Source organism: Oncorhynchus masou, chromosome 15 (genome assembly GCF_036934945.1).
Source record: "Oncorhynchus masou masou isolate Uvic2021 chromosome 15, UVic_Omas_1.1, whole genome shotgun sequence".
NCBI classification, from domain to species: domain Eukaryota; kingdom Metazoa; phylum Chordata; class Actinopteri; order Salmoniformes; family Salmonidae; genus Oncorhynchus; species Oncorhynchus masou.
Genome location: NC_088226.1, coordinates 62,687,295 through 62,759,383, shown reverse-complemented (window position 1 = coordinate 62,759,383; position 72,089 = coordinate 62,687,295). Strand labels below are relative to the sequence as shown.

The window sequence follows — 72,089 nt, the reverse complement described above, 5'->3', positions numbered from 1 at the left end:
CCTGGGCACATCATCCTCATCCCACCCTGACAACAGAGGAACTCAGAATGGTACAGCCTTGATCAACAGCCATGATGCCACATTTACAGCAAATATCATAGAAATGAATGTTGCCATGCACCAAATAGCACATAAATATTGTCCATGTATTTCTGCATACTTCTACACAGTTCATTCCTTTCTATGGAACCTCTGTTTTCTTTGTTTCAGCTCAGAACGTATGTTGTCTCTAAACCTGGAAGCAATACCATGTCTATTGAGTATCAAAAGAGGACATTTTCCCTTTAGTATGGAGCATTAACTTGATGTACAACTCTCCATCAGATCTCTCAGTTCCATCAGATGGCAATTATCGGACTCCCCTTTGGCCAAGCAACTAATCCGAAATGGAAATGAAATGGATAAGGGCACTGCCCTGCATGAAGATCAGTTCCCTATTCTCTCAACACTGGTAAAGGTCAAAGCCTAATGTGGGTTGTGTTGCTTTAAAACATCTATATTGGGAAACCAGCCAGCCAAAGATTTGTACTAAATGTGGCCCATAAAAAGACACATTAGCAAACGATTCGGTCCCTTGCAGTCGACTGAAGTGCAAATCACTGAATCCCCATTGTGTCTGATGAATGATGTCTATTAGCCTCGTAAAAGCACTAGTATAAATATTGCTTCAGTTATCCTATCTCCTGCTTTAGTTATCCCATCTCTTGCTTCAGTTATACTATCTCCTGCTTTAGTTATCCCATCTCATGCTTTAGTTATCCCATCTCTTGCTTCAGTTATACTATCTCCTGCTTTAGTTATCCCATCTCATGCTTTAGTTATCCTATCTCTTGCTTCAGTTATCCTATCTCCTTGACATCGATCATCAATATTTCTGTCATTGTACTGCTAATGAATAACCTGTTATAACCTGAATAACCAACACTTCATTTGCGTTCCTTTTTCATGCTTGGCCAAGTCAAGTGTGTAGATGTGGTGGTTATTGTATCCGTCCTCCTCCTCATCCAGTCATGAGTAAAAGCACTCTGAAATCAGAGGAGACATTTTAATAATCTCCCACAAGGCATGTAATGAGGTTGGGTCCCCGTGCACCACATGTCATATCCAGGGCTTTTTAATAGATAGGCATTTTGTGAGGCGTCAGATGGAAGAGTGGGAGGATGGGGAAAAGTTGTGGCAAATTGCCCCATTAGAAGCCATTCAAGGAGAAGAGTGTTTAAGGTGGTGGTGCCGTGGGACTGCCTACTTACTGCTTACTGCCTGTTACTGTGTGTGTGTGTGTGTGTGTGTGTGTGTGTGTGTGTGTGTGTGTGTGTGTGTGTGTGTGTGTGTGTGTGTGTGTGTGTGTGTGTGTGTGTGTGTGTGTGTGTGTGTGTGTGTGTGTGTGTGTGTGTGTGTGTGTGTGTGTGTGTGTGTGTGTGCGTGTATGTGTGTGCATGTGTGTGTGTGTGTGTGTGTTTGTCAGTGCACACACACACACACATGCACACACACAATGTAACAGGCAGTAGGCAGTCCCACGGCACCACCGTCCAATAGGACATTCAGAGACTTGTCCCGAAGCCACTCCTGCATTGTCTTGGCTGTGTGCTTAGGGTTATTGTCCTATTGGAAGGTGAACCTTCGCCTCAGTCTCTTCATCAAGGATCTATCTGTACTTTGCTCTGTTCATCTTTCCTTTGAATCTGACTAGGGTCCCAGTCCCTTCTGCTGAAAAACATCCCCACAGCATGATGTTAACACCACCATGCTTCACCGTAAGGATAGTTCCAGCTACCCTCAAGACATGACACTTGGCATTCATGCCAAAGAGTTCAATATTGGTTTCATCACACCAGATAGTATTGTTTCTCATGGTCTGAGAATCTTTAGGTGCCTTTTGGCAAAGACCAGGCAGGCTGTCATGTGCCTTTTACTGAGGAGTGGCTTCCATCTGGCCTGACTACCATAAATGCCTGACTGGTGGAGTGCTGCAGAGATGGTTGTCCTTCTGGAAGGTTCTTCCATCTCCACAGAGGAACTCTGGAGCTCTGTCAGAGTGGCCATCGGGTTCTTGGTCACCTCCCTGACCAAGGCCCTTCTCCCCCGATTGCTCAGTTTGGCCTGGCGGCCAGCTCTCTACCTGCCGAGAGGCCAGCTCCTTGATGAAAACCTGCCCTCAGCCAGTGATGCTCCTACCAGAAAGAAATCACTAACTATAGGGTATTGTGTGTAGATTGATGAGGATTTTAATTTTATTTAATCCATTTTAGAATAAGGCTGTAATGTAACAAAATGTGGAAAAAGTTAAACGGTCTGAATACTTTATGAATGCACTGCATGCTAAAATGATGGGCTCCCGTAATAAAGATAAGCAGATAAGACTATAAAATAAGTAATACAAATATGGAGCTGTATTATATTCTCAAAACATTTGGGAAATTATCTATTTTTATACTAATATAATTTCTTAGAGAAAGAGATTTTGTTTAACATGTAATATTTTCTTTCGATGTTAAACCCACCACTGGTGTGTCACGCAAAGAGCTCTATGTTCATGTCATCCAACAAATGTGATCTGGAGTTTACAAAATGGCAATGACACTTTGATTAGAACTGGTGCTATGGTCACATGACTTGATAATGCACACCAGTGGTGGGTTTTGCATCGAAAGAAAAATTAATATGCAGAAAGGAATCTCATAGCTACTGCAAAATATAGTGGCGGATCTTTGATGTTATGGGGCTAGTTTGCTTCCACTGGTCCTGGGGCCCTTGTTAAAGTCAACGGCATCATGAACTTTACCCAGTATTGGGACATTTTATCCAAAAACCTGGTTGCCTTCGCCAGGAGGCTGGAACTTATCCGCAAGTGGATCTTCCAGCAAGACTTTAACGCCAAGCACACATCAAAATTCACAAAGAAATTATTAATTTACCACAAAATCTACTTTTTTGTAATTGCTGTCTCAGTCTCTGACCTTGAACCCCATTGAAAATGTTTGGTTTGAATTGAAGAGGCCAGTCCATAAGTACAGGCGGAGAATATCAAGGATCTGGAAAGATGCTGTATGGAGGAATGGTCTAAAATCACTCCCATTGTGTTCTTAAAACATTTTTAGAAAAAGAGTCAGATCCATTATCATCCCAAGGTGAGGTATTGAAAGGTATTGAAAACAGGGGTGGCAATCATTTGGACCTATATCTTTTTTAGAAGAAAAAAAATCTTTGTTAAACAAAATCTTTATCTGAGCAATTATATTAGTATAAAACAATATTATAAATAAAAAATATCAAGGGTGTCAATCATTTTGGACATGACTGCATAACTGCATAACTGCATAACATCATCGTGTACAAAAAATAGTTTTGAGACCTGGTCATTAGGCAGCATTTTTGTTAGAAGGGAGAGGATGAAAAATAAATATATATTTGATCTGAGGTGGGTCAGCACAGCTGTAATGTGTATCCAAGAGAGTAGGGAGTCGTCGACCCTTACCTCTGGTCCGCGGTTAGGATTGGGGTCGGGTCATCTGATCTACTATCAGTGGTTAGGAGCAGAGCCATATACAGTATTTAGAGAGTTGGGCCAATGCGGATTTCTGCGTTATGATACATTTACATAACTCTTCAACATTCTATGGCAGCCATGTTAGTCCCCATTAACATTACATGGGGAATATTTAAACAATGCTGTGTAACTGAATGTGTAGAATTAGAACAATATACATGTATATGGTTCTGGTTAGGGATAGCTTCTCCCTCAAGTGGTAGGGACAGGCAGACTATTACTGCAGGTCCCTTAGCTTGAGTGGCCGTATTTGGACTTGTTGCCATAGTGACTTATGAGGCTTTAAGTGGGGTGACCTGGCTTACGAAGCATCCCTTTTCCCTCTGTATGACCTAAGCATAACCATATTTGTTTTCATTTTACAGTAAGTGATCTGTCTCTCCATGTCTGTCTGGCTTCCCAGCTGTAAAAGCCGGCCGCTGCGGCAGGCACTGTGACAGTGACAGAGTGATTCGAACCCCTTCACCCGTCTGTGCCGCAGCCAGTCATTGATCTGTTTTCTGGGGAGAGGCATATAAATCTGTCTATTTGCACCAGGAAGGAGATATACGCCCTGCCTCCTTGCAAACGCAGCGTCAGAAGTCTTATATCAAGGAAGGCTCCAACTTCACAGGATAAAAGAGAATGAGCCAGTCTTTGTGTAGTAGGGTAAAGAGAATGAGCCAGTCTTTGTGTAGTAGGGTAAAGAGAATTTTTTTTATTTCACCTTTATTTAACCAGGTAGGCTAGTTGAGAACAAGTTGTCATTTACAACTGCGACCTGGCCAAGATAAAGCTTAGCAGTGTGAACAGACAACACAGAGTTACACATGGAGTAAACAATTAACAAGTCAATAACACAGTAGAAAAAAAAGGGGAGTCTATATACAATGTGTACAAAAGGCATGAGGAGGTAGGCGAATAATTACAATATTGCAGATTAACACTGGATTGATAAATGATCATGTACAGGTAGAGATAGTGGTGTGCAAAAGAGCAGAAAAGTAAAAAATAAAAACTGTGGGGATGAGGTAGGTGAAAATGGATGGGCTATTTACCAATAGATTATGTACAGCTGCAGCGATCGGTTAGTTGCTCAGATAGCTGATGTTTGAAGTTGGTGAGGGAGATAAAGGTCTCCAACTTCAGCGATTTTTGCAATTCGTTCCAGTCACAGGCAGGAGAGTACTGGAACGAAAGGCGGCCGAATGAGGTGTTGGCTTTAGGGATGATCAGTGACATACACCTGCTGGAGCGCGTGCTACGGGTGGGTGTTGCCATCGTGACCAGTGAACTGAGATAAGGCGGAGCTTTACCTAGCATGGCCTTGTAGACGACCTGGAGCCAGTGGGTCTTGCGACGAATATGTAGCGAGGGCCAGCCGACTAGAGCATACAAGTCGCAGTGGTGGGTAGTATAAGGTGCTTTAGTGACAAAACGGATGGCACTGTGATAAACTGCATCCAGTTTGCTGAGAAGAGTGTTGGAAGCAATTTTGTAGATGACATCGCCGAAGTCGAGGATTGGTAGGATAGTCAGTTTTACTAGGGTAAGCTTGGCAGCGTGAGTGAAGGAGGCTTTGTTACGGAATAGAAAGCCGACTCTTGATTTGATTTTCGATTGGAGATGTTTGATATGGGTCTGGAAGGAGAGTTTGCAGTCTAGCCAGACACCCAGGTACTTATAGGTGTCCACATATTCAAGGTCGGAACCATCCAGTGTGGTGATGCTAGTCGGGCATGCGGGTGCAGGCAGCGATCGGTTGAAAAGCATGCATTTGGTTTTACTAGCGTTTAAGAGCAGACACGGAAGGAGTGTTGTATGGCATTGAAGCTCGTTTGGAGGTTAGATAGCACAGTGTCCAATGACGGGCCGAAAGTATATAGAATGGTGTCGTCTGCGTAGAGGTGGATCAGGGAATCGCCCGCAGCAAGAGCAACATCATTGATATATACAGAGAAAAGAGTCGGCCCGAGAATTGAACCCTGTGGCACCCCCATAGAGACTGCCAGAGGACCAGACAGCATGCCCTCCGATTTGACACACTGAACTCTGTCTGCAAAGTAATTGGTGAACCAGGCAAGGCAGTCATCCGAAAAACCGAGGCTACTGAGTCTGCCGATAAGAATATGGTGATTGACAGAGTCGAAAGCTTTGGCAAGGTCGATGAAGACGGCTGCACAGTACTGTCTTTTATCGATGGCGGTTATGATGTCGTTTAGTACATTGAGTGTGGCTGAGGTGCACCCGTGACCGGCTCGGAAACCAGATTGCATAGCGGAGAAGGTACGGTGGGATTCGAGATGGTCAGTGACCTGTTTGTTGACTTGGCTTTCGAAGACCTTAGATAGGCAAGGCAGAATGGATATAGGTCTGTAACAGTTTGGGTCCAGGGTGTCACCCCCTTTGAAGAGGGGGATGACTGCGGCAGCTTTCCAATCCTTGGGGATCTCAGACGATATGAAAGAGAGGTTGAACAGGCTGGTAATAGGGGTTGCGACAATGGCGGCGGATAATTTCAGAAATAAAGGGTCCAGATTGTCAAGCCCAGCTGATTTATACGGGTCCAGGTTTTGCAGCTCTTTCAGAACATCTGCTATCTGGATTTGGGTAAAGGAGAACCTGGAGAGGCTTGGGCGAGGAGCTGCGGGGGGGGCGGCGCTGTTGGTCGAGGTTGGAGTAGCCAGGCGGAAGGCATGGCCAGCCGTTGAGAAATGCTTGTTGAAGTTTTCAATAATCATGGATTTGTCGGTGGTGACCGTGTTACCTAGCCTCAGTGCAGTGGGCAGCTGGGAGGAGGTGCTCTTGTTCTCCATGGACTTCACAGTGTCCCAAAACTTTTTGGAGTTGGAGCTACAGGATGCAAACTTCTGCCTGAAGAAGCTGGCCTTAGCTTTCCTGACTGACTGCGTGTTTTGGTTCCTGACTTCCCTGAACAGTTGCATATCGCGGGGACTGTTCGATGCTATTGCAATCCACAGGATGTTTTTGTGCTGGTCGAGGGCAGTCAGGTCTGGAGTGAACCAAGGGCTGTATCTGTTCTTAGTTCTGCATTTTTTGAACGGAGCATGCTTATCTAAAATGGTGAGGAAGTTACTCTTAAAGAATGACCAGGCATCCTCAACTGACGGGATGAGGTCAATGTCCTTCCAGGGTACCCGAGCCAGGTCGATTAGAAAGGCCTGCTCACAGAAGTGTTTTAGGGAGCGTTTGACAGTGATGAGGGGTGGTCGTTTGACTGCGGCACCGTAGCAGATACAGGCAATAAGGCAGTGGTCGCTGAGATCCTGATTGAAGACAGCGGAGGTGTATTTGGAGGGCCAGTTGGTCAGGATGACGTCTATGAGGGTGCCCTTGCTTACAGTTAGGGTTGTACCTGGTGGGTTCCTTGATGATTTGTGTGAGATTGAGGGCATCTAGCTTAGATTGTAGGACTGCCGGGGTGTTAAGCATATCCCAGTTTAGGTCACCTAACAGAACAAACTCTGAAGCTAGATGGGGGGCAATCAATTCACAAATGGTGTCCAGGGCACAGCTGGGAGCTGAGGGGGGTCGGTAGCAGGTGGCAACAGTGAGCGACTTATTTCTGGAGAGAGTAATTTTCAGAATTAGTAGTTCGAACTGTTTGGGTATGGACCTGGAAAGTATGACATTACTTTGCAGGCTATCTCTGCAGTAGACTGCAACTCCTCCCCCTTTGGCAGTTCTTTCTTGACGGAAGATGTTATAGTTGGGTATGGAAATCTCTGAATTTTTGGTGGCCTTCCTGAGCCAGGATTCAGACCCGGCAAGGACATCAGGGTTAGCAGAGTGTGCTAAAGCAGTGAGTAAAACAAACTTAGGGAGAAGGCTTCTGATGTTGACATGCATGAAACCAAGGCTTTTTCGATCACAGAAGTCAACAAATGAGGGTGCCTGGGGACATGCAGGGCCTGGGTTTACCTCCACATCACCCGCGGAACAGAGAAGGAGTAGTATGAGGGAGCGGCTAAAGTCTATCAAAACTGGTCGCCTAGAGCGTTGGGGACAGAGAATAAGAGGAGCAGGTATCTGGGCATGGTAGAATATATTCAGGGCATAATGCGCAGACAGGGGTATGGTGGGGTGCGGGTATGGAGGAGGTAAGCCCAGGCACTGGGTGATGATGAGAGAGGTTTTATCTCTAGACATGCTGGTTGTAATGGGTGAGGTCACCGCATATGTGGGAGGTGGGACAAAGGAGGTATCAGGGGTATGAGGAGTGGGACAAGGGGCTCCATTGTGAACTAAAACAATGATAACTAACCTGAGCAACAGTATACAAGGCATATTGACAATTGAGAGAGACGTACAGCGAGGCATACAGTAATCACAGGTGTTGAACTGGGAAAGCTAGCTAAAACAGTGGGTGAAACAACAGCTAATCAGCTAGCATAACAACAGCAGGTAAAATGGCATTGACTAGGCAACGAGGCCGACAGATAAAACAAACAAGCAGAATGGAGTACCGTGATTAATGGACAGTCCAGCGTGCATCAGCTATGTAGCCAAGTGATTAGAGTCCATGGGGCAGGGGGGCTGGACTGGCGAGTGTTATCCAGGTTAAAAAACTAACAATGACTAAATAGCTTGTAGCTAGTTAGCTGGTTAGCTTCTGGAGGTTCTTGAGTGTGTTCTAAAAATTAAAAATAATAGCGATTCCGTATCACATTGGTTGAGGCAGGTTTCCGGAAGGTATATAAAAAAAAAAAAATCGGGAAGAGATAGAAAGTACATATGGGCCACTGCGTGTTTGGGACTCGGCAATGCAGACGTTTAGCAGGCCTGTGCTAACAAGCTAACAGATTAGCAGGCCTGTGCTAGCAGATTAGCAGGCCGGGGTAAACAAGGTAGTAGATAGAGGACCTGGGCTAAACAAGCTAGCAGTTAGCATGCCGACTTAGCAAGCAAAGAGATAGCGAGGGCTAGAGAGTTCGCCTTTGGAGGGCGTCGCGATGGGGTGAGTCTGTTTATTCCTCTTCATGCAGTGACATCGATAGACCGGTCGTGGGTCCGGGTATTGTAGCCCAGGAGTATGCTATGAGCACAGGAGCTCTGGCCGGGCTAGCTTCAAGCTACGTAGGTGGAAACGCTGGCCAGGAGTAATCAACCAGGGTTGCGGTTTAGCTTGATAGCCAGTTGTGAAGATCCAGCTGAAAGATGTTCCGTTTGCGGTGGGAATCCGGGGTTAAAAAAAATAAATAGGTCCGTTATGCTCTGGTTAGCGTCGTGTTGTTCGAACTGGCGAGAGCTTTCCGAGCTAAGGGTTAGCTGATGACCGGTTAGCTGAAGACCGCTAGCATAGCAGGTGGATTAGCTGGCTAGCTTCAGTTGAGGGGTTCCGGTTCCGAAGTAAATATAAATACTTTAGGAAAAGTAGCTACATTGGGTGAGGCGGGTTGCAGGAGAGTATTTGGAAGCGAGCAAAAATGTTTTTAAAGATATGCGAAGAAAAATATCTAAAACGAAAAAGAGACGATATTTACAGAGAGACGATACGACAGGACGACTTACTGCTACGCCATCTTGGAATGAGCCAGTCTTTGTGTAGTAGGGTAAAGAGAATGAGCCAGTCTTTGTGTAGTAGGGTAAAGAGAATGAGCCAGTCTTTGTGTAGTAGGGTAAAGAGAATGAGCCAGTCTTTGTGTAGTAGGGTATAGAGAAAGAGCCAGTCTTTGTGTAGTAGGGTAAAGAGAATGGGCCAGTCTTTGTGTAGTAGGGTATAGAGAAAGAGCCAGTCTTTGTGTAGTAGGGTAAAGAGAATGGGCCAGTCTTTGTGTAGTAGGGTAAAGAGAATGAGCCAGTCTTTGTGTAGTAGGGTAAAGAGAATGGGCCAGTCTTTGTGTAGTAGGGTAAAGAGAATGAGCCAGTCTTTGTGTAGTAGGGTAAAGAGAATGAGCCAGTCTTTGTGTAGTAGGGTAAAGAGAATGAGCCAGTCTTTGTGTAGTAGGGTAAAGAGAATGAGCCAGTCTTTGTGTAGTCGGGTAATGTGCAATAAGTGTGCATCAAGGAAATATGTATGTAAGTTATTCTTATTCTGTTGTCTTTCTTTGAAAAATACTGTATATTAGGGATATTTGCGGTCTGATTATCACCCCGTTCTGGCAACAGATGCAAAGTTGATTAAATCAGGTGAAACGGGTGTGATCCGGATCTGAAAAGGCTAAGCTAATAAAGTATCATCCCTGTCAAGTTAGCCAAACTGTGTCCCATTATTTTCAAGAAATGGTTGTTGTTTTTTTTCAGGCTGAAGACAGTGGTCAGTGTTTCTCTCTCGTCTTTGTGTTAGGATGCAGCTGTGGCTCTGTTCGGACCGCCCCAGCCTGCGACTAACTCACACCCCCCTCCCCCCATCACCACTCCCCCTTCCAACCCATGCCCCCCTGGCCCCATCCCCTTATATGGGCCATCAGCAAACTCAAGCCGGAAACTCTGCTTTCTTCAGCAGAAAGAAGGCCTTTTGTCTGAGCAAACAGAATGCCCCCTCACAATCAACCCAAACCCTCACAATCAGCTGGGGCAGCCAAGGAACTGCAGAAAAGGAGAGAGAGAGAGAGAGAGAGAGAGAGAGAGAGAGAGAGAGAGAGAGAGAGAGAGAGAGAGAGAGAGAGAGAGAGAGAGAGAGAGAGAGAGAGAGAGGCTATGGCACCGTTTACAGAGATTTCCAGAAATGCCTCAGACGTTCCAGCCACAACCTAACAAAGACTCCACTGAGGTACCACCTCTATGACCTCACCCCTCCCCGTTTGGGAGAAGCAGAGCCCCTTTTTCAAGCCGCCGTTTTCACACGGTGTGTTTTCTTAAAAGAGCAAATCTCCTCAGACGCAGCCAGGCGCAAAGCCACCACCGCGGAGCCAAGATGTCTAGCGAGCGCCTCCAAAGGAACAAGAAGCGATTCTCGCTCGACAGGTCCTGGCGGGCGCCGAAATGAGACCCTCATTCATCAAGAGATTCCCTCAGTCTTGAGTCGCCCCTTCCACACAAGGACGTGTGTTGTTCACAATCGCCCCATGTCAACAATGTACAAAGTGTTCATTTTCAGCTGGGCCCTAAATGGTCCTCTTCTTTAAAAGAAAAGGGTGTAATTATTATAATTATAGGGTCTCCGTGAGGTAATAGAATGTTGGGCCTGATTAAACAAATGTAGCAATAAAAAGGCACTGTGGCCTTTTTGTTTGGTCTGTCTCATCCCTGGCCATGTTGTGCTCATAGAGCAGCTTTTGAAAGGGGATAGTTTTTTGGAGCTCTATGGCCGACACACTGTTGAAGTACTCTCATTACTCCCTTAGGAGGTTGGGCTCCTGCAAGAGTCCAACCCAGCAACCTAGGCCATGCAGGTCATCCTTGCCTTCAACTGGCCAACTAATGAAAGCATACTTAATCGTAGAATGCAGGCCTAGACTTTAGAATGTGTCCTAAATCCTTGGATTGGGACTTACAGCTTGGCCTTTAGAATGCAGACTGCTTGTTCTTGTTCCTATAATGAAGGTTTTTATACTTCTAAATTGTCTCAAAATCAGTGGGTATTTTTATATCTTATAGATTTAATACCAGCTTTGTCCCCGTGACAGTGGCAGTATGTAACTTAATACACAGTTATACCGTTCATAAAAATGTTGACATGTGTGTCTACTGTCTTCCCAGCAGACTGTTGTTGCTTCGGTTATCCATTGGATAACTGCAAACCATGTCAACTAGAAACGAACAACAGCACGTTCATAGTTTCCTATGTCCAACAGACAACCTAACCCTTGTGCTCAAGTGAATGTAGCTAAGTGTAGTTTAAGTGGTGGAAGTGTCTAGACACCCCCCCTTCCGCCCACACACGCACTTAACGTTAACACACGTCTATCTCCAGGCTGCATCACAACCTGTATCACAGCCTTGATTGGGAGTCCCATAGGGCGGCCAGTCGTCCAGGTTTGGCCGGTGTAGGCCGTCACTGTAAATAAGAATTTGTTCTTAACTGACTTGCCTAGTTAAATAAAGGTTAAATAAAAAAATGAACAAACAAATTCTCAATGTGTTGCTGACTTCTACTAACCGATGGTGGCCTTTGGCACACTTCCACCCAATGTCAAAATAAGCTTGAGACGTCAGAAGCCTGATTTTTAGTGTCAACACACACATATACAAACACACACAGAAAGGAAAGATGTGAGCTCTGAATAAAAAGGGGTTAAAATGTAGTTAACATCGGTCAAATCATGGGTCAGAATCATGCAAAAATGGTTTCACCCAAAGGTTAATTCGTCTAGCCGGTTTCTAAACGTTGGTTTGTGTCCTGTCCTAGTTCTTCCACCATACGTCATTCAGCACGTTAGTATAGTGGATTAAAGAAGTGAGCAACAATCGCCCACTAATCCATTGAGCTTGCATAACTGTCGCACTGCTTTTTCTCCTCCCTACAATGGATTATGAACCAAACAACGCCGCCCTTCTTTTTCATGAGCTGAGCAGTAGGAATGTCATCTTAACCTTAGTTTATGACAATAATTATAATTCAAAACAACACCGGGTGCCCAGGTAGGCTGTATGTCAAGAACAGGATCATGTTTTGAGACCCACTAATACAGAATGTTTATGTAACAGGTAAGCTGTGGTGGTTTGAGAAGACTTCTTTAGTATCTATGCAACAAAAATTGTAATTGGAAAATGTGGCTATGTTGTTGTCTGGCCCTGATTACACATTAGCTCAACGAGGTTCTTGTTACACGGCTTTTGTTATGCAAACTTAGAAAAAAAACACAACAGTATCATTATCCCTACAATAGTATCCCTGCATGTTCTGAAATTGACAAGTTGTTTCAGATATGTGAGCACTTGTTGCAGTAAGAAAGAAATTATGTATTTATTTAACATGGTAAGTCAGTTAAGAACAAATTCTTATTTACAATGACGGCCTACCCCGGCCAAACCTGGGCCAGTTGTGTGCCGCCCTATCGGACTCCCAATCATGGCCGGTTGTGATACAGCCTGGAATCAAACCAGGGTCTGTAGTGACGCCTCTAGCACTGAGATGCAGTGCTTTAGAACGCGGTGCCACTTGGGCCACTTGGGTGAAAGAAAGAAAGAAAGGCAGGAAAGGACAAATGAACAAAATAAAACAAGGATACCAGCTCTCTCTCTCCTTATCCCACTCTCTTTTCCCTTATCTCCTTTTCTCTCAATTCCCTCTCTGTCTGTCACCTTATCCCTCTCTCTCTCTGTCTCCTTATCCCTCTCTCCTCCTGTCTCCTTATCCCTCTCTGTTTGTCTCATCTCGTTCTCAATTTCAATTCAATTCAATTCAAGGGCTTTATTGGCATGGGAAAACATGTGTTAACATTGCCAAAGCAAGTAAGGTAGATAATATATAAAGTGAAATAAACAATAAACATTAACAGTAGACATCACACATACAGAAGTTTCAAAACAATAAAGACATTACAAATGTCATATTATATATATATACAGTGTTTTAACAATGTACAAATGGTAAAGGACACAAGATAAAATAAATAAGCATAGATATGGGTTGTATTTACAATGGTGCGTGTTCTTCACTGGTTGCCCTTTTCTCGTGGCAACAGGTCACAAATCTTGCTGCTCTGATGGCACGCTGTGGAATTTCACCCAGTAGATATGGGAGTTTTTCAAGATTGGATTTGTTTTCGAATTCTTTGTGGATCTGTGTAATCTGAGGGAAATATGTCTCTCTAATATGGTCATACATTGGGCAGGAGGTTAGGAAGTGCAGCTCAGTTTCCACCTCATTTTGTGGGCAGTGAGCATATAGCCTGTCTTCTCTTGAGAGCCATGTCTGCCTACGGCGGCCTTTCTCAATAGCAAGGCTATGCTCGCTGAGTCTGTACATAGTCAAAGCTTTCCTTAATTTTGGGTCAGTCACAGTGGTCAGGTATTCTGCCGCTGTGTACTCTCTGTGTAGGGCCAAATAGCATTCTAGTTTGCTCTGTTTTTTTGTTAATTCTTTCCAATGTGTCAAGTAATTATCTTTTTGTTTTCTCATGATTTGGTTGGGTCTAATTGTGCTGCTGTCCTGGGGCTCTGTAGGGTGTGTTTGTGTTTGTGAACAGAGCCCCAGGACCAGCTTGCTTAGGGGACTCTTCTCCAGGTTCATCTCTCTGTAGGTGATGGCTTTGTTGTGGAAGGTTTGGGAATCGCTTCCTTTTAGGTGGTTATAGAATTTAACGGCTCTTTTCTGGATTTTGATAATTAGTGGGTATCGGCCTAATTCTGCTCTGCATGCATTATTTGGTGTTCTACGTTGTACACGGGGGATATTTTTGCAGAATTCTGCGTGCAGAGTCTCAATTTGGTGTTTGTCCCATTTTGTGAAGTCTTGGTTGGTGAGCGGACCCCAGACCTCACAACCATAAAGGGCAATGGGCTCTATGACTGATTCAAGTATTTTTAGCCAAATCCTAATTGGTATGTTGAAATGTATGTTCCTTTTGATGGCATAGGCCCTTCTTGCCTTGTCTCTCAGATCGTTCACAGCTTTGTGGAGGTTACCTGTGGCGCTGATGTTTAGGCCAAGGTATGTATAGTTTTTTGTGTGCTCTAGGGCAACAGTGTCTAGATGGAATTTGTATTTGTGGTCCTGGTGACTGGACCTTTTTTGGAACACCATTATTTTGGTCTTACTGAGATTTACTGTCAGGGCCCAGGTCTGGCAGAATCTGTGCATAAGATCTAGGTGCTGCTGTAGGCCCTCCTTGGTTGGTGACAGAAGTACCAGATCATCAGCAAACAGCAGACATTTGACTTCAGATTCTAGTAGGGTGAGGCTGGGTGCTGCAGACTTTTCTAGTGGCCGCGCCAATTCGTTGATATATATGTTGAAGAGGGTGGGGCTTAAGCTGCATCCCTGTCTAACCCCACGACTGTCACGCCTTGGTCTTAGTATTTTGTGTTTTAGTTTATTTAGTTAGTCAGACCAGGGTGTGACATGGGGTTATTATGTATTGTAGTTTCATATTGGGGTTTGTAGTAGTTGGGATTGTAGCTGATTAGGGGTGTGTGTGTTTAATAGGTTTGGCTGCCTGAGGCGGTTCTCAATCAGAGTCAGGTGATTCTCGTTGTCTCTGATTGGGAACCGTATTTAGGTAGCCTGGGTTTCGCTTTGCATTTCGTGGGTGATTGTTCCTGTCTCTGTGTTAGTTTCACAAGTCAGGCTGTAATTGGTTTCACGTTCCGTTTGTTGTTTTGTATTTATTTGTTATTCATGTATAGTTTGTTTTGTTTGTTTCACTATTAAACATGAGTAACTTACACGCTGCATTTCGGTCCGACTCTCTTTCAACAAAAGAAGAACGCTGTTACAGAATCACCCACCACACTCGGACCGAGCAGCGTGTCAACAGGCAGGTGCAGCCCAAAGAGGAGCTACACGAGAGGCAACAGAAGCAGCTTCAGTGGGAGAGGCTACACCATTTGGAGAATTGGACATGGGAGGAGGAACTGGACGGAAAAGGACCCTGGGCTCAGCCTGGTGAATATCGCCGCTCCAAGGAGGAATTAGAAGCGGCTAAAGCGGAGAGGCACAGGTATGAGGAGGCAACACGGCGACGTGGATGGAAGCCCGAAAAGCAGCCCCAAAAATTTATTGGGGGGGGCTATCAGGGAGTATGGCTGCGTCAGGTAGGAGACCTGCGCAATCTCCCTGTGCTTACCGGGGGGCTAGAGAGACCGGGCAGGCACCGTGTTATGCAGTGGTGCGCACGGTGTCCCCAGTGCGGGTGCATAGCCCGGTGCGGTATATTTCAGCTCCGCGTATCAGCCGGGCTAGATTGAGCGTCGAGCCAAATGCTATGAAGCCGGCTCTACGCATCCGGTCTCCAGTGCGTCTCCTTGGGCCGGTTTACATGGCACCAGACTTGCGCTCGGTGTCTCCGGTTCGCCTACATAGCCCAGTGCGGGCTATTTCTCCTCACAGCACTGGCAGGGCAACCGAGAGTATTCAACCAGGTAAGGTTGGGCAGGCTCGGTGCTCAAGAGCTCCAGTGCGCCTGCACGGTCCGGTCTATCCAGTACCACCTCCACACCCCAGCCCTCCGGTAGCAGCTCCCCGCACTAGGCTTCCTGTGCATGTCCTCGGCCCAATACCACCAGTGCCAGCACCACGCATCAGGCCTACAGTGCGCCTCGCCTGTTCAGCGCAGCCAGCGCTTTCTCCCTCTCCTGCGCTGTCGGAGTCTCCCGCCTGTTCAGCGGTTCTAGAGCCTTCCTCCTCTACAGCGCTGCCGGAGTCTGCATGGAGCAGCCAGAGCTGTCAGTCTGCATGAAGCAGCCAGAGCTGCCAGTCTGCATGGAGTTGCCAGTCTGCATGGAGTTGCCAGTCTGCATGGAGTTGCCAGTCTGCATGGAGTTGACAGTCTGCATGGAGCTGCCAGTCTGCAAGGAGCTGCCAATCTGCAAGGAGCTGCCAGTCTGCATGATGCAGCCAGAGCTGCTAGTCTGCATGAAGCAGCTAGAGCTTCTTGTCTGCAAGGAGCTGCCAGTCTCCATGAAGCCGCCAGAGCTGTCAATCTGCATGGAGCAGCCAGAGCCGCCAGTCAGCATGGAGCAGCCAGAGCCGTCAGTCAGCATGAAGCAGCCAGATCTGCCAGTCAGCCAGACTCTTCCAGATCTGCCAGTCAGCCAGACTCTTCCAGATCTGCCAGTCAGCCAGACTCTTCCAGATCTGCCAGTCAGCCAGACTCTTCCAGATCCGCCCGACAGCCAGACTCTTCCAGATCTGCCAGTCAACCAGACTCTTCCAGATCTGCCAGTCAACCAGACTCTTCCAGATCTGCCAGTCAACCAGACTCTTCCAGATCCGCCAGTCGGCCAGGATCTGCCAGTCAGCCAGGATCCGCCAGTCAGCCAGGATCTGCCGGATTCAACTGCCTGGCTGGGCTTCATCTCAGTACTGGGCTTCTTCTCAGTACTGGGCTTCTTCTCAGTACTGGGCTTCTTCTCAGTACTGGGGTTCCCCTCAGTCCCGGGGTTCCCCTCAGTCCCGAGCTGCCCCTCAGTCCCGAGCTGCCCCTCAGTCCCGAGCTGCCCCTCAGTCCCGAGCTGCCCCTCAGTCACGAGCTGCTCCTCTGTTATGTAGGGTTCTGGGTGAGGACTATTCGGCCATGGTCGGCGGTGAGGGTGGATTATCCCAGGACGCGAAGGGGAGGAATAATGACATTTATGAAGTGGGGTCCACGTCCGGAGCCGGAACCGCCACCATGGACAGACGCCCACCCGGACCCTCCCTATGGTTTTTGAGGTGCGTTCGGGAGTCCGCACCTTAGGGGGGGGGGGTTCTGTCACGCCTTGGTCTTAGTATTTTGTGTTTTAGGTTATTTAGTTAGTCAGACCAGGGTGTGACATGGGGTTATTATGTATAGTAGTTTCATATTGGGGTTTGTAGTAGTTGGGATTGTAGCTGATTAGGGGTGTGTGTGTTTAATAGGTTTGGCTGCCTGAGGCGGTTCTCAATCAGAGTCAGGTGATTCTCGTTGTCTCTGATTGGGAACCGTATTTAGGTAGCCTGGGTTTCGCTTTGCATTTCGTGGGTGATTGTTCCTGTCTCTGTGTTAGTTTCACAAGTCAGGCTGTAATTGGTTTCACATTCCGTTTGTTGTTTTGTATTTATTTGTTATTCATGTATAGTTTGTTTTGTTTGTTTCACTATTAAACATGAGTAACTTACACGCTGCATTTCGGTCCGACTCTCTTTCAACAAAAGAAGAACGCCGTTACAACGACCCTGTGTGAAGAAATTTGTGTGTTTTTTGCCAATTTTAACCGCACACTTGTTGTTTGTGTACATGGATTTTATGATGTCGTATGTTTTACCCCCAACACCACTTTCCATCAGTTTGTATAGCAGACCCTCATGCCAAATTGAGTCGAAGGCTTTTTTGAAATCAACAAAGCATGAGAAGACTTTGCCTTTGTTTTGGTTTGTTTGGTTGTCAATTTGGGTGTGCAGGGTGAATACATGGTCTGTTGTACGGTAATTTGGTAAAAAGCCAATTTGACATTTGCTCAGTACATTGTTTTCATTGAGGAAGTGTACGAGTCTGCTGTTAATGATAATGCAGAGGATTTTCCCAAGGTTACTGTTGACGCATATTCCACGGTAGTTATTGGGGTCAAATTTGTCTCTATTTTTGTGGATTGGGGTGATCAGTCCTTGGTTCCAAATATTGGGGAAGATGCCAGATCTAAGGATGATGTTAAAGAGTTTTAGTATAGCCAATTGGAATTTGTTGTCTGTATATTTGATCATTTCATTGAGGATACCATCAACACCACAGGCCTTTTTGGGTTGGAGGGTTTTTATTTTGTCCTGTAACTCATTCAATGTAATTGGAGAATCCAGTGGGTTCTGGTAGTCTTTAATAGTTAATTCTAAGATCTGTATTTGATCATGTATATGTTTTTGCTCTTTGTTCTTTGTTATAGAGCCAAAAAGATTGGAGAAGTGGTTTACCCATACATCTCCATTTTGGATAGATAATTCTTTGTGTCCTTATCCGTCTCTACTCACGTCTCCTTATCCCTCTCTGGCTACTTATCCCTCTCTCTGTCTCCTTATCCTTCTCTCCTCCTGTCTCCTTATCCCCCTCTCTCTCTGGCTCCTTATCTCTCTCTCTCTGGCTCCTTATCCCTCTCCCTCTCTGTCTCATTATCCCTCTCTCTCTCTGTCACCTTATCCCTCTCTCTCTGCCTCCTTATCCATTTCTCTCTGACTCCTTATCCCTCTCTCTCTGGCTCCAAATCCCTCTCTCTGTCTCCTTATCTCTCTCTCTGTCTCCTTATCTCTCTCTCTCTGCCTCCTTATCCATTTCTCTCTGACTCCTTATCCCTCTCTCTCTGGCTCCTTATCCCTCTCTCTCTGGCTCCTTATCCCTCTCTCTTTGTCTCCTTATCTCTCTCTCTCTGGCTCCTTATCTCTTTCTCTCTGGTTCCTTATCCCTCTCTCTCTGGCTCCTTATCCCTCTCTCTCTGGCTCCTTATCCCTCTCTCTTTGTCTACATTATCTCTTTCTCTCTGGCTCCTTATCCCTCTCTCTCTGGCTCCTTATCCCTCTCTCTTTGTCTACATTATCTCTTTCTCTCTGGCTCCTTATCCCTCTCTCTCTGGCTCCTTATCCCTCTCTCTCTGTCTCCTTATCTCTCTCTGGCTCCTTATCCCTCTCTCATTCTGTCTCCTTATCTCTCTCTCTCTGGCTCCTTATCCCTCGCTCATTCTGTCTCCTTATCCCTCTCTCCATCTTTCTCCCACCTCTGCTCTGTTATGACACTAAATACAGTAGACTGTACTGACATACCTCTTTTCTCTGTCTCCCTGCTCCATCCTTCTCTCTCTCCCTCCCCCATCCTCTCTCTGTGGTAAGCCTGAGAGTGTATTTTGGTTACGAGGTGGAATATTATGAGTCTAAACGCTCTAGACGCTACTACGCTGAAATTCCTCATCTATCTCTATTTCTGCTCTCTCCCTACTTTTTTCCCTCCCTCGCTCTCTTCCTCTCTCTGCAGTGTGTGTACAGTAGCTGTGTCCTGAATGCTGAGCTGGAGCCAGCATGTCCCCAGTTCACCTGTCTGCCGCGCTGCAGAAGCAGTATTAAAGAGCCCCAACCGCCCCCGTGATGAGCGTCAACTGCAAGAGGGACACTAAATCATCATATTGTGTTATCATTGTATTGTATTTTATTATTTTATATGTGTATGTATGTGCGCGAGTGTGTGTGTGTGTGTGTGTGGGGGGGGGGGGGGGGTACTTTATATGAGTGGCTTCAATTTTGAGGAGTAGTAATACTACCATAGTATACCAAATAGCATTAGGTCTGCATGTGTGTGACTTCTCGACTGTGATTGTGTTTGGTTCTGTATCCTCACTTGGGTATGTAAGATGAATGAAACAGGGACATAAGACGTCTCTTTCTCTCAAAATCATATTCTCTCTTTCCCACATCATCTCTCTTTATCCCTGCCCTTCTCTCTATAGGGGAGAGTGGGGTAGGTTGAGCAAAAAGGGTAAATTGAGCCACTCTAGTTTCTATGAAACCATACACAAAATAAATCATTATACCAAATATTTAGGAAGAGGTATTTCATGGAGTCTGTGAAGGAAGACACCACATGAAAAAAGTGATAAACAAGTTAGGTCCACAAATCTGATCTTCACCAAGTAAAATCATTTATTGTGTTAGAGGTTTCATGATGCTTGTATCCAAATGAAAGTAGATATTTTTAAGATTGTTGTATACATCTGTTGGTGTATCTATACACTTCAAAATTAGGTCCTGTGTGGGCTAATATAGTCAAGATGTTTGCCTTGGGGTAAGATGAGCCTGTGGTTGAGTGAATGGCAAGTTGAGCAAATTGAAGTGTTTTCTTCCCAGGTGTAATGCAAGGTGTTATCACTGGGATATGAAGTAACATCAGGGCCTGGCCTATGCTACAGCTGCAATGTGTAACTTTTTGGGCGATCTAACCAATTGAACATAGAAATGTGTTTTGTAAATCTTTCATTCTCAATGAACGCAAGTCTAAGAATTGTTAGATCTGTTCTATGAAGGCTATTTCTATGCTTCCCGTTCTTAAGTTTTGCAACTTTTACTTTCTGTTTTGTACACCAATACATTTGGTTATGGAAAATATATTTCACAACGGTTTAGAAGTTACCATGACTCTCTACACTATACTTGATTGTTTTGTCACATAAACTGAAATTAGGTGAACTATTAGAATTTTAGCAACCAGGAAATGGGTCACGCAAAACAAACTCGCCCACTGGAACGTCTTTCCCAGACAGTGGTTAGTATTTAACCTTGCATGGGAAATAGCTACGCCAGTGAAAATGGGCTTCAATAAAGTTATTCAAAAATCTTGTAATGATGGGCAGGATATGGATTAAATCCGACTGGCCTGAGATTGCTGTGTAGTTGGTAAGTAGTTACATTTTGTTTATAGCTAGCTAGCTACCTAGCTATTTGTCATTGTTTGGTAAGCTATGCCGCTATGATACCGTGATGTTACTAGCTAAATACATAGCTTCTACTTAACATGTCATGTGAGAGGAAGATTGGCATAGCTAACGTTGTACTTGAAGACAGGTTTGATCCCTGCTAGCTTACGTTAGCTAGCTAGCTACAGTGCCTTCTGAAAGTTTTCACACCCCTTGACTTCTCAATTTTGTTGTGTTACAGCCTGAATTCAAAATTGAGGGCGGGGAGGCGGGTTGGGGGATGAGGGTTGGGAAGGGATATAGTTGTGAAGACTCTCGACATCTGTCGTTATGTAACCAAGGAGGTGAATGCTGTTGAATTCTTAAATTAATTTTAAAAAGATGGTGTCAGTGTGGACTCTTGACAGCTTAGTATTAAACTCCCCTCTTAACCCTGAATCCTATGAGGAAAGCCCATACTGGCCCTCTTCTGTAAGAGGGTTTGGGCTTTAAAGGGATGGGGGTGACAGCGACTGGAAATGTAGGCCTACATGGTGTTTTGGCAGCAGGTTTGGGAAAATGTTGTGCATGTTGGGGGTGGGGGGGAGCATTCACTAAAAACCTCACACTCTGACCTGATTGGATCTCATCTGGCACTCCCAGACAACCAATTTGACAGAGCTTGAATAATTTTTTAAAGAATAATGGGAAAATGTTGCACAATCCAGGTGGGGAAAGCTTCGAGATTTACCCGGAAACACACAGCTGTAATCACTTCCAAAGGCGATTCTAATTTGTATTGACTCAGGGTGTTGAATACTTAAGTGTTTTATTTTTCATGATTTTTTAAAACAAATGTTAAATATTTTCTTCTACATTGACCTAACAGAGTACTTTGTTTCGATCGTTGACGAACAATGATAATTTAAACCATGTTAATCCCACTTTGTAACACAACAAAATGTTGGAAAAATCAAGGGGTGTGAATACTTTCTGAAGGCACTGTAGCTAGCTAGCTCATAATCATGCAACCCTGACGACATGTTTGATGCACGTTACCAGCTTTCTTTCAATAATGTTTTAACTCAAACTGGCTAGCTATTGTCCTTGTTTGTTGTGATTGAAGGGCAAAGACACACTCATGAAACACTTACATCAAACCACAACCCCAAGACAACTCTTGTTTGACTTCTGTCACGGCCGGTAGCCTTTCTTAATGAGCATTGATGAAAAACAAGGCTAAATCAGGAAGTGCAGTTGACCTTTAAAATATGATTGAAATTATTATAAGACAAAAAAGCGATCTTGATTGTGTTGAATTATGTTTGGGATATAAATATAGACATGGTTTTAAAAGTTAGTGGTAATTGCAGCCACTGTCCCCACATGAGGCCTTTTGATTTTGGTAGGCCATAATTATAAATAATAATTTTTTCTTAAAACCTCTTTGGGATAGGGGGCAGCATTTTCACTTTTGGATAAATAGTGTGCCCAATTTCAACTTCCTGCTACTCATGCCAAGAATATAAGATATGCATATTATTGGTAGATTTGGATAGAAAACACTGAAGTTTCTAAAACTGTTTGAATCATGTCTGTGAGTATAACATTACCTATGTAGCAGGCAAAACCCCAAGGACTAACCATTCAGATGTTGTTTTTTAGGTCACTGTCTATTCAATGAGTTCTCATTGGAAAACAATATTTCAAAGGCACTTGTTTGCAGTTCCTACCACTTCCACTGGATGGCACCCGTCTTTGGAATTTGGTTTAGGTTATTCCTTTGTGCAATGAAGAAGTACGGCCATCTTGGAACAGGGTAATGTTATGTGTACTGTTTGAGAGTTGCGCAAGACTTGAAAGTATCGTTAGTTTGTGATCCTCCTGTATTGAAAACAGATAGACCCGTCTTCAATTTGATCGATTATTAACGTTTAAAAATACCTAAAGTTGTATTACAAAAGTAGTTTGAAATGTTTTGGCAAAGTTTCCAGGTAACTTTTGAGATATTCTGTAGCAAATTGTAAGCTGTTTTTTTCTGGATCAAACGCGCCAAATAAATTGACATTTTGGATATATATCGATGGAATGAATCGAACAAAAGGACCATTTGTGATGTTTATGGGACATATTGGAGTGCCAACAAAAGAAGCTTGTCAAAGGTAAGGCATGATTTATATTTTATTTCTACGTTTTGTGTGGTGCCTGTAGGGTTGAAATATGCTATTCTATCTTTGTTTACTGTTGTGCTATCATCAGATAATAGCCTCTTAGGCTCAGCCGAAAAGCCTTTTTGAAATCTGACATGTTGGCTGGATTCACAACGAGTGTAGCTTTAATTTGGTATCTTACATGTGTGATTTAATGAAAGTTTGAATTTTATAGCTATTTTTTTTTTAATTTGGCGCTCTGCATTTTCCCTGGCAATTGGCCAGGTGGGACATTTGCGTCCCCCCTATCCCAGAGAGGTTTGTAACTGACTTGCCTAGTTAAATAAATGTTAAATAAATAAAATATTTCATTAAGTACAGCCATTTGTAGATGGCTTAACTTACCCCCTGTCCTGCGTCTCAACTTACCCCATACCTGGGCTAAATTGTGCCAAGGGACCAGTTTTTTTGTAAAACTGTAATGTTTACATTAATTCCATTTTTTTTCAGGGAAACACAACATTCTGAAATATATGAATATATCTTTGTTAGAAAGAATACCATATTGCCCCTGACCGAGTGATGCTGAATGTATAAAAATTCTACGCTTACCCCACTCTCCCTTACCTCTCTTATTCAGTCTCCTTCTCAAATTGTCTCTCATTCTTCCCCTTTCTCTCACTCATTCCCTCCCCTTCTCCCTCTTCCCCTCGCTCATCCCCTCTCTCATCCCCCTCCCTTTCTTCCTCCCTCCATCCATGCCCTGCAAGCCTCAGTGGGGGCTGCAGAGGAAGCGCAGTGCGTGCTCATCTCGTAGCGAGGGGGACGGAGAGAGAGAGAGAGAGAGAAAGAAGAGAGAGGGGGGATTCACAGAGCGCCACTGTGGCTCCGATGTGAGCTGCGTTCTTCAACACGACAACGAACCCCCTGACCCGAATACTCTGCGAGACACGCCCTCCACAGCCCTGACGCAGAACCACATAGGCCATCTGCTGGACAGGGATGGAAATGCAAATGTTTTCCTTTTTTTATTAACTGGTTTTCTCTTGCATCTTTTACACCTCTTGTCAGGCCTGTCTCTTTTATCATTTGTGGTCTGTCAGAAAGTATAGTTGTTTTATGCAGTTGAATGTTGTAATTCTTGAATATGTATTTTATCTTGGTTTATTTTTTTGCGGAGTGTTCTGCCTGGTTCTGTTTCTCCCTGTACCCAGCTCCTCCTTTTCTCCTCTCAGTCTGTTTCTCTCTCTCCTGATCTTTCTGTCCACGTCACCACCCTTGTCCCTCTGCACAGCTTGGCTTGTCTCTCTTTCTCTCTCTCTAACTCTCTTATTGTCTCACATTTTCTCTCTTTTTCCCTACATCTTGCTCCTCCCTTTCTCTCCTTCCTTCACAATAAATATTTAGCTTTTCCCTCCGTCATTCTATTTTCAAAAAAACTATATGGGAACCCAGAAACACACAATAAGAGCATGTCTGTCTCCTTCTCCCCACTCTCCTTACTCTGCCAGCCAGTCTACTCAGAGACCACAGTTAGTGAAATGCAGAGTGAAAGAACACAGAGGGCCCAGTGTGAGAAGTAACCGTTTCTCTAGTGCCTGAGAGTCAAGAACAATTTGCCGGAAAAAAACAACAAGAGGCACTCGATTACTCAGCCTCCCTTCTAACGCTCACACACTGACTCATACACAAACACATTCAGACCTACCCATCCATCTCCGGGAAAGAAAAAGAATAACATTTTCCCTGCAGACAGACCTCCAGTGTATCCACGTGTACAATGAATGTCTATTCTCACAAGAGATTTTTGATTTGAAGTATGAGAGGGCTATGTAGATCCATATTCGAGCTGGTTTGACTACAGTGTGCCCATACGGGGGGTGAGGGGTGGGGGGACAGGGGGAAGAGTGTGGGGGGTTGAGTGGTGGGAGGACAGGGGGGAGGCGGATGGGGGGACAGGGAGGCGGGTTGGGAGATAAGGGGTGGGAAGGGATATGTGAAGACTCTCGACATCTCTCATTATGTAACTAAGTAGGTGCATGCTGTTGAATCTCAAGCTCGTTTTAAAAAGATGGTGCTAGTGTGGACTCTTGACAGCTTAGTATTAAACTCCCCTCTTAACCCTGCATCCTATGAGGAAAGCCCACACTGGTATTCTTCTGTAAGGGGGCTTGGGCTTTAAAGGGGTGGGGGTGACAGCGACTGGAAATGTAGGCCTACATGGTGTTTTGGCAGCAGGTTTGGGAAAATGTTGTGCAACGTCGTTAACACTATCATGTTGGGGGGGGGCATTCACTAAAAACCTCACACTCGGATCTGATTGGATCTCGTCTAGCACTCCCTCCTCCAGAACTCATTTCAACACAAGGGGCACACTTTCATACACAAACACACACACAGATATGCACCGGGGGTCGCCATAGCAACGTCCCACTCCGCTGTGACAATGCTCTACAGGAATTTCAGTTGGATCTGGAATCTTCCCACGCTGAGGGACGGGGCACACCTCCTGGCCAAGCATGCTGTTGATTCATCCCATTTGAAGAAAAAGATGACCCGTTGTCATAGAGAGATCGTCTGATGAATGTGGTCTTTCATACCACCAGTGGGTTTGCATTACACTGGTTTCCTTGGATACACATTGCATCAGGCTGCACACTAATATGGACTTCAAGTATCATGCATGTTCGATCGTCTCTTGTGAGCACTCATCTTGGTGTGTTTTTGGTTGAAAATGGCTGTAGATGTAGAGTCTTTAACAGGTAGAAATGCATTGACTGTCTTCCTTCTTCATTGTGTGAAGAAACAGAGATGGGAAGAAAGTAGAGGTGGAAAGGAGACTGTGTATAAAATGCAGAGGATGTGTGTGTGTGCGTGCGTGTGCTCCCCCCAACATGAACATTTAACGAGGTTGTGTATCTGTGAGAAAAACCTTGCATCCCCACACCTTCTGAATCCCCTAATCCCCTTCTGAAACACATGCACACAACTAATCCACCCACCCAGCCACCCATATAAATCAAATCGTATTGCGCTGAATACAACAGGTGTAGACCTTACTGTGAAATGCTTACTTACAAGCCCTTAACAACAATGCAGTTCAAGAAATCGAGTTAAGAAAATACTTACAAAATAAAATAAAGTAAAAAATATCAAATCAAATCAAAAAGTGACACAACAAAATTACATAACAATAACAAGGATATATAACTGGGGGTACCGGTACGGAGTCAATGTGCGGGGGTACATGTTAGTCGAGGTCATTTCTAAAGTCACTATGCACAGATAGTAAACAGAAGGTAGCAGCAGTGTAAAAACAAACGGGGTCAATATAAATAGTCCGGGTGGCCATTTGATTAATTGTTCAGCAGTCTTAAGACTTGGGGGTAGAAGCTGTTAAGGAGCCTTTGGTCCTGGACTTGGCTCCCCGGTACTGTTTGCCGTGTGGTAGCAGAGATAACAGTCTATGACTTGGGTGACTGGAGTCTTTGACAATTCTTTGAGCCTTCCTCTGACACCGCCAAGTATATAGGTCCTGGATGTGGAATATGGGACCCAGTGATGTACTGGGCCTTACGCACTACCCTCTGTAATGCCTTATGGTCAGATGCCGAGCAGTTGCCATACCAGGCGGTGATGAAACCGGTCAGGATTCTCTCGATGGTGCAGTTGTATAACTTTTTGAGGATCTGGGGACCCATGCCAAATCTTTACAGTCTCCGGAGAAGGAAAAGGTGTTGTCGTGCCGTCTTCACAACTGTCTTGGTGTGTTTGGACCAGGATAGTTCATTGGTGATGTGGACACCAAGGAACTTGAAACTCTCAACCTGCTCCACTTCAGCCCCGTCGATATTCATGGGGGCCTGTTCAGCCCTCCTTTTCCTATAGTCCACAATAATTTCCTTTGTCTTTCTCACATTAAGGGAGAGATTGTTGTCCTGGCACCACACTGCCAGGTCTCTGACCTCCTCCCTATAGGCTGTCTCCTCATTGTCGGTGATCAGGCCTACAACTGTTGTGTCATCAGCAAACTTACTGAAGGTATTGGAGTCACCCACATACACACAACTAATCCACCCATACACACAACTAATCCACCCATACACACCACTAACCCACCCATCCACCCACATATACACCACTAACCCACCCATCCACCCACATACACACAACTAATCCACCCATCCACCCACATACACACAACTAATCCACCCAGCCACACATACATACAACTAATCCACCCAGCCACACAACTAATCCACCCATCCACCCATACACACCACTAATCCACCCATACACCCATACATACAACTAATCCACCCAGCCACACAACTAATCCACCCATCCACCCATACACACCACTAATCCACCCATACACCCATACACACAACTAATCCACCCATACACACCACTAATCCACCCATCCACCCATACACACAACTAATCCACCCACCCAGCCACACACACATACAACTAATCCACCCAACCACTCATGTACGCACTCGCACATACACTCAAATGTGTAGTATACAGTATGTTTAAAGACTCATGTATTTACTACCCCCCCCCCCCCCGAGACTTTCTAAACAGTGAAAACAATAAAGCTACTGTACGGGCAGCATGGAAAAGCTTAGTGAAGCAAACCACAATCCACAGTGGTCAGAACAGACCTTTCCTCCTGGGCGACTGCTCTGAACCGTTCCCATGACCTCATTTGGAAACTCCAATGGCTGTGGACGGGATCCATCTCATCTAATTGTGTTCACGTGCTTCTCAAGTCTCAAGGAGCTTTCAAATCCAATTTAAAATATACTACTTGGAAGCAGTATATTTGACTACATTTAGTTTTTTATGATATTACTGTATGTCTTTGTGTCATTCACATGACAGTGCTTTAAAAGTATCATGGTTAGGCACCCAAAGTTACATTGTCCAAGTAGACCTGGCCCGAGTCATATCACATAGACCTGGCACTAGTCATATCATATAGACCTGGCCCTAGTCATATGGTAGACCTGGCCCTAGTCATATCATATAGACCTGGCCCTAGTAATATCATATAGACCTGGCCCTAGTCATATTGTAGACCTGACCCAAGTCATATCATATAGACCTGGCCCTAGTAATATCATATAGACCTGGCCCTAGTCATATAGACCTGGCCCTAGTCATATCATATAGACCTGGCCCTAGTCATATCATATAGACCTGGCCCTAGTCATATCATATAGACCTGGCCCTAGTCATATCATATAGATCTGGCCCTAGTCATATCATATAGACCTGGCCCTAGTCATATCATATAGATCTGGCCCTAGTCATATCATATAGACCTGGCCCTAGTCATATCATATAGACCTGGCCCTAGTCATATTGTAGACCTGACCCAAGTCATATCATATAGACCTGGCCCTAGTCATATCATATAGACCTAGCCGTAGTCATATAGACCTGGCCCTAGTCATATCATATAGACCTGGCCCTAGTCATATCATATAGATCTGGCCCTAGTCATATCATATAGACCTGGCCCTAGTCATATTGTAGACCTGACCCAAGTCATATCATATAGACCTGGCCCTAGTCATATCATATAGACCTGGCCCTAGTCATATAGACCTGGCCCTAGTCATATCATATAGACCTGGCCCTAGTCATATCATATAGACCTGGCCCTAGTAATATTGTAGACCTGGCCCTAGTCATATTGTAGACCTGGCCCTAGTCATATTGTAGACCTGACCCAAGTCATATCATATAGACCTGGCCCTAGTCATATTGTAGACCTGGCCCTAGTCATATTGTAGACCTGACCCAAGTCATATCATATAGACCTGGCCCTAGTCATATTGTAGACCTGGCCCAAGTCATATCATATAGACCTGGCCCTAGTCATATCATATAGACCTGGCCCTAGTCATATTGTAGACCTGACCCAAGTCATATCATATAGACCTGGCCCTAGTCATATCATATAGACCTAGCCGTAGTCATATAGACCTGGCCCTAGTCATATCATATAGACCTGGCCCTAGTCATATTGTAGACCTGACCCAAGTCATATCATATAGACCTGGCCCTAGTCATATCATATAGACCTGGCCCTAGTAATATTGTAGACCTGGCCCTAGTCATATTGTAGACCTGGCCCTAGTCATATTGTAGACCTGACCCAAGTCATATCATATAGACCTGGCCCTAGTCATATTGTAGACCTGGCCCTAGTCATATTGTAGACCTGACCCAAGTCATATCATATAGACCTGGCCCTAGTCATATTGTAGACCTGGCCCAAGTCATATCATATAGACCTGGCCCTAGTCATATCATATAGACCTGGCCCTAGTCATATTGTAGACCTGACCCAAGTCATATCATATAGACCTGGCCCTAGTCATATCATATAGACCTAGCCGTAGTCATATAGACCTGGCCCTAGTCATATCATATAGACCTGGCCCTAGTCATATCATATAGATCTGGCCCTAGTCATATCATATAGACCTGGCCCTAGTCATATCATATAGACCTGGCCCTAGTCATATCATATAGACCTGGCCCTAGTCATATCATATAGACCTGGCCCTAGTCATATTGTAGACCTGACCCAAGTCATATCATATAGACCTGGCCCTAGTCATATCATATAGACCTAGCCGTAGTCATATAGACCTGGCCCTAGTCATATCATATAGACCTGGCCCTAGTCATATCATATAGACCTGGCCCTAGTCATATCATATAGACCTGGCCCTAGTCTTATTGTAGACCTGACCCAAGTCATATCATATAGACCTGGCCCTAGTCATATCATATAGACCTGGCCCTAGTCATATAGACCTGGCCCTAGTCATATCATATAGACCTGGCCCTAGTCATATCATATAGACCTGGCCCTAGTCATATCATATAGACCTGGCCCTAGTCATATAGACCTGGCCCTAGTCATATCATATAGACCTGGCCCTAGTCATATCATATAGACCTGGCCCTAGTCATATCATATAGACCTGGCCCTAGTCATATAGACCTGGCCCTAGTCATATCATATAGACCTGGCCCTAGTCATATCATATAGACCTGGCCCTAGTCATATAGACCTGGCCCTAGTCATATCATATAGACCTGGCCCTAGTCATATCATATAGACCTGGCCCTAGTCATATCATATAGACCTGGCCCTAGTCATATTATATGGACCTGGCCCTATTCATATCATTTAGACCTGGTTAGTGTTGATCATGTGTGTGTGCTGTGCATGTCACATACAGTAGAGAAAAGCCGCTCAAAGGAGAAAAGGAACAAAGCAGACAAGGGTAGAAGGGAGAAGGGAGTGGTCTACGCATTTGGAATTCCCCTCTGCCGTCTCCTGCTCCTCCTTCGATTCCTCATCTTGCAGCATAACAACAGCTTGACTCACGGAGCCTGGAAATAATCCTGTTGGACACATCTCAGCCCGCGGCATGCAGGTTTGTGTGACAGTCTGACTCTGGACTCACGTTTCCATTCCCCATCTCGTGACCAAGAAAGGCCATGCTCCCTCGTCCCCCCCTTTACTTTCTAATCTCTCGTTCCGTGCAGCTGGAGCACTTTTGAGGAACAGTTGACCAAGTAAGGTACACACACAAGTATAAAGTATACACAGAGCTATGAGGTCAGGTTGCCCACCCACCACTGCAAGACAAAACAGCTGGAACTTATCACGCTTCCTTTGGAACCTAGACATTCCAATAGTCCTCTGCATGACCACACACACACACACACACACACACACACACACACACACACGCACACACACACACACACACACACACACACACACACACACACACACACACACACACACACACACACACACACACACACACACACACACACACACACACACGCACACACACACACACACTCACACACAGAGGTAATAAATCACATAGCTTTTTGGTAATAGGGAAAAATATCCCAGAGAGACAGAAACAAATGACATCTAGTTGCATGGTGTTTCATGTGGGGTGCAGTGCTGGCTGTCAGCTCTTTAAGATAACAATGAGAAAGCAAGACCATGTTGTGAAGCAGACTAAAAGGTCAATGATCAGAACCCCATTACAACACATGCTAGAGAGCTAATAGAAAAGGAGATGGACTATTAGAGAGGAAATATTGTCTCCATCTGAATTCAGGGTCTGTATGGATACTAGGTTCATGTTCCAATGCTGTTGAATAGTTTCAGTTCCTCACCCTCTTTGTGTTTGTGTTCATGGCATTTGCTCCAACGGACCAGAGGGGTATACTACAAAGCAGGATCAATGAGTTAGCCAGCTAACTTTGATTTTTTTTTTTAACTGCTAACTTGGATACAAAAATAAAATAATAATAACTATTGATTTTCGGATTAATTTAGATATGTGTTTTTGGTTGTTGAGTCAATTAGACCATGCTCATTTCAAGCTCATCTTATACAAATGTTAAAAATATTCTGAATATTTAGGCAAATTAGCTGGCTAACTCATTGATTCTGCTTTGTAGTATACCCATCTCGTCAATGTGCCAATGACACTATTTGGTACTCTTCACAACAGAGACAGACAAAACTCAGCATCTTCAAAACAAACCACCAGCTGAATATGTAGGCCTGGGGATGAGAGAATTGCTATGGTTACCAGGCCGAGCGTTCTGGAACATCACGTGGACCACCCAGCACAACAGACCTCACATGTGGACACACGCATGAAGGAACATTCATTCATCACACACACACACACACACACACACACACACACACACACACACACACACACACACACACACACACACACACACACACACACACACACACACACACACACACACACACACACACACACACACACACACACACAGGAGGTACACAGTCATGGCCATCCACGTGCCCCTCTCATTCTAACAAACAACTGTAGTCTTGGAAGCGTCATGCCCTTTTAAAACATGTTGGCTATTTTAAGGGCCTGAATACAACTCATAAATCTATGCCATAGTATGAGTCATTAATCAGTCTGGGTTCATGAAAATACTTCCTTTGTACTGCAAACTAAATGCAGAGGCCAAAGCAGACCTGACCAAAAAATGACACAGGGAAGGCCTTTTTAAAGGGTTTGCTAAATCCATTTTATAAATGAATGATATGTACCCATTGACTCTTAAAGAATATAAACACCTCAGTTCAACTGTCGTGCCCCTTCAGAACCCAAATATAAGCTTGTTTTAGTCCAATGTTTGTAAACAAAGTAAATGTAAACAAACACTGTATAGCTTGAAAACATTGTTTAAATGATACTTTTGATAGCATGATTGGTCAGTCCTTGCATCCAGAGCCATGTCTATGAATTTGAGAGTGATTACATTTCTCCAGCACCATCCATCAGCTTTTTTACCAAAACAGTGGTGGGGGCTGTTGTTATTGTTTCAACTGCTGATTGGCCCTTTAAGGTTAAAGGTTAGACAGAGTTGAATCTTTCCAGCTATTATTTATTTCTAGCTAGGAATAACTGTGTATTCCCAATACCCTTTTGGGTTGCTTCAGGCAGAGCAGTGTTCAGCTAGGTATTTTTTGCCCCTTTCCCAAGGGATGACTTTAATATGGTCTATTGTTTTAAAAAACTATACTCTGACCTTTTATTCAGCTTTCGGGATACAGATTTTGCTGCATATATTAAAGGAATGAGTTTTCTTGGGTAGATAAGGTTCAAAGGTTATGGAAGGGTGAGAGTTGTGAGAGCTCAGCAGAACTATTAAATGTTGCCCTTAATCTTTAAGAGGCTGTACACGTGGGCAAGCATGCTGACTTGGTTGCCATGGTGGCAGGGGAAGGGTAATGGGGTCGTCAATAGTTACCACAGCCACGAAGTCATAACCCCGCCTATTTCTACAATTTATCTTCTTAAAAGGTGATTTGAAACCTAACCTTCACCCTAGCCTTAACCACACTGCTAATGTTATGCCTAAAACTAACCTGAAATTAAGACCCAAAAGCTAGCAAAAATATATATAAATGATAAATGCTATTTTACAATGTAGGCCATTTTGACTTGGTGGCTGTGGTAACTAGTGGAAAATGGTAATCGGGGAGTTCAATCATACACAAAGCCGCAGGGAGTTGATTGACAGCTCTGACATACCCTAGCTTGTTAGAGCAGTTGGAGCTAATTAGCACTCAGGGCCTGTCCTCTGTTTATCCACAGGAGTTCCCTTTGACTGATTGTCAGCCAGTCAGTCAGGTAGAGTAGCATGTACCTATGTATCTCACTTATGGAAATGAAGGTGTGAAGCTCATTTAGCTGTATGCTTTAGACGGTATAAAGGAGGTTTCAAGTGAAGCTTACCATCTTCCATGATGTCGACTAAGACGATCAAGTCAGGAAAAGTGGTTGTACACAAAGGGGGCAGGGGAATACCTACTAGTTCCATATTGTGGTAGTTATTTTGTGTCACACTAGCTTTGAGGACAACAGTTCACCCAAAGTCCATATCAGCCTAAAAATAGGTCAGGCTGTACCAGAATAAGCTCTACTATCTCAAGTCAATTTTGCTTTTGGGACAAAAGTATTGGCGCAATAATTGGAACGCTGCACCTATTAAAGTATCAATTGCCTTATCGGTTTCCTCCAGTTCTGTAGAGTCAGACGGAAAACACGAGCAAATACTGTGTGTATTGTGTTGGAAATACCAGGGGAGCTGACGTCAATGTCTCAAGAGTTATCCAACCAATGTCTGTAATTGCAGTCTCTCTGTCATTGCTTTCAAAATGTCTCCAATGTAAGTTGCCAGTGTATTCATTCTAAAAATGGTAGAACACAGTATGCTCTTATGCGTAATGAAAATTCTCAAGGGTCTCTGTCTATCATCTAACGATAAAGCAAAGCAAATGCATAGCTGGTGCCCTGAGTAGTATTGAAAATCATACTGTCTGTATTTCAAAATACCCCAGTATATGGTTTATTCAGATTCATACAAATAAACATAAACACAGACACACAAAACCACACACAACATTCCATAAAGTAACAGGCTCCACCCCAACACATATCATAGATGGATGGCATTATTTTCACATTTACAATCCCCAAATGATCTCTTATCAGCCCTACGCCCAAGCTCAACCAGAGCATGTATCATTCACTAACACCATAACCTTGTCTCAGCTCAACCAGAGCATGTATCATTCACTAACACCATAACCTTGTCTCAGCTCAACCAGAGCATGTATCATTCACTAACACCATAACCTTGTCACTAACACCATAACCTTGCTCAACCAGAGCATTTATCATTCACTAACACCATAACCTTGTCTCAGCTCAACCAGAGCATTTATCATTCACTAACACCATAACCTTGTCTCAGCTCAACCAGAGCATTTATCATTCACTAACACCATAACCTTGTCTCAGCTCAACCAGAGCATTTATCATTCACTAACACATAACCATAACAGAGCATTTGTCATTCACTAACACCATAACCTTGTCTCAACCAGAGCATTTATCATTCACTAACACCATAACCTTGTCTCAGCTCAACCAGAGCATTTATCATTCACTAACACCATAACCTTGTCTCAGCTCAACCAGAGCATTTATCATTCACTAACACCATAACCTTGTCTCAGCTCAACCAGAGCATTTATCATTCACTAACACCATAACCTTGTCTCAGCTCAACCAGAGCATTTATCATTCACTAACACCATAACCTTGTCTCAGCTCAACCAGAGCATTTATCATTCACTAACACCATAACCTTGTCTCAGCTCAACCAGAGCATTTATCATTCACTAACACCATAACCTTGTCTCAGCTCAACCAGAGCATTTATCATTCACTAACACCATAACCTTGTCTCAGCTCAACCAGAGCATTTATCATTCACTAACACCATAACCTTGTCTCAGCTCAACCAGAGCATTTATCATTCACTAACACCATAACCTTGTCTCAGCTCAACCAGAGCATTTATCATTCACTAACACCATAACCTTGTCTCAGCTCAACCAGAGCATTTATCATTCACTAACACCATAACCTTGTCTCAGCTCAACCAGAGCATTTATCATTCACTAACACCATAACCTTGTCTCAGCTCAACCAGAGCATTTATCATTCACTAACACCATAACCTTGTCTCAGCTCAACCAGAGCATTTATCATTCACTAACACCATAACCTTGTCTCAGCTCAACCAGAGCATTTATCATTCACTAACACCATAACCTTGTCTCCAGCTCAACCAGAGCATTTATCATTCACTAACACCATAACCTTGTCTCAGCTCAACCAGAGCATTTATCATTCACTAACACCATAACCTTGTCTCAGCTCAACCAGAGCATTTATCATTCACTAACACCATAACCTTGTCTCAGCTCAACCAGAGCATTTATCATTCACTAACACCATAACCTTGTCTCAGCTCAACCAGAGCATTTATTTCACTAACACCATAACCTTGTCTCAGCTCAACACCATTTATCATTCACTAACACCATAACCTTGTCTCAGCTCAACCAGAGCATTTATCATTCACTAACACCATAACCTTGTCTCAGCTCAACCAGAGCATTTATCATTCACTAACACCATAACCTTGTCTCAGCTCAACCAGAGCATTTATCATTCACTAACACCATAACCTTGTCTCAGCTCAACCAGAGCATTTATCATTCACTAACACCATAACCTTGTCTCAGCTCAACCAGAGCATTTATCATTCACTAACACCATAACCTTGTCTCAGCTCAACCAGAGCATTTATCATTCACTAACACCATAACCTTGTCTCAGCTCAACCAGAGCATTTATCATTCACTAACACCATAACCTTGTCTCAGCTCAACCAGAGCATTTATCATTCACTAACACCATAACCTTGTCTCAGCTCAACCAGAGCATTTATCATTCACTAACACCATAACCTTGTCTCAGCTCAACCAGAGCATTTATCATTCACTAACACCATAACCTTGTCTCAGCTCAACCAGAGCATTTATCATTCACTAACACCATAACCTTGTCTCAGCTCAACCAGAGCATTTATCATTCACTAACACCATAACCTTGTCTCAGCTCAACCAGAGCATTTATCATTCACTAACACCATAACCTTGTCTCAGCTCAACCAGAGCATTTATCATTCACTAACACCATAACCTTGTCTCAGCTCAACCAGAGCATTTATCATTCACTAACACCATAACCTTGTCTCAGCTCAACCAGAGCATTTATCATTCACTAACACCATAACCTTGTCTCAGCTCAACCAGAGCATTTATCATTCACTAACACCATAACCTTGTCTCAGCTCAACCAGAGCATTTATCATTCACTAACACCATAACCTTGTCTCAGCTCAACCAGAGCATTTATCATTCACTAACACCATAACCTTGTCTCAGCTCAACCAGAGCATTTATCATTCACTAACACCATAACCTTGTCTCAGCTCAACCAGAGCATTTATCATTCACTAACACCATAACCTTGTCTCAGCTCAACCAGAGCATTTATCATTCACTAACACCATAACCTTGTCTCAGCTCAACCAGAGCATTTATCATTCACTAACACCATAACCTTGTCTCAGCTCAACCAGAGCATTTATCATTCACTAACACCATAACCTTGTCTCAGCTCAACCAGAGCATTTATCATTCACTAACACCATAACCTTGTCTCAGCTCAACCAGAGCATTTATCATTCACTAACACCATAACCTTGTCTCAGCTCAACCAGAGCATTTATCATTCACTAACACCATAACCTTGTCTCAGCTCAACCAGAGCATTTATCATTCACTAACACCATAACCTTGTCTCAGCTCAACCAGAGCATTTATCATTCACTAACACCATAACCTTGTCTCAGCTCAACCAGAGCATTTATCATTCACTAACACCATAACCTTGTCTCAGCTCAACCAGAGCATTTATCATTCACTAACACCATAACCTTGTCTCAGCTCAACCAGAGCATTTATCATTCACTAACACCATAACCTTGTCTCAGCTCAACCAGAGCATTTATCATTCACTAACACCATAACCTTGTCTCAGCTCAACCAGAGCATTTATCATTCACTAACACCATAACCTTGTCTCAGCTCAACCAGAGCATTTATCATTCACTAACACCATAACCTTGTCTCAGCTCAACCAGAGCATTTATCATTCACTAACACCATAACCTTGTCTCAGCTCAACCAGAGCATTTATCATTCACTAACACCATAACCTTGTCTCAGCTCAACCAGAGCATTTATCATTCACTAACACCATAACCTTGTCTCAGCTCAACCAGAGCATTTATCATTCACTAACACCATAACCTTGTCTCAGCTCAACTTGAGCATTTATCATAACACCATGACTGTGTCTCTCCTCCCATTGAGTTGGCCACATCCCCTTTAAATGACAGTCTCTTCTTTGATTCATAGACTCTGAGTTTACCCAATTGTCTGGTGACTCGTCTGGTGAAAGCTTAAAGACAACGATTAAAAGGGTTGATGAAATTGGAAATTGTCTATTTGCAAACTGTAGCCCGTAGCAACAACACCAGACATCATTTGATTGCAACAGAACTGGCATTAAGCAAGAGGAGTGACTGATGATGGCTTAACTCTTACACCAAGAGGTTTGAACATCTTGTTGAGGTTGCTAGGTGATGGACTTATTTTGTGAAGCAGTTCTCATCTGCTTTACAGTGAACACATTGAAACGTCAAAATAATTCAAGTTAAAACATTCGGGTGAAATAGGGTGTCTGGTTAGTGCCCTGTAGAGGACTGTTAGCGAAGGAATGTTTTAATGCCCCCCCCCCACACACACACACACAAACACATACACACGTCATCATCACATATTGAACACAGATGTTTAGATAGCAATCTCAGACAGGAAAACACACAATCACATTCCTCTTGTGGATGAATCCAAAGACAAAAGTGTCAATGTGAAGGATGTCAACTTGTGGCTTCACTGCAGCCCAAAGAGAGGGCGAAAAAGGCTTTTGGTGATGGGACTAACCGCTAGCATCCTGGCTAAGCCACTGTGGGGTTGACAAGGAGACAGGCTGTCTGAAACTGGTGTTGGTGGTTGTGGTGTGTGTGTGTGTGTGTGTGTGTGTGTGTGTGTGTGTGTGTGTGTGTGTGTGTGTGTGTGTGTGTGTGTGTGTGTGTGTGTGTGTGTGTGTGTGTGTGTGTGTGTGTGTGTGTGTGTGTGTGGCGGCGCGTATGGGAAATAATGTATTACAATATATCTTGCTCTGACTAAATTTGTTTTTGATTCAACGTCTTCTATCTCTCTATCTCTCTGCCTCCTAACTGAAGCAGCAACATCGATCCACTGTGTCCTCTTTTGCCCCCTTTGTCTTTTAGAGGTCTGAACCCCATTCGTCTTATCATTGCATTACAGCAAGAACGCAGGGGAGCAAGAGAGTGAGGAAGAGGAGATAGAGGGGCATGAGACAGTGAGGAAGAGGAGATAGAGGGGAGCGAGACAATGAGGAAGAAGAGATAGAGGGGCATGAGACAGTGAGGAAGAGGAGATAGAGGGGAGTGAGACAATGAGGAAGAAGAGATAGAGGGGAGCGAGACAGTGAGGAAGAGGATATAGAGGGACACAAGACAGTGAGGAAGAGGAGATAGAGAGAGGGAGGAGGGCAAGGAGGAGAGTGTGTGTGATGTGTGTGTGTGTGTGATGTGTGTGATGTGATGTGTGTGTATATGTGATATGTGTGTGTGTGTGTGATGTTTGTGTGTGTTATGTGTGTGTGATGTGTGTGTATGTGTGATGTATGTATGATGTGTATGTGGGATATGTGTGTGTCTTCTATTGTGGTTGTTGCAACAGACCCTTTACTCAGTACTTTCTTGAAGCACCTTTGGCAGCAATTACAGCCTTGAGGCTTCTGGGTATGACGCTACAAGCTTGGCAGACCTGTATTTGGGGAGTTTCTCCCATTCTACTCTGTACATCCTCTCAAGCTCTGTCAGATTGAATGGGGAGTGTCGCTGCACAGCTACTTTCAGGCTCTCCAGTGATTTTCGATCGGGTTCAAGCCTGCCTGGGCCACTCAAGGACATTCAGAGACTTGTCCCGAAGCCAGTCCTACGTTGTCTTGGCTGTGTGCTTAGGGTTATTGTCCTGTTGGAAGGTCAACCTTCCTCCCAGTTTGAGGTCCTGAGTGCTCTGGAGCAGGTTTTCATCAAGGATCTCACTGTTCATCTTTCTCTTGATCCTGCCTCGTCTCCCAGTCTCCGCTGCTGAAAAACATCCCCACAGCATGATGCTACCACCACCATGCTTCACCTTAGGGATGGTGTCAGGTTTCTCCAGATGTAACACTTGGCATTCAGGCCAAAGTGTTCAGTCTTGGTTCCATCACACCAGAGAATATTGTTTTTCATGGTCTGAGAGTCCTTTAGGTGCCTTTTGGCAAACTCCAAGCGGGCTGTCATTTTACTGAGGAGTGGTTTCCATCTGGGCACTCTACCATAAAGGCCTGATTGGTGGAGTGCTGCAGAGATGGATGTCCTTCTGGAAGGTTCTCCCATCTTCACAGAGGAAATCTGGAGCTCTGTTAAAGTGACCATCTGGTTCTTAGTCACCTCCCTGACTGAGGCTCTTCTCCCCCGATTGCTCAGTTTGGCCAGGCGGCCAGCTCTAGGAAGAGTCTTGGTGGTTCCAAACTTCTTCCATTTAAGAATGATGGAGGCCATTGTGTTCTTGGGGACCTTCAATGATGCAGACATGTTTTTGTACCCTTCTGCAGATCTGTGCCTCGACCCAAACCTGTCTCGGAGCTCTACGGGTAATTCCTTCGACCTCGTGGCTTGGTTTTTGCTCTGACATGCACTGTCAACTGTGGGACCTTATTTAGACAGATGTGTGCCTTTCCAAATCATGTCCAATCAATTGAATGTACCACAAGTGGACAATTAAGTACCAAAAACAAATCATTGATGATCAATGGAAACAGGATGCACCTGAGCTCAATTTCGAGTCTTATAGCAATGGGTCTGAATACTTATGTAAATAAGGTATTTCTGTTTGTTTAAAAAAAATAATCTAATCAATGTGCAAACCTTTATTAAAACCTGTTTTCACATTGTCATTATGGGGTATTGTGTGTAGATTGATGAGGAAAATGGTAATTTAATACATTTTAGAATAAAGGCTGTAACAGAACAAAATGTGGAAAAGTCAAGGGGTCTGAATAGTTTCCGGATGCACTGTATGTTCATGTTTGTGTTAGGCTTTGGCGGTATATAGCTAAGGGGCTAGCTTGCAAGATCAAGCTTCTTGGTTGAAGCAGAGACAATCAATCCCCTCCTGGATCAAGATCCCTGTTGCCTACATTTGTTTTGTGTGTAATTTTCTTTTAAACTTTGGGAAAGAAATAGAGCTCCTTGTATGCACTGCCAGTAATACCATATACCCCAGTACGGTACAGGAACTGTATGAAGGTATGACAATCTTGTGTCCTTGTAAATGTGAACATGTGCTTGTGTAGTATGGAGCTCTTTGACTTACCTCTTCTGTTGCACACTAATTACCCCACCCCGGGGGTCCTGTCTCCAGGCTGAGAGACCCAGCTAGGGGGTACAGTATGGTACTACAAAAGCTTAATCATCTGAGGTTTCAAGAGGTTCCAAAATTGACAGCAGTGGGGTGGCCATATAACTACTGCCTTGCTTTGTTTCAGAGGACATCATGTTGTGGTTTTTTTGATGTGATAGATAATCTCATAGTATTGTAGTTTCAGTGTTTGATAGATAATCTCATAGTGTTGTGGTTTGAGGATGTGATGGTTTGGAATGGGGGTGGATTGGGGGAGTGATTTTTGTGTGGTTTTGGGGTGTGATGAAGGTTTGTAGTGGGGGTGGTTTGTGGGAGTGGTTTGGTGGGAGGTATACAGGGATCTCTGGGTGGGTGATAGAGAGTAGAGAGGGGGAGAGAGACGATTTGTGTACCATCTGTTTGGACTCTTGTAGAACACTCCCAAGGGTCTCTATTGCCTTGCTGGACAAGACTGCAGACATGGGTGTGTCTGGTTTCACCCCAAACACACACACGCACATAAACACACACACATATCTACGCAAACACACACACACATATGAACTCAATGAACTTCAAGACATTATTTTGTAATATATGCCATTTATCAGATGCTATATGTATAATAGAATTCACACACATGAACAATCAATAAGTTCAACAATTTAAGTCATTTTAGCATCTGAGTTGTCATTTAGGCTTGGCGGTTACATGAATGCAAACTCAGTCTCTTTATTGTCTTATTTATACATCCATGTTAATCCATCCATTAATTGAATGTGTACACACACACACACATACACAGTGGGGGTCCCTGATTGAATGGTCATGGCCTCTCTGGGAACAGGTGTCTTCTCTATTGTCCAGAATTAAGACATTCTTCCCTCCCCCTGTGAATAAGCAGACAATGATTTGCGAGAAGCATGAATTCTTAAATAGTGAATATCTTAAATTGGCCTGCATGTGTGTAACATTCATGTTTAACATTCAATCTGTTTTCTTTTCTTCACCAGTCACCATTGTTAGCACTGTAGCATATGTTTTTTGGACTGAGGGGAGTGGTGTCAGACATTTTTCATCAGGCCAAGGACAGCTCAGCTTTGTCTACTCAATGCGTTTCTATATGCTTTACACCGGTCACCATTATTAGCATTATTAGCATTATTAGCATTAGCTAATTTATCATGGTTGTAAATATCCAGACTAAAGAGGGAGAAGTTTGAGGCGTTTGTCGAATGTGACAGAGCAAAGAGTAATATAACCTTATATTTGGGGTTATGATAGGGAGTAAGATATCTTCTTTATAATGTAGATTATCTTTCATGTCTAATGTAGATTATCTTTAATATCTTTAAATAGATGGTGAGGAGGCAGTAACGATGGCATAAGAAGTATTCTACTGAACAAAAATATAAACCCAATATGCAACAATTTCAATGATTTTACTGAGTTCCAGTCAATTTAAAATGTAAATAAATAAATTAGGACAAATTACAAAATGACACATTAGTTTCCTTACCCTCTAAGCAGTCTAAGCATTATTTGGTTTAGTTTCCCTGGCACTGTTTCCACATGCTAACATTTTAGCAATCCCATTCAAGTCATTGGACCAATATTAGCATTTTCCGTACTTCGTGTTCAAATCATCCAAAAAAGATATAAAATTGATTGTGAAGCTCCACAAAGTCACTTGTAGATTATTTGAACATGATGCACAAAAAATGTTAATATCGGTTCCATGACATGAATGCTAAAATGTTAGGTAAATTAAACCAAAGAATAGATTGCTGTCATACCTTGTCCGTAGACTGCTTACAGGGTAAAGAAACCAATAGGTAATCTCGAAATTTTGGTGAACTGTCCCTTTAATGTTTAATATGATTGCGCTAATTTCATTACAACTAAGAGAACTATGGCCAAATGCCTCAGTCAGTACAACAGGATCCAGATATGGACCATCCCTGCCAAGGAATGCCAGTATGCCAGTGTGGATTGGGCGCTAATGGGCATCTGATGCCCTGCCAAGTGCCAGGCATCCATTATTGCCCTCAGACTCTAACCCAGAGTACACTGGGCTATGCTGTGAGGGGGTGTTTTCCTCAGGTTTTTTCATTCCACTTCATTTCCGTCTTTTTCTTTTCTTTCAGTCAACTTTCTGCAGCTTTTTTCTCTATATATCTCATCCATCCCACACATACTTCAGTTTATATTTCAATCCAGGAATGCTTTACATTTACATTTGCGTCATTTAGCAGCTGCTCTTTTCAGAGAGACTTACAGTAAGTAGTGAGTGGATATATTTTTTATACTTGTTTTCCTTGTTTTTATCGGCATAGGAAAACTGTGTGGCGGCGCGTACGAAAAATAGTGTAGAACAACATATCTTGCTCTGACGAAATGTGTCTTCTCTCTCTCTCTCTCTCTCTCTCTCTCTCTCTCTCTCTCTCTCTCGCGCTCTCTTTCTCTCTCTTTCTCTCTCTCTCTCTCTCTCATTCTAATCCCTCTCTCAGTCAGAGGTGTACCCTCCCTTTTACCTGATCCCCAGTCCACAGTGATCTATCAAGACCCTGTTGATACTGTCCCTAAAACTGACCTGAGAACAGTGGGCGACAGACAGTGGTGTCCTCCTAAAGGGTCAAAAGGCCCTCCGGGGACAGATGGTGTGTCACATCACCGGAGGACACTGAGACAGGCCAGTTTGTCGTTGTGCGCTCACTCGGATAATGCCACAACCAATGGGGCCTCTTTCGGGGTCAAAGGTGAGTGGGTTTGTTGCGTGGTGGGTGGGGGGCCATTAAACAAAGAGGGGTCATTGAGTTTACACAGACCGGACTGGAGGTAGTTGTTTTGGCTTGCCTGCTTTTTCCATTGGTTTGCAGGGGTGTGACACCATGAAACTAGCGTCCCATTTTACATTAGTCTACAAGTGTATAGCACAAGAGCCGTCTGATTTTGTAAACAGAGGGCTCTCTATGGTACCATATAGACTAGCTATCTCATTTCTATAGGTTTGTTTGTTGATGGCATGTTTCACTTACTTTGTGTATGTATTTATTCCTTCAGTCACTTGCAAACTTCATCAGTTCTGAGTTTGTCCACCACCTCAGACCCACAGGAGGCTGTTAAGGGAAGAACGGATCAAAAGAATGGCCGGAACAGAGCAAATAGAATAGCATCAAACACATGGAAACCATGTCTTTGATGTATTTGATACCATCCCACCTATTCCGAGCCAGTCATTACCACGAGCCCGTCCTCCCCAGTTAAGGTGCCACCAACCACCGGTGCTCATACCTCCACAGCATTAGGTCACCTCCCATTTTAAATAGGTGTGCCCAAATGTTTGTCAGGGCAATGTCTGTTAAGCTAGGTGAGCCTTGGTTTTAAGCTGTCAATATATTGGTTGGTTTTAACTTGCTCTGGAAATGCAGTTTAAAACACTTATATATACAATACTTTTGAATAGTTTTTTTTATCTCAGTCTATATTTAAAGTTAGCTTTTTCAAACAGAAATTTTCATCCTGCAGCTCTAACTCCAAAATGTTTCGGGACACTGTAAAGTCCATGGAGAATAAGAGCACCTCCTCCTAGCTGCCCACTGCACTGAGGCTAGGAAACACTGTCACTACCGATAAATCCACGATAATCGAGAATTTCAATAAGCATTTCTCTACGGCTGGCCATGCTTTCCTCCTGGCTACCCCAACCCTGGCCAACAGCTCCACACCCCAGCGGCTACTTGCCCTAAGCCCCTCCAGGTTCTCGATCACCCAAATCCAGAAAGCAGATGTACTGTAAGAGCCACCCTGCTGGACCCGTACAAATCAGCTGGGCTAGACAATCTGGACCCTCTCTTTCTAAAATTGTTCCATTGTTGCAACCCCTATTACTAGTCTGTTCAACTTCTCTTTTGTATCGTCAGAGATTCCTAAAGATAGGAAAGCTGACGCGGTCATCCCCCTCTTCAAAGTGGGTGACAGTCTAGACCCAAACGGTTACATACCTATATCCATCCTGCCTTGCCTTTATAAAGTCTCCGAAAGCCAATAACAAACAGATCACTGACCATTTCGATTCTCACCGTACCTTCTCCACTGTGCAATCCGGTTTCTGAGCTGGTCATGGGTGCACCTCAGCCATGCTCAAGGTACTAAACGATATCATAACCGTCATCGATAAAAGACAGTACTGTGCAGCTGTTTTCATTGACCTAGCCAAGGCTTTCGACTCTGTCAATCCCGTATTCTTATCGGCAGACTCAACAGCCTTGGTTTCTCAAATGACTGCCTCGCCTGGTTCACCAACTACTTATCAGATAGAGTTCAGTGTGTCAAATCGAAGGGCCTGTTGTCCGGAACTCTGGCAGTCTCTATGGGGGTACCACAGGGTTCAATTCTCGGGCCAACTCTTTTCTCTGTATATATCAACAACGTCGCTCTTGCTGTTGGTGATTCTCTGATCCACCTTTATGCAGACGACATCATTCTATATACACCTGGCCCTTCTCTGGCCCCACTGTGTTAACAAACCTCCAAACGAGCTTCAGTGCCATACAACACTCCTTCTGTGGCCTCCAACTGCTCTTAAACGCTAGTAAAACTAAATAAATGCACCCGTAGCACGTGCTCCAGCAGGTATATCTCACTGGTCATCCCCAAAGCCAAGGCCTCCTTTGGGCTCCTTTCCTTCCAGTTCTCTGCTCCCAATGACTGGAAAGAATTGCAAAAATCGCTGAAGTTGGAGACATGTCTCCTCCACTCCCTTTAAGCATCAGCTATCTGAGCAGCTTACTGACCGCTGCAGCTGTACACAGCCCACCTGTAAAGAGCCCATCCACTACCTACCTCATCCCCATATTGTTTTTAATTGACTTTTTTTGCTCCTTTGCACATCATCATTTCTACTTGCACATCATCATCATCATCTGCACATCTAACACTCCAGTGTTACTTTGCTAAATTGTAACTACTACGCTACTATGGACTATTTATTGCCTGACCTCCTTATGCCATTTGCACACACACACACATTGTTCTATTGTGTTGTTGTTCTATTGTGCTTTTGTTTATTCCACGTGTACCTCCGTGTTGTTGTTTTTGTCGCACTGCTTTGCTTTATCTTGCTTTTTTATCTTTGCTTTATCTTTAAATAATAAATAATAAAAAAGCCTTTTTTTACCCCTTTTTTCATGGTATCCAATTAGTAGCTACTATCTTGTCTCATCGCTACAACTCCCGTACGGGCTGGGGAGAGATGAACGTCATGCGATACACAACCCAACCAAGCCGCAATGCTTCTTAACACAGCACGCATCCAACCCAGAAGCCAGCCGCACCAATGTGTCAGCACACCATTCACCTGGCAACCTTGGTTAGTCGCACACTGCGCCCGGCCCGCCAGAGGAGTCGCTGGTGCGTGATGAGACAAGGACATCCCTACCAGCAAAACTCTCCCTAACAACGCTAGGCCAATTGTGCTACACCCCATGGACCTCCCGGTCGCAGCCAGTTACGACAGAGCTTGGGCACGAACCCAGAGTCTCTGGTGGCACAGCTGGTGCTGCAATACAGCGCCCTTAACCACTGCACCACCCAGGAGGCTTTAAACTTAAGCCTTTTTAAGTGATTGAGGAAGGCCAGCTCTTTCCTAATATGTGATCATAAAGTCATCAACCAACCCTTCCAACTCTTAATACAACAAAGCAAATCAAACGAAGTCAAACAAAAAGTATGTCATAACTTTCGAATTCAGTACAGTTTGAAAAACAGGAGAGAACGAAGACCCTCTCTCTCAGTCTCTCTCTAAGCAACCAAGCCTGTGGAGGAATTTGCGTCTGTTGTTTAAGGTATGCACATGGGTTTTACAGGAGCCAGGCGTATGGAAAGTATCAGGGGGAGGACGTCTTCTTAAGCAATAAAGACTTCCAGAAACTGCAGGTGGAGACTGACTGACTGGGTCTGGGTGTAGGCATCAGGGTATAGACGCTGAGATCACCGTGTCTGATTCCACTCCATTGACAGACCTCACATGGTTCTGGTTTAACGACGCTTAGCTCATTCGGAGTCCTGCTGACTTTGACCCAAATGTTAAGGGTGCATATGCCGGGGAATGCATACACATGGAGAGCACCCTGAGGGACGTGGGGTTGTTGAGATGTCGGGAACATCCAGAGAAAATACTGTAGGTCTATGGAACTGTTCATGTTCAAGCCCATCGAACGGACCACTGGACACAAAACATGGGGACACTGCTTTGTGCAAGTTGAGTTGACACTGCTGTCCCGGGAGTTTTTCCACTTGCCAGTCAATTGGCACAAAACACAGGGCACAAGCAAGGGGAGGATGTATAAGAACTGATTTACACATCCACACAGTACAGAATCCCCTTGAGGCAAAAGTAGTACTAGTCCCCATTTGCATGGCACTCGAGTGCAAGACATAACTATGGTCTTATATCCACACACACCGTCAATGTGCCTCCCACCTTCACCCCCATCCATAATGACATCACCGGCTCCACACTCGCCCATCTGGTTGATCCAGTCCAGAGCTCTTCCCGGTGGCGTCACTTTTCTCGCCCTGTCTACCAGCCTGGAATAACAGTGTGCTTTGCACCGGAATGTCAGATGTGAGGAGGGGGGTGCCCTCCCGAAATGTGGATTATCTCATCCCTTGTTGTCTCTGCTCCATATTTGTGATTCTTTTTCATTGTGCTGGCTTACCCTACCACCTGGAATGCCCACATCAGCAACATAGGCCATATATTGGCATTCGGTGTGGACTGTCTCCAGACCCTCCAATTGTATGTGCTTTACAGACAGTGTACAGAAGGATAACATGGACTTCAGCCCCTCCACATATTGTATGGACTTCAGCCCCTCCACATATTGCATTCTGTGTGGAATATCTTCAGCCCCTCCAAGTGTATTTTCTGTACAGACAGTGTACAGAAGGATAATGTATGGATTTCTCTGGTAAAGAGATTAACTGTTTAAATGCCAGTGTTTTGTTCTGAGATTAGATTAGGAATTTAGCTCAATGGATTATTGATATAATTTCAAAGCAAAAGAGAACAAAGAGATGATCTTCTGTCTTATGGATGTTTGTGCACACAAGCCCTAATTGGACACCTAAGCAATAACAACACACATTACAGCAATGAGCACACACGCACACACACATTTGTTTTACTATCCTTGTGGGGACCAAACAGTTGATTCCCTTTCAAACTCCTATTTTCCCTAACCTCTAACCCAAACCCCTAACCCTAACTCCTAGCCTTAATGTTAACCCCTAACCTTAATTCTAACCCTTAACCTTATCCTATCCTATCCTTAACCCTAACTTTATCCCTAATGTCCCCACTAGTCAGAATATCTTTTTTTACCCATGGATGCGTGGCCACGCATGACTCCAACACCATCATCCAGTTTGCTGACAACACAACGGTGGTAAGCCTGATCACCGACGGCAGCGAGTCAGCTTACAGGGATGAGGTCAGAGATTTAGCAGTGTGGTGCCAGGATAACAACTTCTCCCTCAACTTCATTAAGACCAAGGAGCAGATCATGGACTGTAGGAGAGAGAGGGGAGAGCACGCCCCCATCAACATGGCTGTTGTGGAGTGGTTTGAGAGCTTCAGGTTCCTTGGTGTCCACATCACTAAGGACTTAACATGGTCCACACACATCTGTACAGTCTTAGCCTAAAGAGGGTATGGCAGCGCATCGTCCCACTCAGGAGGCTGAAAAGTTTTGGCATGGGCTCTCGGATCCTCAAAACGTTATACAATTAAACCATCGAGAGCATCTTGACTGGATGCATCAACGTTTGGTATGACAAATGAAAAGCCCTTGACCAATAGACTGTTCACTCTGCTACCGACAGGCAAACGGTACCGGAGTGTCGGCTCTCGCATCAACAGGCTCCGAGACAGCTTCTACCTCCAAGCCATAAGACTGCTAAATAGTCAATTAATGGTACCCAAACTATTGCTATCTTGCACTGACCCGATTCACACTCACAAGACTATATATACACACCATAAAAACACTCACAAGACTATATACAGTGCCTTGCGAAAGTATTCGGCCCCCTTGAACTTTGCGACCTTTTGCCACATTTCAGGCTTCAAACATAAAGATATAAAACTGTATTTTTTTGTGAAGAATCAACAAGTGGGACACAATCTTGAAGTGGAACGACATGAACTTCTGGAGAGAGTTTGCTGCACTGAAAGTAAAGGGGCTGAATAATTTTGCATCCAATAAATGTCGTTCCACTTCATGATTGTGTCCCACTTGTTGATTCTTCACAAAAAAATACAGTTTTATATCTTTATGTTTGAAGCCTGAAATGTGGCAAAAGGTCGCAAAGTTCAAGGGGGCCGAATACTTTCGCAAGGCACTGTATACACACCATATACACACTACATTGACACACTCACACAAAACCCAGACACATTCACTACATATGCACAAACAAACATAACACACACACGCATACCAACACAACACAAACTTACACACACACACTCTTACAGTAATCATATGCTGCCGCTACTCTGTCCTTCTTTTACTCTTATCTCTTCTGATGCCTAGTCACTTTACTCTGCCTTCATATGCATACAGTATCTACCTCAAATACCTCGTACCTCTGCACATTGATCTGGTACTGGTACTCCCTGTATATAGCTCCACATTGATCTGGTACTGGTACTCCCTGTATATAGCTCCACAGTGATCTGGTACTCCCTGTATATAGCTCCACGTGGATCTGGTACTGGTACTCCCTGTATATAGCTCCACATTGATCTGGTACTGGTACTCCCTGTATATAGCTCCATTCTTGTAGGTTTAATTGTATTTTTCTTGTGCTACTATTTTATTTTTAAACTATGCATTGTTGGGAAGGGCTCGTAATCAAACATTTCACGGTAAAGTCTACACCAGTTGTATTCAGCACATGACATACAATTGGATTTGATTTGACAGACACAGGGTAGGTTGTCGTTGTAAAAATGATTTGTCCTTAGCTGACTTGCTTAGTTAAAGGTTAAATAAAATAACCAAAATAAACACACACACACACACACACTGTTTTAGGGTCCCAATCAAAACCTCATAGTATTGAAATGTGGGAGTGTAAGGCTGTGTATCTACAAATCTGCTCTCCTATCTTCTTACCCAATTTACTGATTTGATAACACCAAAACATGCTACTGAGAAACCCATAGCCTACACCGCCCTCTGCTGTTTATTCAGTAATATGACCCCACTCTGAAAACAGAAAAATACTTTCAACAGTAGAGTCCATAGCCAGCAGTGTTGATAGATCAATCTTCAGCAGGAATGAGCCTGTGTGCTTTAAACTGACAGCTGGGAAGATGAGGTTTTATTGTGATTTGTGCACAAACTGTTATTTATCTGGGTATTGTGTCTGAGTACTTCAGTGCAGCACAAAGTGTGTATATTTCAAATATTTAAATATTACATTTCAAGACATTAGACTGGAGAGGCAGAAGACAAATTTAAGTTATTCATTAACAAGACTGGGAAGTGCAATGATTATGTTGTATTTTATTTCATTGTATTATATTGTATTATTTTAATGATTACTTCATTGGCAATGTGGGTAAACTTTGACAGGAAATGCCAACAACGAACAGTGAGCCATTGTATTCATGCATAAAAAAAACTAATAATGAAAGAAAAGCATTTCAAGTTTTAATTTTGTAAAGTTTGTGTCGGAACGATGGAAAAATTATTGTTATCGATCAATAATGACAAATCTCCTGGCATTGATAACTTAGATGGAAAGCTACTGAAGATGGTAGCTGACTCATTAGCCACTCCTATCTGACATATCAATCATCTTAGCCTAGAGGATAGTCTTTGTCCTCAGGCCTGGAGGGAAGCCAAAGTAATTCCGCTACCCAAGAGTAGCAAAGCGGCCTTTACTGGTTCTAACAGCAGATCTATACGCTTGCTGCCAGCTCTTAGCAAATAGTTGGAAAAAATTGTATTTAACCAAATATAATGCTGAATATAATTCAGAGCTATCTATCTAATATAACTCAAAGGGTTCTTTAATGGAAGCTTCTCTAATGTCAAACATGTAAACTGTGGTGTACCACAGGGCAGCTCTCTAGGCCCTCTACTCGTTTATCTATTTACCATTGACCTGCCACTGGCATTAAACAAAGCATGTGTGTCCATGTATGCTGATGATTCAACAATGTATGCATCACAATCACAGCTAAAGATGGGGAGAGGTCTGTCTGTAATAAAGAAATGCTCTGCTTTTTTGACACAACACTCCTAAAAGAAAGTTCTGCAGTCTCTAGTTTTGTCTAATCTTGATTATTGTCCAGTCGTGTGGTCCAGTGCTGTAAGGAAATACCGAGTTAAGCTGCAGCTGGCCCAGAACAGAGAGGCACGTCTTGCTCTTCATTGTAATCAGAGGGCTGATATAAATACTATGCATGCCAGTCTCTCTTTGCTAAGAGTTGATGAGAGACTGACTGCATCACTTCTTCTTTTTATAAGAAACATGTGTTGAAAATCCCAAATTGTTTGCATAGTATACTTACACACAGCTCTAACACATACACACATACCACACCAGACATGCCAACAGGAGTCTTTACACAGTCCCCAAATCCAGAACAAATTCAATAAGGAGTACAATGTTATTTGGGCCATTATTGCATGGAACTCCGTTTCATCTCATATTGCTCAAATAAACAGCAACGCTGGTTTTAAAAAACATATAAAGCAACACCTCATGACACCTCTCCCCTATTTGACTTAGATAGTTTGTGTTTATGCATTGATATGTAGGCTATGTGTGCCTTTATTTTTTTTTATATAGTTCTGTCCTTGAGCTGTTCTTGTCTATTAATGTTCTGTATTATGTCATGTTTGATGTTTTGTGTGGATACCAGGAAGAGTGGCTGCTGCTTTTGCAACAGCTAATGGGGATCCTAATAAAATACCAAATACCCAAAAATGGTATTGTATTATATTTTATTGTATTAAATTATATTGTATTTTCTTGTATTATACTGTATTGTGTTATATTGTAGTGTATTGTAGTGTATTATATTGTATTATTTTTTATTGTATTTTAGTTTATTGTATTCCATTGTATTGCATTTTATTGTATTGTATTTGATTATATTGTATTGTATTCACTTAGGATTGAGAAGCAGTAGAAGTAGGCTAGAGGTCAATTTTTATCATGTCATTCATTGGTCAGGGTGAGTAGGCAGGCTTCGACCAAAGTTCACAGTGGCGTATTCAGTGGAAGAAGTGCCCTCTTTAGCGATGGCAGCGGTGGCTTTGTTGTGCCTCCTGGGGTTCTTGTGGAAGTTGACACTGGCGTAGTGAAGTGAGTCAGATGGGTTTGTAGGTAAATTGGTTGTGGTCACCGGACCTGAGTCTAGCTGTAGGGGGTGCAGTTTTATTGCACCATGGCCACCCTGAAGAGAAGGAAGAAGAGGAGGAGGAGGGAAAGGAGGAAGAGGATGAGCAGAGAAAGAAAGAAGATGATGAGGAGTACATGCTGAAGGAGAGAACATAGTTTGACACACTTACATAAACTCTCTCTCTCTCTCACACACACACACACACACACACACACACACACACACATTTATATTATTCCCCTTCTGCTTGCTCTTACCCTGTGTGTTGAGGAGGCAGCTCCTGTGGTCATTTTCTTAGTCCCCACGAGGTCAAATGCTAATTCTAGGTGGTTTAAGATTAGAATTAGTGACAGGGTTAGAATTATGTGAAGAGTTAGGGTTAGGAGCTAGGGTTAGTTTTAGGGTTAGGGTTAGTAGCTTGGGTTAGGTTTAGGCTTAAGGTTAGGTTTTTGGGTTGAGGTTAGGGTTAAGGTTAGGGTACGGGTTAGGGTTAGTCATTTGGCACGCTCTAATCCAGAGCAATTTACAGGAGCAATTAGGGTTAAGTGGCAAGGGCACATCAGCAGATTTTTCATGTGGTTGGCTTGGGGATTTGAACCAGCAACCAAAGCAATGCTCTTAACTGCTAAGCTACCTGCCCTAGAACCAAATGTACTTATCAAAGGTACATTGTTTTAGTGTTGATGGTCACATGGATGAAGATGCAGGAGACATGGTGTTCAGTGTGGTGGTCACTGTGGTGGTGGTCACTCCGGTGGTGGTCACTGCGGTGGTCTTGGGTGGCGCTAATGGTTAAAGGCACTAAAATATTTTTTAACTGCATTCCACAATTACAGCCACACAAAGAGTGGGCCCACATACAATAGACGACTATTATAGAGGTGCAATGCATGATGTTGATGATCTTCGTGCTTGATAAAATGTTTCATATCGGCAGTGATCAAATGATCTAACCACTCAACATTAAACATAATCTGTTCACAGAGACAGTCTCTTATGACAAGAAAATATGAATTATGGCATAATACAGTAGCTCCACAGATCTTTGATTATGAAAACATAACGCAGTTAATTGATTTAAATTACCAATAGGCAGCTGGACATGGTACAGACTGTGGTTGACGTCACAGAGCAAAAACTACAATTGAAGTGTAAAAAGGAACTGTCAAAACCCCTAACCCCTTCACAGACCACAACCTCATGACTGAGCATGCCCAGAAACGATTCACCACAGGAAGTGACAAAAATAAAGGGGTCTTTCCCAATGTGTCTTTCCTTGATTACTTGTGTCTTCTCTCTTAGCCTCCTTCTAGAAATACATCGGAGGAAAAGGCCAGAGGGGCGGGTACCTTGGAGAATCTCATTCAATGCGATTGGAGAAGGAGGCAAAGAAAGAGGATACAAGGAAAGACAATTTGATAAGGAAAGTAAGCAACAAAACAGGAAGTGCTGACTGTATTTGTACTATGGAAGGCTATTCTATAGAATTGTGTTTTATACTCTGCATATTGAAAGAAACACTCAAATAAACGGTCCATCTAACCCAATGCAAAAATAGCAGCTTTGTGACCAATTTAGTAGTAGGCCATATTTCTCTGTTGTCTAAAATCTAAATAAATTGAAGAAAAAAAACTGTGCTGAATAGATGATATGAATGGCAAACCTTACACTTACCATTAATACCTTTAAGTTGTACTTCAGTGATCAGGTCAATGTAGGCAGTAGTTTTCCCGCCACAACAGAATATCCCTGTATCCTCCCCAGTCAGATTGGTGATGGTCATTGTGAAGACTCTCTCTCTTCCCTTCTCTTGTCAGACACAAAAAAATGGACCTTGTTCGTTAAATTCTTTTCTAGATTGTAAATCCATATTGCATTTACAGATGAAGTGACCATCTTTTTTGCAGAAATACTTGATTCTGTCCTTATGGTCATTTGGATACTTGCAGCTGATGGTAGCGATTCCTCCCAGATAAGCAGTCTCTGTGAATGATCTCCTACAGCAGTTATCTGTCAATGGAAAAAACCTCAGCCTTTATTAATAACCTCAGTCTTTCCTTTCACCCTTAGTTGACTGACCGCCGTGACTCGTTATTCTCATTACACAGGGAATTAATAATTTAGTTCAATTAAAGTGAAAGTCTCTCACCTTCCTTTACTTCCAGCTCCACCTTAGTCCTACAGCAAGTTGACGACGTGTCTGGTGTGTCCGCATCATAGTAGTAGCATCCTTCATCTCTATAATCCAGTTTTTCAATGACCAGCGTGAAGAGTTTACTGTCAGTGTCTTTCAGAGAGAATATGTCCTTGTTCTCCCAGGGGTTCTTTGTCTCACTGCTAATTTTCTCTTCACAACTCTGGCTGGACTTCCTCCAGAAACATTTCTGGTTGCTTCTATATGCGTCTGGGTATTTACAGTTGAAGATGGCAGTTCCTCCTGAGTATCCTTCCACTTCAAGGCAGCTCACAACCTGAGATTGACATTTACATTTATGTCATTTATCAGTCTTATACAGTCACTGCATTCAACTAAGGTAGATAAAACTACCCCATATCACAGTCTTAGGAAGTAAACACTTTCCTCAATAATGCAGCTATCAATATTGAGATGAGACATTTTAAAACAGAGGTGGCATCATATTATCCAAAACAAATTGGTAGTCCAAACTCTAGAGTAAAAGTTCTTATATGAAGACTAACTAGGTGTTATTACAGTGTAATAGAGTGCTATAACAAATGTATTACCAGTCATGAAGGAGAGGATGGTGAATATCAGTAGGTTCCTCATCTTGTAGATTCTGAGGCTCAGCTTCTCTCGGACACAGTGAGAGTGAGAGACTCAGTAATGTCTGGTTGGTCCAACTGTCTCGAGATGTAGTTCCTTATATACTGTAATGCTATGTATTCAACTCTTGATCTCTACTCTCTTTCTCTCTTTGCACTTGTACATTCGAACAAACTATGTACTTTCCTCCTTCTGCATCTCTCTCTCTCTCTCTCTCCATTTCTATACTTGTGTCAACACTCCTACCATATCTTCTTTTTGACAATCCTTCCTGCTTCCTCCTTATGGAGCATAAAATAAAGGCCATGAAGCAGCTTGGCTGTTGAACTTCAATATTGGATATGGTGAATTCATCCTCTCTCAAGTTTTCCCCTTTTCAGCATGGTATCCTTTAAAAACTTACTTGGTTAACCATCTGTGGTTTGAAGAGCATTTTCATGAATCTTTTTTATGTCTATCTGAAATATCTTTGACTCAACCTCATGAACTGAATCCAGTTGACTATACAAAGAGCCATTAGCTTGTTTACAGTGGAGCTACGTCTTAAGTGGTTTAGGCTTACTCCAATTCACTCTGAAGCCTATCCATTGTGCCTTCTGTTTTGATGGGATGAATCTTACTTGTTTAGCATGATTTATTTTGCGTCTTCCTATATTACTAAGATGTTAATAATCCCACTACTGAGAGCCTTTGACGTTGTAAAATAGAGGAAACAGTATTTTCATCTTTTCCATCTGTCCTCATGTAATGTAATTTGCCTACATGAGAGCTCTCCTCTCTCTGTCTCTCTCCCTCTCTCTGAAAATCTGGCCAATTGCTGGGTTTATTGCGAACAAGCTTTACATGGAAACGAGAATTATGGGTACATTTATTTATTTTATTTTACCTTTATTTAACTAGGCAGGTCAGTTAAGAACAAATTCTTATTTACAATGACAGCCTACCCAGGCCAAACCCTCCTCTAACACGGGCGACACTGGGCCAGTTGTGCACCACTCTATGGAACGCCCAATTACGGCCTGTTGTGATACAGCCAGGATCGAACCAGGATCTGTAGTGATGCCTCCAGCACTGAGATGCAGAACCTTAGGCTGCGGCACCAGTCATGCGTCATACAGGGGGATAGGACAAGTGAAGGAGAGTGATGGTGTATTGCATCAGATGACCTGGCCTCCACAATCTCCCGACCTCAACCTAATTGTGATGGTTTGGGATGAGTTGGATCGCAGCCAACGGAAAAGCAGGAAAAAGAAAAGCAGCCAACAAGTGCTCAGCATATGTGGGAACTCCTTCAAGACTGTTGGAAAATCATTCCAGGTGAATAACTCATGAAGCTGGTTGAGAGGTTGCCAAGAGTGTGCAAAGCTGTCATCGAGGCAATGGGTGGCTACATTGAAGAATCTCAAATATATGTTGATTTAACACTTTTTCGGGGTTACTACATGATTCCATGTGTCAGTTCATAGTTTTGATGTCTTCACCATATTCTACAATGTAGAAAATAGTACAAATAAAGACTTTGGAAAACAAAAACCTTGGAATAAGTAGGTGTGTCTGAACTTTTGACTGGTACTGTATATCTCTCTCACATGGACATGTCCCACTCCTCAAGGTGGACAATTAAGGTTTCCAAATTCTTTCAAACATCTTTCTTCTGCCAAAAATACATGTAGGGGTGGGCAATTCCAGTCCTTGAGGGTCTGATTGGTGTCACAGTTTTGTTGCAGCCCCAGCTAACACACCTGACTCCAATAATCACCTAATCATGATCTTCAGTTTAGAATGCAATTTTGGCATGTAACTACATAGTTCAACCCTCCAGTTCGCTGCTATAAAAATGCTATAAAAAAGCTATAACATGTTTTGTAGCAATTATTAGACATAGGTTACAAAACTTCATTCAAATAAAGTGTTCTACCAAAAAAACTGTAGCATATTAGCCTACCTAACTTCCTCTACAATATGTCGAGCCTCCTTTAATTTGGCAAACCATGTTCCACCTTAAAAAAAACATCCTCCACGGCGTCGTCTCGCTCTGCCCCAGTCCTGTCACTGCCGGACTTCCACTGTTTTGAATTTGACTCATGAGAGAAACTTAGCCCATAGGAATTTTGATTTTTAAAGCGTAAGACACGCAATGCAAATCTTGTAAGGCACAATTTGCCGACCAAAATACAGAAGGCATCCTACAGCAGGTGTTAGGACAACACGGGCAAGATCGGAAAACTGCGTAACGTTATATGCTACGTTTTGTAGAAGCTGGCGACATTAACGTTATTAATTAAGACTTCCAGAATATGGTATATTAGGCAACACTTTCTTTTGTGCGGGCGATAATAACTGCTGTGTGATGCTACATTGTTTATTGTTGTCTGAATTACAGTAGCCTACTTACTGTAAGAGGTAAACATTTCCAATGCATGCTTCTCTGAGTCTTTCAAGCTCTAGCCAATGACGCTCAGTCTGTCAACATGAACTTTGATCCTCCATAACTTTGGTGTCCCATTTCACAATTTAAGCTATTAACTAACGCTATATGTCGGTGTCTCTTTGTTGAGAGGACATTTTTATGCAATTTTGACAGGATGACGGAAAAAGCAGGGTCGCCCATGCTTTTGCTTCACCCATCCAGGGGACTAATCGATGAAAAGTTCAGTTTAATCGTCCAAAATTTGTCACAAATTCAAGATATCACCTTGCACGCGCTGATCCACTCAGATGATGGCGACTACTGGGAGGCCTTTGGCCACTATGTTAGTGATGCTACAGGATTTGTAAATGGTAGGCTACTTGTATTTAATGTCACACATCAGTTATCAATAATCTGAAGAGTTCAATTCATATTTAAAACCCTCTCACATAAACTACCCACATATCTTTACAGTTGCCAATGATTCTAGTTTAGGAGGGACATATGATGGCGTGGAACCCATGGGACTGTTGTGGAGCATGAGACCAGTACCTGGCAGTAGAATTGGACTCAGGTAAACTGAAACTCCACCCTAAAAATAGTACATTGATAAAGTTGTAATTTTGTCATCAAAGGACACCAGTTGAATTATAAACAATGTCTTGTAATTTTAGGTTGAGGAAGAAGGAGGTCCACACTCCCATGGTAGTGCACATCTCTGTGTACAGGGGACACATGAGTCAGGGTTTCAGAGAGCAGTTGGCCCTGGCGAGTGTCATCACAGAGCGTTGGTACATGGCCCCAGGAGTACGCAGGGTCGACATCACAGAGGGAGGGATCACAGGGACCCTATTCCTGCCACCAGGTATGTCATAGTTTTTAGCTACATACACCTCACTTTCAATAATTACAATTAAAATCATCCAAATATATGATTTAGATATGATTATCATAAGTGGAGTGCATATAGCCCAGGTCTGAACAGACCATGTTGTGTTGGAAGGACCCGGGCCCTTCCCTGCCCTGTTGGACCTGTGGGGTGGAGGTGGCGGTCTGGTGGAGTATCGCTCTGCCCTCCTGTCGTCGCATGGCTTTGTCTCTCTGGCCCTGGAGTACATGACACCCCGGACCTCTGGGGGCTCAACCTCTCATGTGGGGAACGAATACTTTGAGGTACCAGTATATGTTACTAGACCACTGCATTTTGGCTGATCTGCACTGTCATATTTAGTGTCATAGGTGCCTCAAATGACAGTGATCAACTGATATATAGCATATATTTGACTTTCACAAGGTGATATGCTCTGTAAATGGTGTATTCTTATTCAGGAAGGAAGCTATAAGTTGTAGGTAATTAAACCCACAAAGCTCATCCAAAGGTTCGTTCACCTTGTCTGTGCAACCAATCCCTTGCGCAACCTACACATTCAACTGTTATTTGTAGGAACTGACATTGGATATTCTTCTTATCTTAATGGTATGTTGTAAAATGTGTCATTGGGTTACGTATGTTGAAGTATGAACCTTAAAGAGAACATGACTAGACAACTAGACCTATTTCCTACAATACAAAAAGTATGAGAAATGCATGCACTCACTACTGTAAGTCGCTCTGGATAAGAGCATCTGCTAAATTACTAAAATGTAACCTTCTCCCACTTTTATGGTACTTACATTAATATTTAATAAAGTTATTACTACAGTAATAAAGAAACCAAATATCCTGTGTCAAAATATGACTGCTGTGGTAACAATTTAAAGTCAAGCTTTGTACGACAGTCTTAGTAAGTAGCCTTGCACGAGCCTTGGTTTGTGCGAGCCGGAACAACTCATAGGGCAGGAGCCTACTATATCTCCTGTGTCTGTAGCATGATACCCCCCCCCCTTGACGGGACGCTAGTCTATCGCAGGGCCTTACCCCCAATCTCTCCTTATCTCCTTAATACTGAGGGCCAAGCAGGGATGCATCAGGTCCCATTTTTACAGTCTTTGGTATGACTTGGCCGGGGATCGAACTCCCAACCTTCCATTCTCAGGACGGACACACTAACCACAGTTGTTGTTCATATGAAATGTTATATTTTTCACTCTAGGCTGCGTTCACTGTTCTAAAACAGCACCCTCAGGTGTGTGGGGACAGTATAGCGATAATGGGCCTGTCCTTTGGGACCTCAGTGGCTTTGGGGATGGCCGTGTACTCCACTGTGATTCAGGTAGGAGAGTGCTCTTACCACACTGGCAGAATAATGTGTAGATGTGTGTATATATTTGTGTTTTTGTCTGTGTGTGTTTGTATTTCGCTGTCTTAAACTGTTGGTCCTCTCTCAGCCCAGGTGTTTGGTATGTGTGAGTGGCAGTCATGTCCAGCCGGTGAAAGGCTCACTCTCTGATGTCTTTGGCGAGATTAATAAGTACGTGTACTATCACATGTTTAAAGATGTGTATGCATTTGTGCATCCACTTTGATCCTCTAATAATAATTCAATTGAACTTACTCGTCTGTGTGTTTAATTTCCTAGAAACGTCCGTAACACTCGCTATGATGAGGAGAATCGAGTGATCTGGCGGGATCTGCTCCTACCCATTCCAACTGATCCAACCAAGAAAGTGGATGTGGGTTTAACTCAAACTGGATTTTACCCTGATTTTAATCTATACCCTCATTGTACTCACTTTATAGCTGTTCTCCCTTGTCTGTTTGAATTTATAAGGTATGCAGCATTGTCTATCCCCATGGTTTACTGTTGTGTCCTGGTTAGGTGGGGCAGCTGAAATGTCCTGTTCTAATGATTGTGGGTGAGGATGACCAAAACTGGCCTGCCACTGAGTCAGCAGAGGACGTGAGTACATTTTTTAACAATGCTTGGATTGGGCCTCCCGGGTGGCGCAGTGGTTAAGGGCGCTGTACTGCAGCGCCAGCTGTGCCATCAGAGACTCTGGGTTCGTGCCCAGGCTCTGTCGTAACCGGCCGCGACCGGGAGGTCCGTGGGGCAATGCACAATTGGCCTAGCGTCGTCCGGGTTAGGGAGGGCTTGGTCGGTAGGGATGTCCTTGCCTCATCGCGCACCAGCGACTCCTGTGGCGGGATGGGCGCAGTGCGCGCTAATCAAGGTTGCCAGGTACACAGTGTTTCCTCCGGCACATTGGTGCGGCTGGCTTCCGGGTTGGATGTGTGCTGTGTTAAGAAGCAGTGCGGCTTGGTTGGGTTGTGTATCAGAGGACTCATGACTCTCAACCTTTGTCTCTCCCGAGCCCGTACGGGAGTTGTAGCGATGAGACAAGATAGTAGCTACTACAACAATTGGATACCATGAAATTGGGGAGAAAAAGGGGTAAAAATTCAAAAAATATACAAATAAAAAACAATGCATGGATTGCTGCAGAAATATGTATTATTAAGTGATTCTACTGTAATTTTTTACAGTATGTTTTTGACGCCCAACACTTTGATGTAGAACTGAAAGCGTTATTGTGCCTCCTCAGATGAAGCAGATGATGGAGAAGGCAGGGAACAGTCACCTGCTGACCACTCTGTCCTACCCTGGAGCTGGTCACCTGATTGAACCACCGTATAGTCCCCATATCCGTGCCAGCAACTTCATGGTGGCTGGGACAAAACAAAAGTGTAATTTAACGTTGGTTGTGTGTGTGGTGTGTTTGTGTCCTTGTTATTATCAGAGACAGTTTGACAGTATCTTATTTTCTGTTTTGGGGATGTGTCATTTTCTACTGCTAATCGACAATACAACACACATTATCACAGTGATATGGTTGCAATGACTCATTTGTCTGGTAATATGTGAAGAACTCTCGTCACACATGCTGTTTGTTTTGCCTGGAGATAGACAAATTACTCCCTGTTAATGTTTTACGAGGCAATAAATACAATTTAAATCAAGTACATTACATACTGTCAGTCTGAAGAGCAATTTAAAAGTAATGGCTGTTTCTAGCAAACATATAGAAATGGGTTGTGTGAAGCAGTGGAATAATCACACTTGTTCTCTTTATGTTTGATGCTTCCCCTCCTGATTTGATTGCAGTGGTGGTTCTTTGGGGAGGAGAGACAGCACCACACGGTCACGCACAGGAAGACTCCTGGAAGAAGATCCTTTCTTTTCTGGAGGAGCACCTATATAGAAGCACAGATGTGACCTCACAGTCAAATCTGTGACCAGGCCAGAGACACAGACATATTATTACATTTTTTTTGTAATTATGACTTATCTTAATTCTCACCAGAGATGTGATGAAAAAATAATTATGTTGACAAGTGTGCATGGGATTAAACCACATAAATCAACGAGCCTGTCTTAATCCAAATTTTGTGTCATTCCCTTTCTCCTGGTTTTGGTGATCTAACGTTCAAAGATTGAGAAGATCTCTCAGAGTTAGTGCATTGTTACAAATGTTTCATACAGTCTTTTATTTCAATTAAATAGACCTTATCACTGCTTTTTTTTCCAGTTTTACTGCTGTCACAAGCAATATTGCATCTAAACCTGATAACTTACTAATGTGCATTTCTACTTTTACAAAGGCACTATTACTAATAGGTTGTACAAAATTGTCTTTCTTGAATAAAGGAAAGCATTTGAAAATGTAAGAACTCACCCCATTCCTTTTTGTCATGGTCAGTTTTTATCTGAATATCAAATCATCTCTGGATAACAGTTGTGTACCTTACTGTGATTGCTTTCATTTGACCATTTTAATATCAAACAAAGTCACTATTCTCATTCACAAAATATGAAGAGGTTCTCGAGAGGTATCGATTCTCAAGTGACACTATTGTAATGTACATTTACAAAATGAACACATCTCTCACATCCCCCCCACCTCCAAGCGGATCATTGTAAACAGAATTCTCGTTCAGCCCAACAGTCCTATAGTATAAATGGTAATAGCAGAGCAAAGTTTTTGAAAGAACTGAAATGTATAGACATTTTCCTAATATTTGAGATTTTATTTGAAATTACAGTTACAGCTTTACAGCATGTTCCATTCTGAAACTGGCACAGTAGTCGGCTGCACTGAGCCATGTAAAACTATGGAAGCCCATACTCGCTCGGCTGCTACTTATTTATGTTGATACTATCATACAAATTGGATATGTTTTTAATTTGTAATATTGTGTGTTGATTTCAAAGGTGGCACCACAGGTCCTACAGTCAAATCAAAATCACATTTTATTGGTCACATACACATGGTTAGCAGATGTTAATGTGAGTGTAGCGAAATGCAGTCATGAGGGGCAAATGACTTTCCTGGGGCTGAGTTTTTCCTGATCTGGTAACCTGACTAACTCTGGACCCACGTTGAACGGTATGTCATAGTAATAAATCAACAGTAAAAATAAAATGTTATATGAGCCTATGATGGAACCAGATAATTTTTCTAATCGGGTCATATGGTTAAAGAAAACATTTCAACCCTGGCAAACTGCAGCAACCTTTATACTTGTTCAAATGAATTCTATTTTAAAAGTAAACTAGGGGGAGGGGCTGGGGTCCTTAACCCAGACAAAGAGACAACTGCGATTGGACAATAGAACTAATAGGGCAGATCTCGCTTTATGTAGGGGTGCTTTGTGTAGGCCTTTGCGTCTGTAATAAATACATATTCATACAGGATATCATTACTATCGTGCTGATTGATTCATTCCTGTCTATACTTTTGGATTAAAAAGGCCTAGGTTGCCCAGCCACCCAAAGTTTGAATATAAACCACATTTGATCACATTTTCTCAGAACACAAATAAATGGGCCTATTTTAGGCTAGAAATACATGACGTTACCGATTTGTTTGCCCCCGCCCAGATGGGATCATAACTCATAAGCTTCTCGTCTCTACCTGCAGCTGTTGTTGTTATTAGTATTTTACAATTGATCAGACTGAAGCACAGATGAATTGTGCACGAGTTGACCATTTTATGTTGTGGGGGAGATGGGCTTCCAGATAATGAAGCTCGGCAATCCCCCCAGTGAATTCACTTATACACACTTTGTCAGTCGCAATTTGCTTTTACCACGTAATGATTTGCATGATATTGATAAAAATGAAGCCTGGTTTGTTATAAGGTAGGCCTGCTGTTGTTTTATATTGTATGATAAGAGTAATCGTACATTTTTGATAGGTTAACGTTTCTTGATGAAGACATGCTGTTAGCAAGTCTGTGCTTTTGTCATGTCAGCAACATTGTAGGCTAATGAGTGTAGCCGACAGACAACAAAAAATAAGCCATTTGTCTGCCCATGCTTGTGAATTGTTGCATTATTCAAAAGTGTAATATGGTTAAGATGAAAAGTCCCTTGCATAGTTGAAACATGCTCACTGGCTACAGTCTTAACTGAGATATTTATAGTAAATGTCCCTTGCCAAGCCCCTGAACAATCTCTCGGCACATGACATTCCGTTGCTAATGTAAATTGAAATGTTAATGTGCATATGATGAAAATTGAAATGTCTTCGCGCTGCCTCTTCTGGTCAATGAGATAAGCTCCATAAATAACTTCTAAGTAAAGAGCCATTTCTCAAGCAAGAATTTTGATAGGCCTGGGATTGGTCTGAGTGGGGAGGAGAATATACTGTTATTGGCAGAGAGGTTCGGGAACTGTCTTTCTTTTTGTTCTGTTAAAGATGCACTATTCAGAAATCACTGCCATTTCCTGGGTGCTAAAATTCTAATAGTTTGCCTAATTTCAGTTTGTGACAAAACAAGCAAGTATTTAAACCGCGGTGCTATATATTTTTTATAACCAAAAATATTGTATTTTCAGCTGTTTGAAGCTGGTGTACAAAACTGAAAAACGAAACTTAAGAACACAAAGCATAGACATTGCGGACATGGAATAGATTACTGCTTCTTAGACTTGCTTTCGATGAGAATGACAGATCTATAACAAACATTTCTATGTGAATTCGGTCGGGTCTCCCAAAAAGTTATATTGCAGCTTTAACTAGGCAGGGAGGCCAAAACTCCAACCCACTAAAACAGGCTGAAATTTCAGACAGTCTTTTCATACCGTTCTTACACTAAAAGGACGTTATCATCCTTTTCACAGTATTATTTCAACCTCATAGTGTGGAAATATATATAGAACACAGGCAAATCATGTTTTTGACTGCACTGGGCCTTTAAGAAATGGGTTAGCATTAGCCTGTTTACACCAAAAGTGCTATATTTTTACAGTGATGACTCCCACTTCTCCGATTTCCAATAAACAGTTCTTGCTCAGTGGCCGTAGCTGTATGGACTATAGGCTCTAAAGCACTTTTTGAAATGTTGTTTTGAGGTCTGATAAATATTGTTTGTAAAGTTTAGAGAAATGTACGCTCTGACATGTTCATTGTTGAATGTTATTAATTGATTTCAATGTCAAGGAGACCATGATAAAGGCTGTTTTATGCATTATTTTGTCTGGAGTTAGATGTTAAACTGGTGATATCCGGTTCTTTGTTGATGACAAAGTGCGTGGGAGATCAAGGACAGTGATCTAATACATTAAGTCATAGTTCATTAATACGCACGGTCCCTGTAAGGGCAAAGCATCCAAGAACATTTCTGTAAATATAATTTTTTATCCTTATCACCAGAACATTTCTGTAATATAGGGTTCAGCCAGTTCAGACAAACAAAGGTTCATCTTCTCTTAGTTTCTATTACGAGTGGGTCAATGCATTTGTTTTAGAGGACATTTCCACTACAACAATCTGTGACATGAATTCTGTTCCTGTGTTGACTGTAAAACCATGGAGAGCCCTCTTTGATGAGAAGTTCCATGTGGTTGTGGGGAACTTACCACCGACACAGGAGGTCACACTACATTCTTTACATCAGTCTGAAGACACAGACTACTGGGAGGCGTTTGGGCACTATGTCAGTGATGCTCAGGGAAGGGTCACAGGTGAGAGATATTATTTCATCATATCTTTAACCAATTTCTAAAGAAACACCTCTAAATACCAATGGGAAACATTCAGTAATAATGCTAAATCATCTTTGTCTGAGACATATACCTTCATATAAGTATTAGGGAAAGTCACCCAGTAAAATACTACTTGAGTAAAAGTCTAGAAATATTTGCTTTTAAATGTACTTAAGTATCAAGAGTAAATGCAATTGCTAAAATATACTTAAGTATGAAAAGTAAAAGTATAAATAATTTCAAATTCGTTGTATTAAGCAAACCAGAAGGCACAATTTTTTTTTACATTTACGGATAGCCAGGTCCACACTCTAACGCTCAGACATAATTTACAAACTAAGCATTTGTGTTTCGTGAGTCCACCAGATCAGAGGCAGTAGCGATGACCAGGGATGTTCTCTTGATTAGTTTGTGAATTGGATGATTTTCCTGTCCTGCTAAGCATTTAACATGTAAGGAGTACTTTTGGGTGTCGGAAATTGATTTAAAAAAGTAAAAAATACATAATTTTCTTTTTGAAAAGATAAAGTAAAGTACAGATACCCCAAAAACTAAGTATTTTTACTTAAATACTTTACACCACTGGTCTGAGATTGATATAGTATGGCGAGGTTAATGATCTATTATCATCAAGTACTTGAATGAGGTAAAAAAAAAGTATGTGACTAAGATTTTGACAGACTGCTCAATGTAAGTGAAAAATGTTTGGCTAAAGTAGACACATTTTAATCGCAAATGAATCTCTGTGCTACTTTATGTGCATGTAGTTACCAAAAGTTTGTACTTTGTTTTCTTTTGTTTACAGTTGCTAAAGATGAAAGTTTTGGGGGCACGTATGAGGGTGTTGATCCAATGGGTTTGTTGGCGAGCATGAGACCAATACCTGGCAGTAGATCTGGACTCAGGTAAGCACTTCAACCCCATCTGATTTTGTTAACGTTTCATTTTGGAGATTGTGTGCTTTTGAACCTCTCAGTATCCCACTGCTGCCACCATATGTAATGATGCTACCAGCTGTTCTGTTGGTACTTTCTGACCCTTAGATTCAGGATCAAAAAAGTCCACACTCCCATGGTGGTGCACATCTCTGTGTACAGGGGACACGTGAGTCAGGGGTTCAGGGAGCAGGTGGCCCTGGCGAGTGTCGTCACAGAGCGCTGGTACATGGCCCCCGGAGTCCGCAGGGTCGACATCACAGAGGGAGGGGTCACAGGTACCCTGTTCCTGCCACCAGGTAAACTACATGCCTAGTATACTGAGTGATCACATCCGTGCAGGACCATTTGTATCGGTGGTTGTTCACTGTAACTGCATTCACTACAAGGGGAGTGTATGTTTTAGTTGCTTGAACTAGGTTCAAGACACAAACAACAATACATGAATGATTTACTTTTGTTAGGTTTAAATTAACCTTGGAAAACCATTCATTCACCCAGTGGGTCATCCAGCTGCATAAGACAAAGACATGTTTCCACCAGTGGCAGTATATATACCCCAGTTTAGGAGGAGTCTCCTCCTCTCTAAACGTTACATATTTATTACTAGACAGGAAGTTAAGTGATGGTGTCAACAAACTGTTCCTTCTCCCTTAATGCGACCTGACCGCACCTCGGCACCCTTCCTCACCAAACCACATCTCTCCACCCTTATCAGTGCCTGCCAACATGTGATCGTCTTTCCTTCACTCAGTACATTCCAAGCTTAATTGCCTCCACCATATACATTCCTCCTACAGATAACCATTAACTTCTGGTGTATAAACCAGACTATGGCACCCCTCATGTCTCTAGTACAACTGATGATTAACAATATTTAAAGTTTCGAAATCTGACCCCATCACTATGGAGGACAGAGCTAAAGAACTATACAGTACATGGATGTAAAGATGCATGCTCTGCTCTCAGGTAGACACTAACAATAATGTTTTTGTCATCCTGAAGGTCCCGGACCCTTCCCTGGAGTTTTAGACATGTGGGGAGGTGGTGGCGGCCTGGTGGAATATCGAGCTGCTCTCTTAGCATCCCACGGTTTTGCTGCCATGGCGTTAATGTACCTCTTCCCAGATGCACAGAAAGCTGCTACCATTGGCTTCCATTACATTGAGGTGTGTATCTGCCCCATTTTCATATGGAGATACAAAAGAGGAATTGACTTGGGGACTTTGAAAACCACTGTCTTACATACTGTATAATGTTGATTTCTTGTCTCAGAATGCTTTCAGACTGCTGCAGGATCACCCTCTAGTGGCCTCTGACAAAATTGCCCTGCTTGGCACGTCCTTTGGTGCCTCAGTCGCTTTATCCCTCGCTGTCTTCTCAGAAACTGTAAAAGTATGTCTCTATGCAAGTCCTTTCATCTCCTGTTCATTTTCTGGATAAACATGCATTTGTACTTGCACCAGACCAATAATGCCCCTGTCTTAATTCATCAGTATGATTTTCCGATTTGTAGTTGCGTAATGTTTACCATGTTGCATGCAGTGATATTGGAAAGTAAATTGCATTCATGTCTATCTATACATTTTATTGATCACTATATGAGTCTAAATTATGTATGTTTCTTGGGGAAAAAATTTAATTATCCAATATGTACAGTGTAAATGAACGCTTGTCTATCTTTTTAGCCAATATGTTGTGTGTGCATCAGTGGCAGCCATGTTCTTACACTCAAAGCCAACCAGTCCATTGCCGAATCCTTCAAAGTGATGAAAGAGTGAGTTTATGCATGTGTTTGTGTAAATGTGCATATGAATATGTTTGTATATTGGCATAGCATTGACTTTGGGAGAGGACTACGTACTAATTAATTGCACCTGACCATTGACCATGTGTTTGCAGACACGTCCATAAGTCTCGCATGGATGAGAACAATTGCATAATCTGGAGGGACACTCTTCTACCCATTCCAGAGGATTCTGACCTGAAAGTAGATGTAAAAGACTCACCATTTCAGAACCTTGGGTCTCGGCCGGCTTGTTTTGAATTATATTTTCCTCATTCACAAAATGGTGGTCTTGATATAAATCAATATTTTTTGTTATTTTCCCAGGTGGGGAGGATAACATGTCCATTACTACTGGTTGTCGGACAAGATGATATGAATTGGGCCGCTGTTGAATCAGCTGATGATGTGAGCAATGTTCCTGTCAATATTGAGTGTGTCCTTATGTAGCCTACTCTTAAAACGGATTTGCGTGAATGGATCTCCATGAGCTGAACTCAGGCTTTAGGGTAAATCATGCATTGATGTCAATGGGATAATTGCTTGTGAGAAGTATTGCTTGGATAGGAACCCTGTTAAAGACCATCAATTGCTCCTTTTCAGATGACGCAGATGATGGAGAGAGCAGGGAACAGTCACCTGCTGACCACTCTGTCCTACCCTGGAGCTGGTCACCTGATTGAACCTCCGTATGGTCCCCACTGCAGGGCTTGTACCTTTGTGTTGCAGCCAGGCCAACAGAGAGGTGCCTTTGCAGAGTCATTCATGCAGACAGACTGTGCTTTTATAGTTCTTGTGCTCCTATAGGATTCCCAATACATTCCTCTGGGACCACAGGGATTTGCAATGTTTTGCTCTAGCTCAACATTAACACACCAGATGAAACTAGTTCACGAATGATCCTACAGTTCTATATTTTTCTTATGTACTGTAACTTGAATGCATTTTTATGTAGGTCTACATTACACAGTCATAGGAATACCATGTCTCAAATGTCTTATATCTAAAGCAGTCATTCCAACTTGTTGCAGTGGTCGTGCTGTGGGGAGGCCTCACCAAACCTCACGCCGTTGCACAGGAAGACTCATGGAAGAAGATTCTAGATTTTTTGCAAGAGCATCTCTGTCACAGTGTCAAACCCCATGTGTATTCCAGACTGTGAGCATTGTCTTATGTCAGGTTGCGTCACTCCTACGTGTGAGAGAAGATTCTAGGTTTTCACCTAGAGCAATGATCCACAATCTGATTTTGAGGTCATCACAATCAAACAAAAATATGCTGAATTGATACTAAGATGACAACAGCCCAGATGCAGTGGGAGTGTACTACAGCATCAACCGTCACATTGGTGCAAGATGAGTTCAAGATTTTGCTGAAAGTCTGAGTTATACCCACACATCTCAACTTAGTTTTCAGTCCTTTGTGCCGAAGCAACGTCACTGAATTCTGAAGAGGACTTTGTGTATTATTTCTGTAGTTTCAAAGAATCAATGATTTTCTTCCTGTTTTCAAAGATGTCTATCCACTCTCTGGTATTTAATAGTAAAACTACGGTACTGTAGAACTTCAAGGCCACCACAGGTGAAACAGCATGGTAGGTATAATCGTAATATTGTTGTCATACAATAAATGTAAACTGAATGTATCTATTTATTGTTGTTGTTTTTTTAATCTAGAAATATACGTTTTTGCTAAATAAATCAAATAAAATGTTACTTGTCACATGCGCTAAATACAACAGGTGTAGGTAGACCTTACCATGAAATGCTTACTTACAAGCCCTACTTACAATGCAGTTTTAAGAAAAATAAGAGTTAAGAAGAATATTTACTAAATAAACTATTTACCTAATTACTAATTATCAGGGGTACAGATTACTCGAGGTAATTCTACATGTAAGTAGGTGTAAAGTGACTATGCATAGATAATAAGCAGTGAGTAGCAGCAGCTCAATTTTTGTGTGTGTGTGTGGGGGGGGGGGGGGGTAGCCATTTGATTAGCTGTTCAGGAGTCTTATGGCTTGGGGGTAGGAGCTGTTAAGAAGCATTTTGGACCTAGACTTGGCGCTCCGGTACCGCTTCCCATGAGGTAGCAGAGGGAACAGTCTGTGTCTAGGGTGGCATTAGTCTTTGGCAATTTTTAGGGCCTTCCTCTGACACCACCTTGTATAGAGGTCCTGGATGGCAGGAACTTTGGCCCCAGTGATGTACTGGGCCATACGCACTACCCTCTGTAGCTCTTTGTGGTCAGAGACCGAGCAGTTTCCACACCAGGCAGTGATGCAACCAGTCAATATGCCCTCGATGGTGCAGCTGTAAAACTTTTTGAGGATCTAATGACCCATGCCAAATCTATAGGCGTTGTCGGCATTGTCGTGCCCTCTTAACGACTGTCTTGGCATGTTTGGACCATGATAGTTTGTTGGTGATGTGGACACCAAGTAACTTGAAGCTGTCAACCTGTTCCACTACAGCCCCGTCGATGAGAATGGGAAAAGGAGAATGAGTTTCTCCTTTTCCTGTAGTTCACGATCATCTCCTTTGTCTTGATCACGCTGAGGGAGAGGTTTTTGTCCTAGCACAACATCTCCAGGTCTCTGACCTCCCTATAGGATGTCTCATCGTTGTCGGTGATCACTCTACCACTGTTGTGTCATCAGAAAACTTAACGATGGTGTTGTAGTTGTGCCTGGCCATTCAGTCACGAGTGAACAGGGAGTACAGGAGGGGACTAAGCATGCACCCCTGAGGGGCCCCCGTGTTGAGGATCAGCGTGGCAGATGTGTTGTTGCCTACCCTTACCACCTGGGGGCGCCCGTCATGAAGTCTAGGATCCAGTTGCAGAGGGAAGTGTTTAGTGCAAGGGCCTTTAGCTTAGTGATGAGCTTCAAGGGCACAATGGTGTTGTCAGCTGTAGTCAATAAACAGCAGTTGAAGTCGGAAGTTTAGATACACCTTAGCCAAATACATTTAAACTCAGTTTTTCCACAATTCCTGACATTTAATCCAAGTAAAAAATTCCCTGTCTTAGGTCAGGTAGGATCATCACTTTATTTTAAGACTGTGAAATGTCAGAATATTGGTGGAGAGAGAGATTTATTTCAGCTTTTATTTCTTCCATCACATTCCCAGTGGATCCGAAGTTTACATACTCTCAATTGGTATTTGGTAGCATTGCCTTTAAGTTGTCTAACTTGTGTCAAACATTTTGGTTAGCCTTCATCAAGCTTCCCACAATAAGTTGGGTGAATTTTGGCCCATTCCTCATGACAGAGCTGGTGTAACTGTGACAGGTTTGTAGGCCTCCTTTCTTTCACACGCTTCTTCAGTTCTACCCACAAATTTTCTATAGGATTGAGGTCAGGTCTTTCTGATGGCCACTCTAATACCTTGACTTTGTTGTCCTTAAGTATGCTTGCGGTCATTGTCCATTTGGAAGACCCATTTGCGACCAAGCTTTAACTTCCTGACTGATATCTTGAGATGTTGCTTCAATATATCCAAATAATTTTCTTTCCTCATGATGCCATCTATTTTGAAGTGCTCCAGTCCCTCCTGCAGCAAAGCACCCCACAACATGATGCTGCCACCCCCGTGCTTCACGGCTGGGATGGTGTTCTTCAGCTTGCAAGTCTCCCCCTTTTCCTCCAAATATAACTATCATGCCCTGACCTTAGAGAGCCTTTTTATGTCTCTATTTGGGATGGTCAGGGTGTGATTTGGGTGGGAATTCTATGTTCTTTATTTCTATGTTTTGTGTTTCTATGTTTTCGCCGGGTAGGGTTCTCAATCAGGGACAGCTGTCTATCGTTGTCTCTGATTGGGAATCATACTTAGGCAGCATGTTTTGCCACCTTAGGTTGTGGGATGTTGTCTTTTTGTTAGCTCTGTGTAGCCTTAAGAACGTGACGTTCGTTGTTCAGATTAAATAAAGTATCATGAACACGTACCACGCTGCACCTTGGTCCACATCTTCAGACGAGCGTTACAATAACAATGGCCATTATGGCCAAACAGTTCTATTTTTGTTTCATCAGACGAGGACATTTCTCCAAAAGGTACGATCTTTGTCCCCATGTGCAGTTGCAAGCCGTAGTCTGGCTTTTTTATGTCTGTTTTGGAGCAGTGGCTTCTTCCATGCTGAGCGGCCTTTCATGTTATATCGATTTATGTCTGGTTTTACTGTGGATAAAAATACTTTTGTACCTGTTTCCTCCAGCATCTTCACAAGGTCCTTTGCTGTTGTCCTGGGATTAATATGCACTTTTCGCACCAAAGTACGTTCATCTCTAGGAGACAGAACGCGTCTCCTTCCTGAGCGGTATGATGGCTGTGTGGTCACATTTATACTGTGTGGTTGTTTATTCTTGCGTACTATTGTTTTGTACAGATGAACGTGGTACCTTCAGGCAGTTGGAAATTGCTCCCAAGGATGAATCTGACCGGTGGAGGTCTACAATGTTTTTTCTGAGGTCGTGGCTGATTTCTTTTGATTTTCCCATGATGTCAAGCAAAGAGGCACTGAGTTTGAAGGTAGGCCTTCAAATACATCCACAAGTACATCTCCAATTGACTCAAATGATGTCAATTAGCCTATCAGAAGCT

The 72,089-nt window shown here is 43.0% G+C and overlaps 2 protein-coding genes and 1 long non-coding RNA gene across 10 annotated transcripts; 2 read left to right on the top strand and 1 right to left on the bottom strand.

The window, feature by feature from the left end:
- Positions 1–49,659: 49,659 nt before the first annotated feature.
- Positions 49,660–55,016, bottom strand: LOC135556624 (uncharacterized). Of its 4 annotated transcripts, none has more exons than XR_010458027.1 (6): positions 54,387–55,016; positions 53,791–54,112; positions 53,316–53,651; positions 52,310–52,426; positions 51,899–51,963; positions 49,660–51,695 (listed from the first exon to the last, which is right to left on the bottom strand). It is a non-coding gene; the product is annotated as an uncharacterized LOC135556624 (long non-coding RNA). The 4 variants fall into 4 exon arrangements; XR_010458028.1 differs by having other exon boundaries at positions 51,899–52,426; positions 53,316–53,450; positions 53,555–53,651; XR_010458029.1 differs by having other exon boundaries at positions 51,899–52,426; positions 53,316–53,450; positions 53,589–53,651.
- Positions 55,017–56,415: 1,399 nt separating this feature from the next.
- On the top strand, positions 56,416–61,445 carry LOC135556623 (bile acid-CoA:amino acid N-acyltransferase-like). Of its 4 annotated transcripts, none has more exons than XM_064989970.1 (11): positions 56,422–56,726; positions 57,011–57,207; positions 57,311–57,410; positions 57,511–57,701; positions 57,840–58,009; positions 58,930–59,049; positions 59,165–59,247; positions 59,356–59,449; positions 59,596–59,676; positions 60,320–60,461; positions 60,880–61,445. In XM_064989970.1, exons 2-11 carry the CDS (start codon positions 57,012–57,014, stop codon positions 61,008–61,010), a joined length of 1,308 nt encoding a protein of 435 aa, XP_064846042.1. In that variant the 5' UTR covers positions 56,422–56,726; position 57,011; the 3' UTR covers positions 61,011–61,445. The 4 variants fall into 4 exon arrangements, with proteins under 4 accessions (XP_064846044.1, XP_064846042.1, XP_064846040.1 ...); XM_064989969.1 differs by having other exon boundaries at positions 56,423–56,829; XM_064989972.1 differs by having other exon boundaries at positions 56,416–57,207; positions 57,332–57,410.
- A 2,958-nt stretch (positions 61,446–64,403) lies between these two features.
- Positions 64,404–68,708, top strand: LOC135556621 (acyl-coenzyme A thioesterase 1-like). Of its 2 annotated transcripts, none has more exons than XM_064989967.1 (10): positions 64,404–64,743; positions 65,570–65,669; positions 65,862–65,998; positions 66,705–66,868; positions 66,975–67,094; positions 67,388–67,476; positions 67,602–67,695; positions 67,813–67,893; positions 68,089–68,230; positions 68,517–68,708. In XM_064989967.1, exons 1-10 carry the CDS (start codon positions 64,557–64,559, stop codon positions 68,645–68,647), a joined length of 1,245 nt encoding a protein of 414 aa, XP_064846039.1. In that variant the 5' UTR covers positions 64,404–64,556; the 3' UTR covers positions 68,648–68,708. The 2 variants fall into 2 exon arrangements, with proteins under 2 accessions (XP_064846039.1, XP_064846038.1); XM_064989966.1 differs by having other exon boundaries at positions 64,409–64,743; positions 65,808–65,998.
- The last annotated feature ends 3,381 nt before the right edge of the window (positions 68,709–72,089 follow it).

What these genes read in the sequence shown, in the direction of transcription:
- LOC135556623 (XM_064989970.1), top strand. Translation starts at nt 57,012, where the DNA reads ATGACGGAAAAAGCAGGGTCGCCCATGCTTTTGCTTCACCCATCCAGG. An exon ending in GACCCTATTCCTGCCACCAG is followed by an intron (nt 57,702 to 57,839) that starts GTATGTCATAGT and finishes TTGTGTTGGAAG; the next exon opens with GACCCGGGCCCTTCCCTGCC. An exon ending in CCACTGAGTCAGCAGAGGAC is followed by an intron (nt 59,677 to 60,319) that starts GTGAGTACATTT and finishes GTGCCTCCTCAG; the next exon opens with ATGAAGCAGATGATGGAGAA.
- LOC135556621 (XM_064989966.1), top strand. Translation starts at nt 64,557, where the DNA reads ATGAATTCTGTTCCTGTGTTGACTGTAAAACCATGGAGAGCCCTCTTT. An exon ending in TGCTCAGGGAAGGGTCACAG is followed by an intron (nt 64,744 to 65,569) that starts GTGAGAGATATT and finishes TTTTGTTTACAG; the next exon opens with TTGCTAAAGATGAAAGTTTT. An exon ending in CTGTTGAATCAGCTGATGAT is followed by an intron (nt 67,894 to 68,088) that starts GTGAGCAATGTT and finishes GCTCCTTTTCAG; the next exon opens with ATGACGCAGATGATGGAGAG.